We start from the raw sequence: 72,089 nt of genomic DNA, 5'->3' as shown, positions 1-72,089 counted from the left end.
TTTTTAAGGGATGCAAAGACTGGACCAAAGACTTTTAAACTAGCAATAACCATTTTGTACCAAATTCATAATTAGCTGCAAAGCTGGATGACTTATTTTATATTTTCTTGTCTAAATTTGAATAAATTAATTATGTTTGGTAAAGTTGTAATATCATGCGTAACCACTTGCATTTGAACCTATATTGTCCACGCATAAAATTCTTTATAAAAAGTTTCAACGCCACATATATATCTGTTCCGCCCCACTGTCATCTCTAATTCATACACATTCATATCTAGATATATTCATAAATATACACGAACATATGAAATGAACCAGAGATAATTTAATTCAAAATTTGATGTATATTGATCGTTGGAGGTGTTTGTATTTTATTTTTCTATTTGAATTATCACCAACTATTTAACAAATGTGCATTGTCTACGAGGAGTGAATACTTTTGGTGTTAAGATTTTGCTTCCTATGGTTATTATTTCAAATTAATAATTTAATTTTTATTGATGGTATTTATGCTAAAACATGTGATTGATGGGTTAGGTTATACATTTCAAAGAAACTCACAAAAAGTTGAGGAGAGATCTCTCTTGCTTTCTTACAATTTGAATAGAAGAAAAATGACATTTTTAGATCTTAAAAAATGAAGATCTCTTATGAAAAATCGAGGACATGAGATTTCTTATCCTCTTACAATTTGAATAGAAGAAAATGACATTTTCAGATCTTAAAAATGAAGATTTCTTATGTGTAAAAATAAAAATCTCTTATAAAAAGAAAACCATTTCAAATAATATTGAAGCATAAAAAATATTGTGACTTACTATAATTGATTGGGTTTTTTTCAATATATAAATTCAAAATTTGGTTCCTTCAATTTTTAGGTGAAAGGTGACTCAAGCTGAACAAGAAGTATCCCTACATCTATTCATGACCACAATTAACTCATAATTCTGTTGAAGGCCCAAAAAATAAAAAGAATTAATTAAAACTACAAAACAACCCATATTTGTTAATATGTCCAACAAAGACATGCTTCTTTACTAGTATTATTTTGTTTTCGCGAAATATAATATTTTATATGGAGTTAAATTTCTGGTCACTCATGACTCAATTAATTACTTTGATTTTAGAAAGATTCAACTAATGATAATTATTTCAGAAAGTCGCTCAATTTTATTTTATAGCAGGTGAGTCACTCAATTATTATCATTCCATCAATAAATTAACTCACTCAACCAATTCAAGAGATATTTCCCGTAAATATTGTTGATGTGGAATTCTTTTTGAGCCAAAATTTTAAAATAAGTAGCTATTTATTTTAATCAACTATTAAATTGACCCACTTTTTATTTATTGAAATAAACCGCGTTCTAATAGAATTGATCATTTTCACATAGTATAATGTTTTTAAGGCATAAAATTCTGAAACTAATTAAACTTATGCTTTGTGTGACATAACTTGTGTCTAGGGACGTTCATTGTTCGATTTAAATTGGTTAATAGTTAAAATCAAAATCAAACCAATTTAGTCGGATTTTAAATTTTCAAAATCAAATCAAACCAAACGAAAAAAGTAATTGTCGATTTGGTTATGATTGTCTCACAGGAAAGCTACATTAAGCAATACTAGATTTATTATTACACAAACAAAGTGATTCAATGAAGAGAAAGTGTGACTATCTCATGTGAGATAGGGTAGGTAAAAACTAAAGTATGGATTTTGATGGACTTGGACTTAGGATTGCAATAGTTAAACTAAAATTTAAGTGTTGGGGTTTGAGAAAATGGTAAAGTTAAAAACTTAAAGTTAATTAAAATTTAACAAAATATTTATATTTTATTTATGAAAAATATATAAATAATTATAAAATTTATATTAAACCAACCGACCCAAATATCAATTTTTTTAATTGGTTTGGTTTGGATTGCGATTTGATTTGATTTTTTTAACCATAACCATGAACAATCCTACTTGTGTCTTGCGAATTTCAGTTGCAATTTTTTTTCAATGTCAGGGTTATTTTTAACCACTTTTTTTATCACGTAAAATATTAAAGGGCAAAAATTAGAGACCATCAATTTAAGAGACAAAAATTAAAAGACCACCCCAAAATAAGGGTATTCCTACTGAAACAACTTGTATGATCGTTTTATTCTTTTGGACTCATTTCTCCAGTTTGAACATTCATGTTTATTATGTGATTTATAAATTTTTGCAGGACAACAATTGTTATCTAAAAGTAAATAATATGTTATAACTTTTATTGACATATCATGGTCTTTAGTCTTTAGATAACAATTTTTTCTCATAAATGACTCGACTTTTATTGCTATAGACAAGATGATTCTACAAATAGAGAAATTATTGTTTGATCAAGTCAAAAATAAGAAAAAAGAAGTCAATAGTAAATATATGATGTGTTAAGTTGGATAAATACAATAAATTTTTTATAGATTTTTTCTGTGAAATTTATACAATCATAAAAGGTCATGACGTGTCGAGCTGCATTAAGTTAATAATATCATATAGACTTTTAAAGTCATTGAACTAATTATAAATATAGTAAGTCAAAAATTTTATCACTTCATCATCAGAGAGACAAACTTAAAGTTTGTTTTTCCAAAATAAACATATGCTAATGTACCGATGAACTTCAACAAAGAGTTCATCAATTAAATGAATCCTAAATCTTCTAAATTACTATTCAGTTAAGTAAACACTTTCAAATTAACAATTGTATATATGTACTCAACATAGTGAAATGGAGAAATCTTTCTAAATTAATAAAATGTTTTAAGGTTTTGGGTGGCTCCATTATTTGTATTAGCCCACATTCAAAATGTTAGCCATTTTCTTCCAAATTTTGTAGTATTTTTAAATTAATAAGCGATGTGAAATTGTGTAAGCACTAAGCAATATATAACTAAGCTGTGTTGTCTCTAACAATCATGTATTTTGTATTTATTAATAAAATTGTATGTAAGATTAATTTTTTAAAAAGTAGCAATTGATATTATACTATATTTCTTTAAATAATATAAATAAATAGTGTTTGTCAAATATGCTATTATAGGTTGTATCTCATTTTGTAATTTGTCTTGTTTTACAAATGATTTATTGGGTTTATATATATTTTTTCGTCGCATTTGACTGTTTTATAATTATAGAAAAAATTATCGTTGATATTGATAGTTTTATTTAAAGTGTAACATATATTTATCCACATGACATAATATTTTGAGAAATACAATTCAATTTTTTGTGTAGTTTGACACTATAATTTACTGTTCATTATCGAACAAATATATTTAAATTAATGAGTAACTTTTCTAAATTATGATTAGATAATAATGTTAACTTTCATATATTAATTTTTATGTAAGAATGACCCCCTAACTTGTGCCGAAAAGTCAGTTACACGCTCAAACTATTGTGCCGACCTATTACACACTTAATCTTGTTCAAAGTGATATTTATACCCCCTTTCGAAGACAATTTCAATTTTGTGTAAAAAAAAAAGTGTTGTACACGCATTTTCACACATAAATAATATTATTTTAAAATTTTAAAAGTTTTTTTCTTGATATTTTCTTAAACTTTTGCAATGAATTAAAAATCTGGGCGTCTTCCTTCTCTCACCATACATTTCTCTTTTTAAAATCTATTTTTTCTTCATTCTCCATTGTTCATAAATTGAAGGGGGGATAAAAATTTGAAGAGAAAATAGGAGTCAGTAAGTCGATTATGAAGTATAGAGATGTTGGCGGCGCCGATAGGCGATGGGCAACACCATTGTTGCCGATGAAACAAATAGAAATTTCAGATATGTAAAATTCTTTAAGAATCTTGATAACTATGTATGTAAATCAAGCGTTTCATTAGTATTTTTTTGTGTGTAATTGATTAATCAAATATGTTATTGATGATATGAGACACAAATATGACATTGTGATGGTTGTTGGTAGTTCTCCGGCGAGAATAGAGAAGACAAAGATTGAGAAATCATTTTCTTCGGTGAACTTTTGATAAATTTAGGCAATATAATTATGAATTTTATGTATAAATGTCATAAAATTTTCAATAGAAATCATATCATTCTCATGATTCTTTTTCGGCGATCTTCTCCGGCGAGTTCGAACGGAAAAATCATGAACTTTAAGTTGAAAATTATTAACTTTTTTTATGGAAGTCATCATCTTCTCCACTCCTTTCTAATTTTTAAGAGTTCCTCTTTATGGGTAGAGTGTTGAATGTGCTTATATCAAACAATCAATGGTGACAAATGCAGTGATTCCTTAAGAAGAAGAATAACTCAAAATAAAGAAAAATGTAAAAGCTTTAAAGAAATTAGGCCACCAATAAAAAGATTAAAAAAGAAAGAAAATTGAAATAATTAATATTTTAAAAATTATAATACATAATTATATAATGACCAATAAAATAGTGCCATGTGTTGAAATTTGTCATTTTAACATATAATTTTTCTTCTCACGCACCTTAAGGAAGGTGAAGACACTCTCTTTGCCATGTCACGTTCTAAGGGAGCATTAATATTCACTTTGAACAAGATTAGGTGTGTAATAGGTCGTCATAATAGTTTGAGCGTGTAACTGATTTTTCCGCATAAATTTAGGAGGAAATTTATGTTTTTTCTCTAATAAAAAAGTATTAAATTGAACATATATGTACAAGTATGTAACATAAACTTGACAACATAAATAGTACTATCAATACAAATATAAAAATATATCTCATAAGAATGATTGGATATTCTTTTCTTTTGATATCATTACACCAAATTTACTTAATAGAACTTATATTTTTGGGAAAATGCATAAGTACCCCCCTAGCCTATGCCCGAAATCCCTGAGACACACCTAACCTTTACTAAGGTCCTATTACCCCCTCGAACTTATTTTATATATAATTTTCTACCCCTTTTCGGCCTACGTGGCACTATTCTTGAAAAAATTGTCAACACGTGCTGGGCCCACAAGATAGTGCCACGTAGGCCGTAAAGGGGTAGAAAATTATATATAAAATAAGTTCGAGGGGGTAATAGGACCTTAGTAAAGGTTAGGTGTGTCTCAGGGATTTCGGGCATAGGCTAGGGGGGTACTTATGCATTTTCCCAAAAATATAAGTTCTATTAAGTAAATTTGGTGTAATGATATCAAAAGAAAAGAATATCCAATCATTCTTATGAGATATATTTTTATATTTGTATTGATAGTACTATTTATGTTGTCAAGTTTATGTTACATACTTGTACATATATGTTCAATTTAATACTTTTTTATTAGAGAAAAAACATAAATTTCCTCCTAAATTTATGCGGAAAAATCAGTTACACGCTCAAACTATTATGACGACCTATTACACACNGTTTGGTGGAAGCAAATCGGTGGTTACTAGGGTTTGGTGGGTACTCCGGTGAGTTTTACGGTGCCGGTGGAAGCAACAATGGAAGTTCTACCATGAATAACAACTCACAAAGGCCTTATTTTTCACTGCTATCGGGTATTTTGCCTGACCTGGTTACACAAATCGTTCATCAAGGGAGACCCAATTTGATGGGGAAGTGATCTCTTGCGGAGTTTCAACAACAACAATTGCAGTTTCTATAACTTCAACATCAGCAGCAGCAGAAACAACAACAACAACAGATGATGCTACTTCAACAACAACAACAACAACAGTAGCAAGGACTTGGGTTTTATCTCCGTAACGTAAAACCCAGAAGTTATCAGCAGTCTTCTCCAATGTCTCTTTTTTCCCCTGTAGATTTTTCTATTGCCGCTGCTTCTTCTTCAATTTCATCTGAATTTTCTTCGAATTCAAATGTCTCTACAATGATGAATACGCGCCACGCTCTACCTGTTTTGCAACAATTCCGGTCAGAGGCTGCTAATATTGGTGGGTTTTTATCTCCAGGTATTTAGAATTATTTTACAAGGGTTTCGTCTCTAAATTCGATTCAAAACAGAGCATCCATCGGAGTAAAGGAATTGTTGTCTCAGGAATCTGATAAAAAGATGATGAATTGTCTTCAAGAGCTTGAGAAACAGCTCTTAGACGACAAAGATGTAAAAGAGGAAGGCGATACAGTTTCAATCGTCACCAACAACGAGTGGTCGAAGACATAGTACTTCACAAATCCATGTTTGCATTGTACTTCCATGTCTGCAGAGCATAGTACTTCACAAATCCATGTTTGCATCGCACCTCTTCTAATTCATGATCTTCCTCTTGCAAACAGACCCTAGTCAAGCTTATTCGAGCCATTGTAGCACCTTAATAAGAATTACCGCGAATCAAACAACTAAAAATTCAAAATATTAAATAGATAGAAACAAATCAAAATGAAAAAGAGAGGAATGAATCAAAATGGAAAAGAGATGAATGAATAATAATGAAAAAGAGTTACCTTTGATTCAAAAGAAGGAATTTTGAACTATGTTTGAATTTAGGGTTCTTGATTCAGATTTTTGGATGAAAAATTAGGGTTCTTGTTCATTAGGGTCGGGTGAGTGGGTTATATGAAGAGAATGAGAATATAACTGTTGGGTTGGGTTTTTTTAATTAAAAAAATAAATAAAAATGACTTTATTAGCGTGTTGACGCGCTCAACTATGTGGAGCAAAATATGCCCTGGGTTGTGTGAAGGAAGGGGGAAATAAATATATTTTTATGTACTTAATGTATGTAATAGGTTGCCCCATTAGTTAAAGTGTGTAAATGACTTTTGGGTACAAGTTTAAGGGGTAATTTATGCCTTTTGCCTTTTTTAGTATAACTAATATACGGATCATGCGATGCGCGAGGACATTTTATAGATAAAAAGGGTTTACGATTATGGCACGCACGATACTTAAGAGTTAAGAGAACAATAATAGGAAAAGAAGCTTTGCCAAAACAAAATTGGGATTGTTCATATTTGGTGGAAAAATTGGGGTAGAAGAAAACTCGAATCCACTTTATCTCTCTGAATTGGACTCAGAGAGAGGGAGGAAGGAGGAAGAAGAGTTGTTTAAGCTCTTGGAGTTTTCGTTATTGGGTTTATAGAAATCTTCGACCTTCAGAATGGATCAGATATTGAACAAAGTGGGTTCTTACTGGATAGGTAAAAGAGCCAACAAGGAGATCAATTCCGTCGGCGATGACATTAATGTATGCCCTTTTCTCCCTTTCATTCGGTTTGCTTATCAAATGTATCGTTTTTATTTGAATTTTGATTGTTATGATCTAATTTTGGGGGATTCATTTCTTCTTTATGTTTGTGGAAGCAATTGATTGCATAATTTACCTGAATGATTAACAAGTTTGTCCTCAATTTTGATAAAATTTAGTTTTTTCTAGATAGGGTTTCTACTTGGTATACTGCGGTTCAAGCTGAGGATAGTGGGTGTGACCACAATTTCCATTTTTCTCAAAGTTATCGGTTATTAATCAACTTTAATGTTTCGTTCAGTCCTGATTATTTGAGCTTTTTCTGTGGTATAATTTTGGGAATTCTTAATTATGTTTGTGGGAAGCATTAAACTTTTACAGCTTTTGGTTGCAAAATTTATGTTGACGGCTAGGATGTTTGTCTTCCCATAGTCTAAATTTGCTGAATGAGCTTTTTCTTGCTAGAAGTGGATGTAGGATTATAAGCCCCAAGTGTTTTTGTTCAACGGTATGTGTGATGGGTGATGCACATCATGACAGAGTGCCAATTTTTTAAATTTATAATCCTAATACGGTGAGCCAAAACTCCTATTTGAGGATGTTATGCTATTTACCAAATAAGACATTCTATTGTCAAATGCATGGAATGTTGCTAGTTACAAAGCATGACTTTTGAAACTTGTTGTCCCTCTTTCCAATTCATGTGAAGGTGTTTTGACTGGGCACAACCGTTACGAATGAAAGGAAGACTTTTGAGACTTGCTGTCCAAAATAATCAATAGGCATTTCACATTTGTGTGACTAGAACTCAAACTCATTAAGGGTAAAATGAAAGTTTAAAGTCAAATCATTACATATATAGAAAAGTTCCATTCTTTTTGGGACTGATCAAAGAAGAAAGAGAGTTACATAAATCGGACCCGGGGGAGTATAGAATAGTGCATATGAAGATACCATTTTGCTGATTCCTCTGCAGCTTAGTTATCAACTGGTGCCACTATGTATATGATATTTTGATCTATGTTGTTGCTATTCAGAACGACTACAACTTGGCATAAATATGACTTCTGTGACATGATGGAAGTTGATTTAATTGGGGGGGAGGTTACTTCCGTTGGCATTTTTGAGGATTATGTGGCGAGTGATGACGTTTGAAAATTGGTTCTCGGTATATATTTTAGATGTACTGCATATTCATCTGTACCGTGATATTTCAAATTAGATGTATTGGGAAATTGGCTCTTTGACTGAAAATGGGAATGCGGAACCCTTCTTAGTGGAAAATGGATTGATAACCAGGAAATGCCACTAGAAATTTCTTTTTTGGATAAGACTTCCACATACAACAAGCTTTAGTGGAGGTATGGTTGATGGTACTACTAAATTTTGTCACTGATTTGCTAAAATTCACAACTTTTTGGATGAGCAGTATCTTCCCTCATGCTTTTGTTCTTCCAGTTTTTTTGTATTTCCTATGTTGTTCTTGGACAGTAGACAAATTTGTATTTGACATTGCTGGTCCAAGGCTCATGTGGACTTATTTGTGCGGTTGACCTTCAATTTTAATGAATTGCATCTCTTGTTACATTTATTAAGTCCCGTTAGGACATGAGTTTTCTTTTTCTTTTTTCTGAAAAATATTTTCATTGAACATTGTTTTTGGTTATAGATTAGAATGTTTTTTGGTTAGTTTTTGAAGGTGAATTTTTCAAATTTGACAAAGTGATTTTTTTCTCATTCACTCACAAAACTTCAACTTCTTCTTTATTCCAGTGAAATACATGTTCAACGCAACTTTTTATTAACTTCAATACTATTTTTTTCCCAATATCACTCCGTTAATGTTCAAACACCTACTTGCTGTTAGAGAACAATATAATTCTGTATATTCTGTTCTGTGGAGATAAAGGAACCTTCGTCTCGACCTTTATTACATCTTCTTTGGCTTTATTATTTAATGTGAGCATAAACTTGACAGTTGGGCATGCCAATGAATGCTAGTGTGAAGCTGTTAACTGTGAATACAAGCGTTAAACAAATGAAAAACCTTTATCCTCAAGATGATGGTAAAAGCCAACAGAAACCTTTAAATTCTAAAATAATAAAGCCTGTAAAAACTCGTATGTTCTAGTATGATTAAAACTTAAAAGTATTATAATGTTATGATAGTTCTTCAGGAGAGAAAAATGGTAACCAAATCCACTTAAGTTTCCTGCTGCACTAAAGCTAATGAGCGCAATTGATGGAGAGATTCAAAAGAATTTTCAATTCCGCAAAATCTTGATAATGTCACTTTTTTAGCACATCAACTGAAACCGATTTAGAGCTATTATTCCCTAGGAAGAACAATAGATGTTTGCTAAGTTTGAGTTGTTTGGCAAAGAGCAGTTGGTTCCCATAGTCACTTCTGTGTGGTATTTCTATATATCTGTTTCAGTCGTTTTGGTTCATACTGATCCTTTCCGTTTCAATGATCAGTCATTGCAAAGCAGTATTGAAGGAGGAACAAAATGGCTAGTGAACAAGCTTAAAGGTTTGTGCTCTCTCTGCATAACTCACCATGCTTGCACTTCCATCCCCCACCTCACCCTTGTATGTTCAAAATTTGCTGTCTGATCCACTAGCACACCTGTCTTTCCCCAAGGCAGTTGGAGGGCAAGGACAGGTAAATAACATCGCTATGTTGCTGCCAAGAATATCTCACAATAGTGTTTATGAATTATTAAGAATGGTGAGTGAATTAGTTGATGAGAAATCAGGAGTGCCAGGGGGGGAACATTTCTTGTAAGAGTCTCTGAGTGTTTATTTGTGTGCGGTTTTCTTTTTTATTCGTGGACAGGAATTGTCCAGCACAGTGAGGTAGCTTTTTGTTCGCCGGGAGGGAACATTGGTTGAATATGGTGTACAAATTCTTTCTCTAGTGATGTTTTTGTTGGGAGTTAGCTGTGGACTAGAAGACTATTCTATTCTAACTTGTCTTGTGCCAAGTTCTTTATTCTCTGACCGGGAAGTCCCTTATTCATTTTCTTGAGGATTTCTAGCTATATCAACAAGTTTTATAGTATGTCGTTTGGTACAAGTGATAACCTCTTATCTTCCCTTCTTAATCTTGGTTTTGTAGGAAAAATGCAAAAGCCATTGCCAGATCTTCTGAAGGAATATGATGTTCCAGTAGGTATTTTTCCTCGGGATGCCACCAATTACGAGTTCAATGAAGAGACACGAAAGCTCACTGTCTTTATACCCTCTGTATGTGAAGTTGGTTACAAGGATTCATCTGTATTACGCTTCTCTACATCTGTTACTGGATATCTGGAAAAAGGAAAGCTAGTTGAGATTGAAGGAATAAAAACAAAGGTGATGGTGTGGGTAAAAGTTACTGCCATCTCTTCAGAAAAATCCAAGGTTCATTTCACAGCTGGGTTGAAGAAAACCCGAAGTAGGGAGGCTTACGAGGTTCTGAGAGATGGAGTAGCTATTGAAAAGTTCTAGTGAGATAATTGGCTTGATATACTATGAAGCCATTCTCGGGGCTCAAAATTTCAACTTCTGTTTGTTAATTTCTGTCTCTTCTTTGTATGCTGCTGTGTTGGTTTTCTAAGTTTGATTTCAAAATATGTTTCTTACCTTTGGCATGTTAGAGTAAGTAGCAAACAAACCCCCCAACAACTTTGAACTGATATTATTACTTTGTTTTAGACAGTCCTAGTAATAAAAAAAATGTTGGCATTTTATATTTCTTTGTTTTTAAACAAGAGAATGAGAAAACAAATTTGGATATATATACTCTACTCTATTTGAGAGGTACGAAATATAATTAGATGCAATTCTTTGCTTACACAATTTATTTATTTTGGTCTTGTACAATGACACACATATATGTAGTATTGTACAATAAGGTTGGATAAACTTTTTTTTTTTTTTGGTACAGATAATGTTTTCTTCTTTGACCACAAAATATACAACATATTTAGTAGGGTTAATTTGTGAATTGTCAATACACTGGGATGCTATTTTCTTCTTTTCCACATATTTCATGTTTTGGAGGAAAGGTATATTTAAATAACTAGATATTATTTGTAAAATTTATAATCGAACACAACTTCATCTTCAAATGCATCTTCAAAAATTTCAAATAAAGTGAAAAAATATTTATAATAGTACAATGTAGCTCATATATGAGATTTAATCTGTGACATTATGTGATGTATTATAATAAATTCATAAAAATAATTATTCTAATTATAATATTAATAAACTTAAATAAAATCAATAATAAAAAATAAATATATATAATGTACAAAGATAATGCAAATTCGCATAACTTAATTATTTGCTTGTTTTGTTCAATCAAATTAATTTTAGTAGATTTATCAATCTTCCATTACTATATCCGTTGCATTTGCGGATGTTACATTTTCACTCAACTTCGGGAAGCATGAATTTTTTTTCCAACTTTTGTATCAAAGTTGTGCCACGTGATTGTGACTATCAACCAATTAACAGACCCTTTTGAGGCATGATGATTTAAATTCACCTACTGACCTACATACATGTAAAATAGGTTTGCAGAAATATTCATGCTACATCAATAACAATAATAACATACTTCGTGAAATTCCACAAGTGAAATTTGAGCAGGATATAATATACGCAAGTATTATTACTATCTCGTATAGGTAGAGACACTACACCAGAGTAAGGAACTAATTGCCACTAATTTGTACCCTAAATTCACTTATTAGCGGCATTTATGCTTTTACTGGTAAAAGATACAAATCTTTTAAGGTCTGTTTGGAAAGCCACTTGGTAATTGGAATTGGTGTAATTACACTGACATGTTTGGTTGCTACAGTGTAATTACACATGTCCTGTTTGGATGTCACAGTGTAATTACACATGTTCTGTTTGGATGCACAATTGCAATTATAAAATTATAATAAATTTTAAAAATAAAAATTAATTATTTAAAATTTATACTAGACAAATAAGATACTTTATAAATGACATTAAATTAATTATTTAAGATATATATTCTTTTTTGAAAATATATTAATTAATAAACATATTTTCTGTAACTAATATTATGAAAAAATAATTGATTTATATTTTTTCAAATTAATATATTTCAATTGAATTGATCGTAACAACTAAAAGTATAAAGTTTCTACGAATATCGTGAAATGCATGTTTGATAAAAAGAATAATACATAAATAAAATGTCTTAAATTATTAAATGTTTGACAAAAATATAATCTATCAAGTCTAATTAAAAAATGACGTGCAATGTAAATTCAATATTACTAAAACAAATGAAACTGAAAATATAACATAAGTTATAAATTCAAAACAAAAAATTATAACAAATTTCAACATAGCAATAAATATGATTTATTTTTATTTTTTCTTAATAAAGAAAACGTAAGTCTGTAACCTAACTTAACAATAAATTCTATTTTAATTTAAAAATTAGAATACTAATAAAATTATGATAATGAGAAAATAAGCATGACATAAAGAAATAGATAATACGAAAAAATTACATAGAATCACGTAAAGTAAAGTTGAGAACAAGAAGGAAATGAAATATAATAATATAAAATAAAAAATAAACTTTTACAAATTTTTAGAATAATAAAAATAAAAAAAAACTTAACATAATAGAAGTAAAAAAAATTAAAACAAAAAAATAAAAATAGAAAAAAAAAGAAATTAAAAAGTAATCAGGTGATAATTACACCATGTAATTACCAGTAATTCACAGCCTCTGCCTATGAATTGTAGAGTGTAATTACCCTGCCAATTACACCAATTACCTATCCTTCCAAACAGGACAAGATTCTGTAATTACGCCAATTACACCAAATCCAATTCAAACATGCCCTTACAGAAAAATGCGGACTCGCTCTAATTTTATCCGCTCTACTTCTCCCTCGCTGGGCGCTCTCTCAAGCAATTAGTTCCCCAAATCCCTGAACTAGTTATTTCAGTCCTCAATTTCCTTCAATTTGTATTTGGAAATGAAGTATAATTAGGGTTCAGTGGTAAGAATCGAGTGTGGGGGGCCTTTCAGAGCAAACATTTATGCTAATCAGCTGGTGGAGACAGTAACAATGAGGTCGATAAAGGATACGCTTCGCGGCGACGCTTTTTACAAATTGCCGGAGGTAGCAAAGAGGTCGATAGGATGCTTTCACTCGTCACTCGGCGGAGACAAATCACCGGTAAGACGTGTTCCATCTTTCTCCTCTTTTTACACTTCTTATCACTTCTGGTAGCTTCATTGTAAAATCGTTTATAATTGTAACCAACTATGTATTAGTGATTCTTATATCTATGAACCAACTACGTATTAGGAGGGTAAGTATTGCCCTTGCGATTCTAATGAGTCCTAGATTACTCCTCCTTGATGAACCAACAAGTGGACTAGATAGGTAGATAATGTTCTTAAGAATAGATCACTGATTTAACAATGTTAATTGCACAGTATTGATGAACAATACCTTAAAATTTCTGGAATTTGTTACAGTGCCTCAGCGTTCTTCGTAATACAGACACTGCATTGTCTTTCAAGAGATGGACGGACTGTGATTGCCTCAATTCACCAGCCAAGCTGTGAAGTATTTGAGCTGTTTGACAGATTATACTTGCTTTCCGGAGGCAAAACGGTTTACTTTGGTAAAGCTTCTGAAGCAAATCAGGCAAGATATACCTCCCTTACTCAAGATTCTCCATCATTTGTCCTTCTTTCAGAAATCCATCAGATCATTTCCTCCGGTGCTGTAACTCTGATTTCGACAAAGTTAAGGCCACTCTAAGAGAGTTGATCAAAGTATGTCTTTTGAGATCATCTTGTTACTAATCAAACTCCAAAAGTTTGCGTTAGATTTGGGAATAACTTTTTAAATGAGTAATGCTACTCTGTTCACAGTTGGAAACACTTGAAGCATACACATTACAGACCATGTGTAATGTGTTCTTTGTTTACAAGTGCAATAAAATAGCCACTAGTCCATATATATAAGTTTCCGCTTTCTGTAGTACTTTCTTTAAGCAACAGTAGCATGGATTTATACATATTGCCTTTGTATTTAGCATGGCTTAGGATATAAAGACCTTCACCTTCCTTCATTGAACTTATTTTGTTCTTAGTTTAATAAGTTTGATCAATTGTAATCTTTCTTTTCTTTTCTTTTTTTGTAACAGAAAGGAACAATGCTAGATTCTAATGGAAGCCAGGCTAGTTTCTTTATGCAGTCCTACACCTTAACCAAACGTTCGTTTGTTAATATGTCTAGAGACTTTGGCTATTACTGGCTGAGGGTTGTGATCTACTCAGTCGTCTCCGTCTGTCTTGGAACCATCTATTATAATGTGGGAACCAAGTATAATTCCATCCAGGTAACTTATTTCTCCTAATGGGATTTTTACTTGATTCCTTTGTAATTAATGTCTCCTTCAAGAAGACGCGTTTTTTATCTACTTATCAAATTGACATTATGCAGGCAAGAGCTGCATGTTCATCTTTCGTCATTGATTTATGACATTCATGTCGATAGGAGGTTTCCCTTCATTCGTGGAGGATATGAAAGTTCGTACTTTGTATGACACTCTAGAAAAACCTACCTTATCTATATGATACATTGCTACACAAATCTAATAATTTGGTCAATCAAAACAGGTTTTTCAAAGGGAAAGGATGAATGGGCATTATGGTGTCATTGTATTTGTGATAAGCAACACGTTATCTGCAGTGCCGTTCCTTATATTGATTGCAGTTCTTTCTGGTACTGTCTGCTACTTCATGGTCTACTTCCATCCAGGATTCTCCCACTATTTGTTCTTTGTACTGGCCCTTTATGCCAGCATTATGACGGTTGAGAGCCTGATGATGGTCATAGCTAGTGTTGTCCCTAATTTCCTCATGGGTATCATCATAGGGGTTGGCATTCTGGTAGTAAACTTAATCTGTTTCCGTTTATTAGACTACGAAATTTTTTCTTATCTTAGAATCTAAATTATAAATGCATACCATTTTCTACACTTTAACAATTGTATATGCTGTGTTAGGGTATATCTATGCTGGTCACTGGGTTCTTCAGGCTCCCCTATGACATATCAAAACCTGTCTGGCGTTACCCGGTGTCTTACTTGACTTTTGATTTTTGGGCTGTACTGGTAAAAATTTGCTGCAGATTTTACCTGTTATTAACTCACAATAGAAATGTTTAGATCATCAGAGCCTAAAGCTAATTACACATAACAGTCCATGATAAGTAGAATTAGTAGTAGCCTTAGCAGTTAACTAAATGCACTAATAGCATAAACGATTTTACAATGTATAAGTTATAAATTTGAAAGTACATGCTTTATAGGTACCAACTCGGCATGTTCAGACCAATCACGTTCTTCAATGAAAAATCTATTAAGATCCGTCCAGTCTTATTAGCAGAATTAGAACCAACATCCCGGCAACTCGGAAAAGATCTTGATCAGTTGAAGGTCCTTGATAATGGATACAAGATGAAGGTACCAAATTTTCATTCTTGACTTATCCGTTTACTCACACTCTGATTATAAAATTTGAGTCTCATCAAGTCATACCTTTGTGTGCTAATTGTTTGTTTTTGAATATTTTGTTCAGTTCTGATGATTATCCCTCTGGCCACCTTCTATATTTTTACGTTCTTATCTGAATGTTGCTCTCTTTGTTGGGGTTTAAGCTTATTGGCTCAACTCTGTGATATAAACTATGAGAAGACAAATTCATAGATATAAGAATCACTAATACATAGTATATGGTCTGAGTCTTCGGTTTGGAGTGATAGACAGGCTCGTGATTTTTTACGGTGATTAGAACGAGTACCACGTGATCCTTATGCTTACTCTTTTTCATTAAAAAGATTGAGTACATTTTTCACTATCATAAATGTTTCTTGTGAATTAGACCGAAAAGTTTTGGAATGTTACTAGTAACTAGAGTTCCAATATGGAGCGACAGTGATGGCAAAAAAGCAGAAGGTGTTTCATGTTTTTGTTATGTGTAATGCAGCTCTAAGAAAATGCTTGACTATTGGTTGAGAAAAAGGTGTCTTCTTTCTACACAATATTTCATGGTTTCTCTACTTCATCACTTTGAATTAGCTGTTTTATCCAGTTGCAGTTTAGGATCTAAAGTTGAATGTTTTTTAGAATTTACGGGGAGTTCCTTATCTAGCAATTGGCAAACATCTTTGTGAGCCTAGTACAGATAATTCTTTTCCTTATGCTTTCAGAAGAACATAGATAGTGTATTTACCACTTCATTCAGTTCTTCTTCAGGCCACTATTACTTTGCCAGCTAATACTGTAAGCAATTTGATGCAGATAGGGCTCTAAGATGTTGCATCAGCAAACAATGCAATCAACCTAATGATGCTTCTTCTGAATCGACGTGCTGCCTGATTGGCCTAGCTACAAATATCAAATAAATTTGTCTCTATTAAAGATCCTCCTGATAGCATATCATTGTTATCCAAGTTGCCATAGTTTCGCCAGGAAAAAGAAATAATAGTTCAATCTTTGTTTTTCCATTGTTGAACACATTCTCTCTGTTTTTTTGATAACTTGAACATATCGTTGTTGTTTAGATAATTCATATTTTTTTTACGAAGACGAGAGTGGGTGTATTGATTGTTCTTGTTTTATATGAATGATGTTGTTTGAGTCATGTAATTCTTCTATTACTTTTTTCTAATTGGTTTTCTGTTTAAATATATGATTGAGGTGAATTTATGGTCAACTTAAGTTTCCATAATAATTTCCACTAAAATAGGTCTTGTTTGGCGGCAATTATTGTATTTTTACCGGTAATAACAAATGCCGCAAAATAAGGAACCTTTACCGGCAATAATAATTGCCACTAAATAAATGCCGCTAGAAGTGATTACTTTTAGTGGCAATAGTATGGATATTTACCGGCACTCTATATAAATGCCATTAAAGGCTTTAGCGACACTGGATGCAATGACATTAACTTAAATGCCGCTAAAAAATTTTGTGGCAATAAATATTGCCGCTAAAAGGAAAATCAAATGCCACTAAAAGTGAATTTTGTGATAGTGAGAGACTATTTCCGAAAGACATTAGGCTCAAGTACAACAATTTCAAGTATAAAGAAGAAGAAAATGCAAAGCCTAGAAGAAAAGAATATGAATAACAAAATGGTGTACGTAGTAACGAAAACACAATAAGCTGATGATAGATATCAAAAATTAGAACTACAAGAATACGGCTAGTACAACGATAAATATCAACAAGTATGAACCCTAGAAAACAAGGCAACACTCCACTACCAATTAACCTTCTATCTTAATGCGCGACCTCCACACCCTCCTCTCTAAGGTTGTCCTCGATAATCTGAAGTTGGGTCATGTCCTATCTAAACACCTCTCCCCAATGCTTTTTTCTGCCTATCTCTAGCTCTCCTCATGCCTACTACATCCAACCTCTCACACCTCCTTGTTGGGACATCTGTGCATCTCTATTTCACATGTCCAGTATTAATGGATATTACAATAATTAGGGGCAATATATAGAAACTTCATCGATAACAACCAAACATATGATATTGCAATACTTGGTGTGTACATGCTTTGCACGTGTGTCTAGTTTAGTGCACATGCTTTGCACGTGTGTCTCACGTCAATCAATAAAATTATGCATATATTTTTTTATATTTTACCTTCAACATTAATTACTTATTCTCCAAATCATTTTTAAAGATCTAAGTCATTATTAAATTAGAAAAATTTAATAATTCAATTAAATGTACGTGTTTTGCACGTATATATCACGTTAACTATAAAAATAATAAATTATTGTGTGTATGTTACATTATTACAAAAAAAACACTACTTATATTAGGAAACATGTAGTGACCCACTCCAATTTTTACATTTTCTCTTCAATTAATGTATTATTTGTATTGTCATCAATATAATATTACCTCTGTCCCTTTATTACAACAACTATATATAGAGGAGACGCTACGTGATAATTTCTACCATCTAATTTTTTTTTGTTCCTTTCATATTCTTCCTCCAGTGACTATTGATAATTTCAGCTTTTGCAATAGCTATCTCGAATATAATGTCATTGTTTGTCGTTGCAACTATGTTATCAACCATAGTTTTATGTTGTCAAAGTTAGCTGACAAACGTTTAACGTGGTTGTTTCTAAAGATGGGACCGGAGACTTAAGGGACAATAGCTGAAGCAATATATACTAGGAGTACTACTAAATCCTGAAGGTTTAACGTGGTTGTGTCATGCAATACTAAATAAAGATTAAGCTAGACACATATCGAGAATACATTCGAGTTGCTAAAAAGAAGACTAATATAGTCTTAATCGGAGAAGGAATGGATACTACAATAATAACGGGTAATAGAAACTTCATCGACGAAAATCAAACGTATGACACTGCAACAGTGGGTAAGTCTATATATTACATTGTGTGTTACAAATTTCATTGATTTTGATTAATTACTCATTGTTCTAATTTAATTTGTAGGGGTACTTGGGGATGACTTCATAGCCCAAGACATCACCTTTAGGAATGATGTTGAACCAATAAAACATCAAGCAGTGACATTAAGAGTAGAAGTAGATTCTGCTTCGTTCTATAGATGTGTTTGGATGGGTATCAAGATACCTTATATACAAAAAAATGATCGTCAATTCTATCGAGATTGTGAAATCTATGGCACGATAGATTTTATGTTTGGTGACGCGCCGATCCTGTTTCAAAACTGCTTAATTGAAGTACGTGTTCCACTGCTCAAGCAGTATAACACAATCACTGCACAACACAGAGAGCTTGAGAACTCTACAACTGGAATAGTGCTTCAAAATTGCACTATAAAGGCTGGGTAAGATTTGAACAATGTCAACACATATTTTGGTCGACCATGGGGAAAATTCTCTAGGATAGTGGTATGAAAAGTTATGTAGACAACTTGATAAATCCTAAAGGATAGATTGAATGGATTGAATCTACAAACATTTGTTTTTTAACTCCAACCATATTATTTTGAGTACAAGAATAGAGGACCGGGTGCTATTACAAAGGGACGTGTAACATGGACATCCATCACTACGGATCCAAATATTGCATCAAATTTCACTGTCAGACACTTCATAAATGACGATAAGTGGATTCCTGCTAATATTCCACATTATCTAGATTTCTCGTAAACAACATCAAGAAATTTGTTAAAACGAGCTTTCTGTGTAAATGAGTATCATTGTATAGTCTTTCTACAATAATTTGATTTATATAAATCTTCTTTTTTTGAATTAAATCAGTAACAAGTATTAACAATAAACTCTGCTAATTATAAAATTTAGTTTCTTATAAAATAAGAATATTATAGTTAGCATAAAAATGAGTATATAGGTGAAAAGAGAAAAAAAGAGATATATATAGTTTTCAATTAGTTTTTTTCCTTAAACAAGCCGAATATAATGTCATTGTTTGTTGTTGCAACTATGTTATCAGCCATAGATTTATGTTGTCAAAGTCAGCTAATAGAAATACCTAACTTTGTTGTTTCTCAAGACGGTACAAGAGACTAAAGGACAATATTTGAAGTAATATATCAGCACTAGATCATAGTGTCAAACAATACTACATAAGGATTAAACAAGACACGAATCGAGAATACAATCAAATTGATAAAAAGAAGACCAACATAGTCATAATCGGAGAAGGAATGGATACTACAATACGAGTAATAGAAACTTCATCAACGGCAACCAAACGTATAACATTGCAACACTAAGTGCGCACGTGCTTTGCACGTGTATCTAATTTCATGTACGTGCTTTGCACGTGTGTTATATATGTCAATTAATAAAATTATGCATATATTATTTTTCTATTTTACCTTCAACCAATTACTTATTCTCCAAATCATTTTCGAAAACCTAAATCACTATTAAATTAGAATTTTATTTTTTTGATTAAATGTACATGCTTTGCACGTGTATATCACGTTAATTAATAATAAAAACAATAAATTATTATGCGTACATTATTGCAAAAACACTACTTATATTAGGTTGCAATGTCTATTTGGAATATAATGTCATTTTTTGTTGTTTCAACTATGTTATCAACCATAGTTCTATGTTGTCAAAGTCAGCTGACAGAAACGCCTAATGTGGTTGTTTCTCAAGATGGGACCGGAGACTTAAGGACAATTAGTTGAAGCAATACTAGTAGCACCAGATCATAGTGTCATGTAATACTACATAAAAAATAAACAAGAAACGTATTAAGAATATATTTAAGTTGCTAAAAAGAAGACCAATATAGTCTTAATTGGAGAAGGAATGAATACTATAATAATAATGGCAATAGAAACTTCATCAACAAAATCAAACGTATGACACTATAATTGTGGGTAAGTCTATTATATTGTGTGTTACATATTTCATTGATTTTGATTAATTACTCATTGTTCTAATTTAATTTTTAGGGATGACTTCACAGCCCAAGACATTACTTTAGAAATGATGTTGGACTAATAAAGCATCAGGCAGTTGCATTAAGAGTAGAAGCAGATTTTGCTTCATTTTACAGATGTCGTTTGGACGGATATCAAGATACCTTATACACAAAAAAGACTGTCATTCTATTGAGAATATTACGAAATCTATGGCACGATAGATTTTATTTTTGGCGAGGCAACAATCCTATTTCAAAATTGCTTAATTGAAGTATGCATTCCACTTCTCAAGCAGCATAATACAATCACTACACAACACAGACAACTTTAGAATTCTACAACTGGAATAGTGCTTCAAAATTGCACTATAAATGCTGCCCAAGATTTGAGCAATGTCAACTCATATTTTGGTAGACCATGGGAAAAATTCTCTAGGACAGTGGTAATGAAAAGTTATGTAGACAACTTGATAAATCCTAAAGGATGAGTTGAATGGTTTGAATCTACAAACAAATTTATTGTTCAATAACAATCATATTATTTTGAGTATAAAAATAGAAGACTGAGTGTTGTTATAATGAGACATATAACATGTGCATCTGTCAGTATGTCAGTGGGGATCCAAATACTGCATCAAATTTCACTTTCAAACACTTCATAAATGGCGATAAGCGAATTTCCACAAATATTCCACATTAATTAGATTTTTCCTAAACAACACTAAAGAATGTGTAAAAATGAGCTCTCTGTGTAAATGAGTGTCATTGTATAGTCTTTCTACAATAATTTTATTTTTTATAAATCTTCTTTGTGGAACTTTATAATTAGTTAGTACACATATTTATTGATATTAAAACTTATATATATTTAATTATTTTTATATTTTTCTTTAAAATATCTATTTTAATTTATTTCACTTTAAAAATTCATTTTTTTTCTTTCATCAATTTCTTATATTTTCACTTTTAATTATTTTTTAAAAAATTATGTGTATTTTTTTAAAAAAATAACTAAAAAGTGTATAATTTTAATGTTAAATTATATGTTTTATTTGATTTTTTTCACTTATTTTGATATCCATTCGAAATTAACTTATTTTAAAAATAAGATATTTGGAATTAAATTTGAAATCAAATCAAAAGGAAATACAAACAAAATAAAAAAAGAGTAAATAAAATCAATAGAAAAATAAACGAGAAAAAACAATGAATGAAAGTAAAAAAAAAAGTTAGATACAAGGCAAAAATAGTATGTGTATTAACTTAATTTAAATACAAGATAAAGAAAATAAGAATATTAAAAATAAAAAAAAATAAGAAAAAATATCTACCACGTAGCAGGCGCGTGTGTACAAACATGAGTCCGGAGCCAAAAGGGCAAAAAAAATTGTCAACAATTTCAAAAGGGCACATCAAATTTTTTTAAAACCAAAAGGGCAAAATCGCTCCCGACGAAGCGATTCCCTCTGACACAATGACGAAATCTAAAAACCTTTTTTCTTTTTTTTTTTTAATTAAAAATCGCTACCAGTCAGAATTTTTTTTTTCCTTACACATCGCTGCAAGGGCAGCGTTTTTCATGCCTATTGTTAATTATTAATAATATAAAAATGATAAACAAGACGGACAGTATACTCAATAAAATTGTTGAAGCATGAGGAAAATTGAATTATATATCATAAATAATAATAAAAGAATATTAAACTAAAAAAAAAAAAATTTTTACAAAATCGCTGCCCTGGCAGAGATTTTTAATAAAAAAAAAAGTTTTTAGACAAAATAGCTGCTAGGGCAGCGATTTTTCGTCATTGTGTTAGAGGGAAATCGCTTCGTCAGGAGCAATTTTGCCCTTTTGGTTTTAAAAGAATTTGATGTGCTCTTTATGAATTTTTGACAATTTTTTTTGCCCTTTTGGCTCCGGACTTGTACAAACATAGCCAACTTGGATGGTTGAAGATGCCACGTCAGCACAAAAAGTGCACAAATATGATCTCTCTAAAATTTTAATTATAGTCTAGAGATACTTGTGGCTTATCCATTAAGGGTCTGTTTGAAAGGACACAATGGAATTGGGAATTGGTGTAATTGGTGTAATTACTCTCTTTGTCCTGTTTGGTAGATCAAGTAATTACATGGTAAGAGGGGAATTGGGTGTAATTGAAGGGGTGTAATTACACTCTTCAATTCCTTTAGGAGGGTAAGGAATTGAGTGTAATTACACCATGTAATTACATGAATTTTTTAATACTATCTTTTTAAATATATTTTTATTTGAAACACCAAAAGGTCACTTCTTTCTTTTTGTCTGGACATTTCCATTTCTTTCAACGGCACAAGAACAAACCTTGTGCATCTTCTTTCAAAGTTAGACTTCTTTCTGATTCATTTTACTTTCAAATTTTGATGTCTAGGTAGATTATGTATGAGTTTGATCTTTGTATTTTTTCCTATTAGTTCTTGAGATTAAAATAAATATGAGAATTAATTTTTTTTCTTTAATTTTTTATAATAAATTGGAACTGGATTTGGTGTCTAAAGTCAAATTTGTATTCATTAATTAATTTAAGTAGTAATATTATTTACTTAAAATCTAATTTATTTTAAAATTTAACTGTGTAATTACTCTGTGNATAAAAAAATATATATATATATATATATATATATATATATATATATATATATATATATATAAAATTATTTTCATATCTTTCTTTAAAATATCTATTTTAATTTCTTTCACTTTAAAAATTCATTTTTTTCTTTTATCAATTTCTTATATTTTCACTTCTAATTATTTTTAAAAAAATTATGTGTATTTTTTTAAAAAATAACTAAAAAGTGTATAATTTTAATGTTAAATTATATGTTTTATTTGACTTTTTTCACTTATTTTGATATCCATTGGAAATTAACTTATTTTAAAAACAAGATATTTGGAATTAAATTTGAAATCAAATCAAAAGGAAATACAAACAAAATAAAAAAAGAGTAAATAAAATCAATAGAAAAATAAAAGAGAAAAAACAATGAATGAAAGTAAAAAAGAAGAAGTTAGATACAAGGCAAAAATAGTATGTGTATTAACTTAATTTAATTACAAGATAAAGAAAATAAGAATATTTTTTTAAAAAATATTAAAAATAAAAAAAATAAGAAAAAATATCTACACACATAGCAGGCGCGTGTGTACAAACATGAGTCCGGAGCCAAAAGGGCAAAAAAAAATTGTCAACAATTTCAAAAGGGCACATCAAATTTTTTTAAAACCAAAAGGGCAAAATCGCTCCTGACGAAGCGATTCCCTCTGACACAATGATGAAAAATCGCTGCCCTTGCAGCGATTTTGTCTAAAAACCTTTTTTCTTTTTTTTTTTTAAATTAAAAATCGCTGCCCTAGCAACAATTTTGTAAAAGAAAAATTTTTTTTTTCATTAAAAATCGCTGCCAGTCAGAATTTTTTTTTCCTTACACATTGCTGCAGGGGCAGCGTTTTTCATGCCTAGTGTTATTATATTCATGCCTATTGTTAATTATTAATAATATAAAAATGATAAACAAGACAGACAGTATACTCAATAAAATTGTTGAAGCATGAGGAAAATTGAATTATATATCATAAATAATAATAAAAGAATATTAAATTAAAAAAAACTTTTTACAAAATCGTTGCCCTGGCAGAGATTTTTAATAATAAAAAAAGTTTTTAGACAAAATAGCTACTAGGGCAGCGATTTTTCGTCATTGTGTCAGAGGGAAATCGCTTCGTCAGGAGCGATTTTGCCCTTTTAGTTTTAAAAAATTTTGATGTGCTCTTTATGAATTTTTGACAATTTTTTTTGCCCTTTTGGCTCCGGACTCGTACAAACATAGCCAACTTGGGTGGTTGACGGTGCCATGTCAGCACAAAAAGTGCACAAATATGATCTCTCTAAAATTTCAATTATAGTCTAGAGATACTTGTGCCTTATCCATTAAGTAAAGATCTCTCTAAATATAGTAAGTTCATATTGTACATCTATATTCGTGAGAAATGTGATATTTTAAATATGAGATATATCTCTTTCGGGAAGAAACTAATTCAACATTAACTTAAAACAATATAAATCTTCTTTTGGAAATTAAGAACATTATAATTGACATAGAATGCCAATTTTCAATTGATGATATAGGGTCATCTATCGTCTCATCATAATTTTCCATACAAAAGTGAAGGCATTTTTTGAGAAGTGGTTCCTTTGTTTTCTCTAGTAGAGTTATGACCTCATTATAAATATTTTGTCTGTCAAACATTATTGAAGCAAAATACGCACCAAACATTTTTTATCAACAAAAAAACTCTTAGAATCCGCTCTAAGAGAGTCATTGCATATTTTGAAGTTACCGACGTTTGACAAACACCTTCTATCAAATTTCCTGATGAAAAAGTTACGAGAGAAAGAGAGATAAAGAAAATCACTATTACTCCCTCTGTCTCAATATATGTGGCACTTTTCATTTTTCGAGAGTCAAATAGTTTAAGTTTAACCGGGAATTTGTGCACGAAATCTTCAATTATTTTGAAATGAAATATATATATTTGTAAATTACGTAAAAAGTACTACAAGTCACAACAATTGATAATTCAAAATGTTTAAAAGATCTATGAAAAATTTACGGTCAAAGTTAGACTTGTTTAAATCTCAAAATCCGAAAAGTGCCGCATAAAATGGGACGGAGGGAGTAATAATTTTACGGAATTCATTTTCACATATATTTTCAATGTCATGTAGGGCGGTTCTTATAGCTAACATGCAATATTCACAATCTTTTTCATAAAAGACTATGTAGATATTATTGTAGCGACTAGCGAGATTGTGGTAGTCATATCTTACCTTTTATGAAACAAACTATTAATTAATAACTAATAAGTGCTATCTTTTAATTTAGGCATGCAAATAATCTTATGGTTTTCAATCAGTTTTTAACTTAATCTGACGAGTAATCGTTACAATACAATTCCGAAAAAGGAAATGTAAGTTATGTAATCTATTATCAATTATGTTTTGTGAATGGAATGAAAAAAAAAAAGGAATCGCCAATTAGTACTTCCACTTCTTCTTTTTTCATCCTGAAAGTAACTTTTTTATAGGTAAATTTATTATATAGATTTTTTATAAAAAAAATAAAATCATAATTTTAAAGAAGTAGAATTTTTTAAAAAAATTAATGATGTAAGAGTAGAATTTATGAACATTTTAAAATTATTCAGCTCGATCACAAGCACAAGTTTTTACATTCAGAAAGAAACATTTGAAAAATAAGACTTAGCTCTCAACCTTAGCCCTTCAATAACCTCCTTCAACCTTAGTCAGAACATGATCTGATATTTTACGATTTATCGAGGCAAATACATATAATTAACTAATATGATATATTTTAAGTGGTATGCTTTGGAAGGAACTGACTTTTGAAATCTTTATTCTTATTACATGGTCATGATATTATTTTTTAGTTTTCAGGAAATAGCAGGTACATTATATTACTTAAATAATAACTTGATATCTGTATACTTGTTCACAATTTTAAAGTCACACTCCAACTTTAAATTTTCTAATTAAAGTGGTATGTTTTGGAAGAAGCTTGTTTAAATTATTCACTAATGACAATGTTGATCTTAGTTTTCTATCTTAAAATTGGTACCTCATAGTATTCTTTATGCGATATGTCAACTTCTTTTTGTAACATATTAATATCATTAACATAAAACAATCAATGTAGATTGAGTTGACCAATTTATCAATTTAGTAATGGCACAATAATTGAGGAGATTTTCTCAATGTTTTAGAGCTCCTTCTGACTTGGTAAATCATTTAATTGTTTGGCCTATTATATGTCCTCATATTTCTCTCTATTTATATATGTATGTGCAAAGTTAGAGTCAGGATTGTTATGTTATGAGTTTTGAACCATAGTTCATTTTTACTTACTGAGTTCTGAATAAGATTATTTGCACATAGTAAACGAACTTTGTTAATATAAATACATGATTTGAGCCAAAGTTATTGAGTTCTGTCAACTTGTAACTACTATACTGGCTCCGCCCCTGTGTTTTGTTAGTACTATGGTGATTGAGTCATTATCAATCCTCAAAGAAAATGTGTGGGATCCATACATGGGACTTGAGGAAAAACTAGAAACAGTAAAAAGAATGATGGAAGTGTTGATTAGTCGAAGGAAGGATATCGCGGATGAGGTAAAAGATGCAGAGCTCCATTCGAGTAAAAGAAGAAAGACTGAGGTTGAAAATTGGCAGAGTAGTGTACAAAAGCTAGAACATGAGTTTGAATGCTTTGAGCAAGAAGTAGAACAGAGTTCCAGCTTTTCGCGCATAGGATTGTCAAATCGTGCTGATAAAATACATGAAGAAGTGGAATATCTCCTAGATCAAGGTAAATTTTCGGAAGGAATTTTGCTTCATTTATACGAAGGGAAGATGCAGCCGTTGGTGATGACAAACTTGAAAGGTGAAGCATTTGTGGAGAGTCTAAGAAAGGTGATAACGTCGTTGAATGAAGTTTCAAGTATTGGCATTTATGGTATGGGAGGTGTGGGGAAAACGACTCTTGCAATGCATATACATGATCATCTCCTCAAAGAATCAAGATTTTCGGGTAATGTTTACTGGATTACTGTATCACAAGATTTTAGCATTTCTAAAATTCAAAACAATATTGCTAATACTATCGGTCTAGACCTTTCGAGTGAGGATGATGACAAGAAGAGGACAGCAAAGTTGTTCCATAGTTTGAAGAGGAAGAAAAGCTTTGTGCTCATATTGGATGATGTATGGAACATATTTGATGTAACAAAAGTGGGAATTCCACTGGAAATTGGTGGAGGTAAGTTAATCATAACTAGTCGATCGTCTGAGGTGTGTGATAAGATTGGCTGCCAGAAGAAAGTAAAAGTAGAAACTCTTTCAATGACTGAATCATGGGAATTATTCATCAGGACACTTGGTTGTCAATGGGGAGATCTTTCGAAAGAGATAGAAGAAATCGCGAAGAAAATGACTAAGAAATGTGATGGATTGCCATTGGGGATAATAACTATGGCTGCAAGTATGAGAGGAGTTAACGATGTTTTTGAATGGAGGGACGCGTTTGAAGAATTCAAAGCCTCTTGTATGGAAATGGAGAATATGAACAATGATGTGTTTCCAATTCTCCAGTGTAGTTATAACAGATTGAGAGATCCAAAACTACAAAAGTGTTTTCTTTATTGTTGCTTATACCCAGAAGACTACAAAATTCGGAGAGATGAATTGGTTCGCCTTCTCATTGTGGAAGAGTTGCTTGTCAAAAGGAACAGTAGGAAAGCAGAACTTGATCAAGGCTATGCAGTATTGAACAAATTGGAAAGGGCGTGCTTACTAGAAAATGTCGTGAATGGAAATGGATCTCGATGTGTGAGGATGCATGATTTGGTGAGAGAGATGGCATTGCGAATTGCAGGAGATGAAATTAATTTGATGGTGAGAGCAGGAGCACAATTGCGCGAAATACCAGGGGAGCAAGAATGGTCAGAGGATTTGGACAAGGTTTCTTTGATGAATAATGATATAAGCAAAATTTCACAGCCTTTATCCTCTATATGTCCGAAACTTACAACTTTGTTATTGCAAGGAAATTGTAGTCTGAGTCAAGTTATCGATCCCTTTTTCACGCAGATGCCTGGTCTACGTGTTTTGGATTTAAGCTATACCGCGATACATCAGCTGCCTAGTTCTGTGTCAAATCTAGTAAGTCTCTCTGCATTACTGTTACGACGTTGTTATGGACTTAGATTTGTGCCACCATTGAACAATCTGAAGAACCTCATTGAGTTAGACCTTTTCCACACAATTATCCAGGAAGTGCCTCAAGGTTTAGAAAGCTTAGTTAAATTAAGATGCTTGGACATGACAAGAGATGAAAGAGTTCCAAAGACACTATCTAAGAAACCAGCTGTGGACATTTTAGCTAGGCTCTCTAATCTTCAATTCCTCTCGATTCCTTTCGTTGTACGAGTGGAAGACTTACTAGGGATGAGACAACTAGAGGTATTTCATGGAAAGTTTATTGATGTTTGTAGTTTTAATAGATTTGTGAAATATCAACAGCGTTGGGGGAAGCCGAGTTCCTTTGTAATTGCTTTAGATACAAAAAGTTCTTCCGAGCCAATTTTGGAGAGTGATCATCTTTCTTATGATTTGACCTTTTGTGGTGAACGGGTGATTCTAAGGCATCTTCTTCTCACTGGAGACAGCATAGAGATGCTACGCTATGACCAGATAGAAGATGAAGCGCGAAATGTGGCTCTTCTACCAGTAAACATTCAGGAGTTACTTATTTCAGAATGTGATTTTCGCATGTTGGGTGATAGCTTGTTGGATGCTATTCCATCTCTTATTCAGACCAAAGACTTGAGACTAATTAAAATTGGAAGATGCAATGGGATAGAGTTCCTAATTAGGACATCGAATTGTAGCTCAACGAGACATCAGGGACCCATGTCTACTTGCAACACACTCGAAACTCTTGAGAGATTGGTTCTGCATTGCTTAAAAGAATTCAGTGGTCTTTGTAAGTTGGAATTAGTAGAACCTTTGCCTCCTGTTGGAACCTTTTCCCATCTCCGGTGCCTTGAAGTTTCGTTCTGTGATAAAATGAAGAAGTTAATCCCTAAGTGGCTGCTGCAATACCTCCAAAATCTCACAGAAATTACTGTAAGGATTTGCGAGGAAATGGAAGAGATAATAGCAGATGATGAAGAAGAACAAGTTAATCAATGTGCCTCATCATCGCCTATTATTGTTCTACCAAAGTTGCAGATTCTTTATTTACATGCATTGCCAGAACTCAAGAGCATATACAAGGGTAGAATGACTTGTGGTTCTATTCAACGTGTAACAGTTTCGTTATGTGGGAAGCTGAAGAGACTTCCATTTACTCTTCCTCTTCAAAATGGGCAGCCATCAGCTCCACCAGACCTTGAATTTATCAGAATGAGTGAAAAATCATGGAAAGCTTTGGATTGGGACCATCCTCAATACAAGAATGTCCTCCATCCTTTTGTGAAAAAATCATAGATACAAACCTCATGTACATATTTCTACTCATATTGCTTAGATTATTGTAGAATGGCTTCATGTATATGGATTATCTCAAGCTACTTCATTTTAATAATCATCAATCTTGAGCATAATTTTAACTTGTATCTGAAGTATTGTTGAGATTATATGAATGATTGCGAAAAGAGAAATCGATTTGAAATGGTTAAATAGGGGAGAAATATGTTGCAAAATATTTGGTGTAATCTAGCTTTTTTGGTTAGTACTGCAATAAGGATGAACACACTATATCAAGTGATAAGGTTTGTGTATATCCTACCCTCTTCAGACTCCACTTGTGTGACTACACTAGGTATATTGTTGTTGAGACCACCAAAGGATGTGGTGCAATGGATGGAGTTGCTCCCCCCTTAAACCAAAGGTATCGGCTTCAAGCCCTGAGTGTGGAAAAATCCTTGGTAGGTAGCGCTACCCAACACGAATCTGGATTAGTCAGACTCCAATGGGATAGGGACACCGGATGAGAAACAAAATAAATAAAATTAAGTGCATCCTCTTTTGGAGACATACTCTAGCTATGTGTCTATTCAGAACATAAAGAGACTGAAAAAAATTTAACAAGAGAGTATCATCACATTGGAAAAACTCTGACTGAGCAGAGTACCAGACATTCATAGTATGCTGCAGTTCAATGTACATACAGAAGGAACCCTATCTTTGCAGTGTTACAAACAGAATCAGCAGCATTCTGCACTATGAAGTTCAAAAATATTTCGAGTTAGAATGCATTTTTATTTACGACTTCCCTCACTTTTTTATCTTTTCAGTATTTTCCTCTCATCACGATTTTGATTTCTAACTCTTCTTTTCTTTTAAGATTTTTGTAGCTGCCTTGTGTAGCGGTCATTGGAAGTCTCATCTGAATTCCTTGAAGTGTAAACGAAGTGGATCATCACATGAATTAGTATTGGCCCTGTCTGCACCTTAAAAGAATTTAGGGAGAAGTGAGTCAGTGACTGACTGTCCAAAAAGTAACAATCCTGAAGAAGCCAATGATTTTATCTGCTCTTTCACATTGATCGTTATTCATTAGATCGTTGTCGTGCTTTTGAATAAAGCTCAAGTGTATCTGCATGGCTAGAGTCAAGACACAGTGCTGCTTCGCAATCTCGAATGGTAGATGTAGGCTCATTCATCGAGTCATGAAAAGCTGCTCGAAGATGGAGCAGGTGTAAGTCGGGCTTGAAAGCTATGACTTTTGTTAGCTCTGAAATGGCCTCAGATTCCTTATGGTCATCCATTAGAACTGAAAATACAAATACAGGATATTACTTCTCTAGCCAATCAATCAACTAAGAGATGTAAAGATTTCAAATAGCAGAAATGATCTCTTGAATGATCTAACTTCTCAGATTCTGATGCAAAAATATTTATTTATGTTTGGCAACCAAGTAAATGTGACCATATTTTAAGACATAGATGCCAGGAGGGAGCAAGGCGTGATTGCTCTGTCATCCTCCGGCCGTCCAGACCCCCGCACGTCAGAAGGGTGGACTGACCGCACTGATTGGATTGTTTTCCTCATTAGTCCGATTTTCAAGTAAAACAGCCAAAAGACTTGAGTCGCTTCTCCCATCAGCCAAGTGAAGTTCCCTCAATAAGAAAATTTCTTCTCTGCTACCAAATATGTCCACTTTGTAGCACGGAGACTAGGTTGTACAAGACGGATTCTTTTTAAATCAAACAACAATGACGGTGCGCCCAAAGCAATCATAAGAATACATGGAATTGAAGAAAGATTTGGTTGACCAAGGAGTTTAACTTTTTGTCATTACACATGTTAAGGGACAGAATTCAAGTGGGTTTCACTAATATCTTTCTCTTTTTTTAATATGTATACCAACCTACAGCCCACACAAGAAAACTCATATATAAGCATGCACAAGAAGTTATACGTCATTACATAGGACAAAAGCAACTAGACGGGCCGTCTAGGACCACAATCAATAAGACTCCACCTCACTACATATGGCATGAAAAGATGCAACTTACCAGCTGCTTTGTATCTGTATGGATATGTCCTGAGGGGATCTAAGTTAGTTGCCATTGTAAGATCACTTTTTGCCAATTCACGATCACAATATTCAGAACGCTTCTCATAAGCTGATGCATTGTAGCTTGCCTTTTCAATCAACTTTGTCATCTCATCATATGCGGCTTTCCTCTGGTTTTTGAGGTGGTAAACACGTGCCAGGCCCTGATGGGCTCGTGTATGCTTAATAGTCAAGGCATTCACGTAGCAATCAATTGCACTGTCTAGCTTATCAACATCTACATAGATACTTGCCAGATTACTCAGAGCCTGCAGGAGTATATAACTTTTTGAGTGAATATTCTGGTTCATTAGACGTCATGTATTTGTATATTCCTGAAAGAAGCACTCACCTGGCCTTTCCTAAGACCATCTGAAGGGCATCTAAGAGCTTCCTCAAGCAGTTGTATTACATACAAAGATGACTCAGAATCTGAATTTGTTTCTGATAAAACATATGCTTTTAGGAAAAAGGCTTCAAATGATCTCTGGATTGAGATGGACTCTTCAGCTTTAGAAATAGCTTCTTCACGATAACCTGTGTCATATAGTATCCATCCTTCATAGACTAGCCTTTCATGCTCGGAGGTAGCTTGGTTTCGGGCTTCTCTCAGACTACGCATTGCAGCTCTGTGGCTGTTCAACCTGTAAATAAAACTGCATATCAGTCTTATAGAATTCATGGAGCACAAAAGAACATTACTCTAAACTCCAGCCAGGTATTCAACTTGAGCTACTCATGCATGAGAAGACAACTGCCTGATGCAAAGTTGTTATAATGAACTGAGAGTTATGATTAAGAAAATTGTGAACATAGAGAATTGAGATCATACTTTAATCGATCATTTAGAGATTGTTCAAATACCAATACAAAAAAATAATTGCACAAATTTTCTGGTTAATCAATTGATGTAAATGTTAAGAGCTTCAAGTTTCTTAAAGTGATTCAATGTAGACAGCCAGCAATGTAACATGCAGCTGATCAGGAATGATTTGCCAATGACAAATAAAAAAACTAGATATATACTTAAATCATACCGTAAAAGAAGGAGAGATTGCCTGAACAGTAAGAGACTCTTCCCAGGGTCATTGGCCAACATGTGGTGAACAACACCTAAGGAGCCAATATCATCTACAGAGGACCATCTGTCATATAGTTGCATCCAGCAATCAGCCTGATTGCGCTGCTGAACAGTATGACGTAACAGCTCCACCAATTTATCACCTTGCAATTTCCCATGGAACATCACGTACTGGGGATCCAAAGTCAACAGTGCTCTGACATCCCTTAAAGCCCCTTCATAGTCCTCCAGGGCAATTAAGAACCAAGCACGAAGCTCAAGGCAGTCAGGAGAGACCTTGAAACCAATTATTTTGTCGATCTCAGAAATGGCTGCCTCAGTTCTATTCTCCTCAACCATTGACATAGCTCTGTATTTATATGGATAAGAAAGGGTTGGATCCAATTCAGTAGCGGTACTCAAGTCCATCGTCTTTTCCTTGCCATGACAATACAGGGATCGCTCCTGATACATCCAGCCAGAAGGTGTGCAGTCAGATATGACGGAGTTCATCAACTTATATGCCTTGTACATATGGCCGCGCTTGTACTTGGCTCGGGCAATGCCAGCTAAGGAATAAACATGACCAGCTTCAACAGCTGCCTCAAACCATTTTTGAGCATCTTTATACTCTTTTCTTTCAAGCATCACACAACCTAGCTGGTGGAATGCAAGCTGTTTCTGCCAGCCTATGCTTGAAAATTCTCCCAGTCTTTCCAAGAGCATTACAGTTGTGTTTGATTTCATGTCCTCCTCCATAGCTGTTCGGGTCAGAAAATAATACAGCAAGAACGAAGCATGCCCTGCAGAAGCTAATCTGTCCTTACCCTCTGAACTGCAGAAGAGCCTTGACACGTTGGGGTTGTGCATTGAATTTGGAAGTTCCCTCAATAGCACCTGCAAGCAAGCTGCCACGAGAACATATGCGGTCTCCTCCAGCCCATATTCAATAAGTAACATAGCACTATCCATATCAAAAACCAATGATGCTAAATAAGCATCACATGCAGACTTCATTTCATTGCAACAGAACTTGTTGGCCAATGATAGGAGCTCTAAGACAGTGTCTGGATCAAAAGACTCCACACTTTTCGTTCTGCTGAACATCTCAGCAGCTTTCATCCCCTTTGCAGAAATCCCATTCTGTGAAAAATTTATCTTCTCCCTTCGAGTCTCCATAAAACCATCATACAGCATCACTTCAAATGGCCTCGAAAGTGCAGCCATATTAAATCTCCTACACCTTATCTCTTCTTCCCCCATGCAAAATGACATATCATAATCCTCCTCCTCATAATCATGACTAATCGATGTCGAACATTCCTCATCTCCAACGAAAATTTCAGTATCCTCATCTTGTACAGGTCTCTGGTGACACGAACAAGGATCAGTAGCTAATTCAGGATTATACCCTGACACTAAAGAACTCCTCGGACATTCAATACTTCGCCCACAACAATCCATTGCCGATACACCAATAAGCTCATCCTCTCTTCTATCAAACCTCAACCACGCGGAAAGCACAACCTTAGAATGCACATCAACAGCATGTTCTCTACCCGACTTTAGGCACTTCCTAAATAACTTAGGATCTGATAACCCCTTAAATATTGCACATTGTTCAAGATACATCCCTGATATCTCAAACTTAGAACAACCCTCCATCCTACGATAAACATCAGCTAACGTCTCCACAAAATTAACAGATTTCAGATAAGATTCAATCTGGGGTTCAATAAAATCAGTTTGGGGTAGGCCATAACTAGCTAAAGCTTCAACTAAAACAGCAGATTTCACATTATCTTTGGGTTGCATAGCTTGGTAATTCCTATTAGACTTTGACCGAACAGAACTTACCCTCTCATGAAGATGTTGTAGAAATTTCTCACCAACCCCACCTCCACCACCATAACCATTAGTTGTGGTTTTCCCAGATTGATTAAAAGCATAAATTTGTGTTCCTTTACATCCTTCAATCATATTCAAACTACGCATCGTTGCAAAAATGTTATGTTGCATATTCCCTCAAATTAACAAAACATACAGTATCAATCAATCACCCAGAAAGAAAGGGAAAAAAAATTCAATGGGTAACTCAAAAAAAACTAAATGTAAAATTAACAAAAAAAAACAAAATTACCTGCAAACACCACTGTTGAAAAAGGGGGGAAAATGGAGAAAACAATGGTGTTGCAGGTTATTTGGGGCTTTTAACAATTCTGGGTGTTTATTATTATTATTTTTTTCTAACGCCGATTCTTTTACATTTTCTTTTGGGGGAAGAAGAAAAGAAAAGGAAAAAAGGGGACATTGATGGGTTGAGTTTTCTCTTAGTTTACGCGAAGAACAAATGTAGATTGATTATGAAGGAAGAATGGTGGCCATTGAAAGTGTAAACCACTCCTTATAGATATACAAATTACACTTACGTGTATACTCTGTTTTCCCAACAGAAATGGAATGGCTGTATGTTCAAATCCGTTAAAGGTGGAGAGCCCATCAAAAAGGAAGAAGAACAATACCATTTTTTCGACCCGAATCCATTGGACTATCCATAATTTTTAGGAAAAAATTGATACCTCCATTAATGGAGTCTCTTACATGCAACTAATTTCATCAAATAGGTACAATTAGGTCTAGCTCAATTCATATTAATTAGCCTATAACAATTACTCAAAACTATTTAGTACTAACATATACCCCTAACTAGGGGTGTACAAGTCAAATCGAACCGATGAACTAAATCAAATCGAAAAAAAAAACGATTGTGGTTTGGTTTGGCGGATGAAAAAAAAGCCGACCACTCTTGGTTTGGTTTGGTGTTAAAAGAAAAAAAGTCAAACCGAACTGAAATCAAACTGACATAATATATATATATATATATATATATATATATATATAATTTTATTTTATTTATAAATAAAAAATATTATTTATAATCTACTTTGTTGATATATTTTTAGTTAGTTTATAGTTTTCAATGTTTATATATTTTATTTCAAATTTGGATATATATATATATATATATAATTTTATTTTATTTATAGATAAAAAATAGTATTATTTATAATCTACTTTGTTAATATATTTTTAATTAGTTTATAGTTTTCAATGTTTATATATATTATTTCAAATTTGGGCTTGTAAAATTTGTAAATATTTTATTTTGTATTAAGATCCAAAGTTACAATTATATTGTTATAGCTTTTCAAATTCGAAGTTAACAATTTACTTTGTAAATATTTTGTTTTGTATTCAGTTTGCCTCTAGCCTTTAATCTTATTAATTTAACATAATGAACGTTGATACTTCAAAAAATATATTTTGTACTCATGTGAATTTTACCGTCTTTTTGAAAATTTCTATTCATTTAACATTTTTTAAGTTTAGCTTATCACACAGGTAAGTGAAAGTATATTTGATCTCTTTTTCAAATACTAAAAAACAGAAAAAAACCGAAAGAACCGACTAAAACCGAAACCGAAAAAACTGACTTATGTGATTTGATTTAATTTTTCGATTTAATAAACCGACATAATTGGTTCATGATTTTTTTTAATAAAAAACCAAATCAAACCGACTTATGTACACCCCTACTCCTAACAACCGACTCTTTCAATCACCACGAGATATTCTAACTCAAGCTCACGCAAAATTAGATATTTGAAGCATGAATAACGTAAGTTGGGATCAAACATTTTGTAAACTTAGGAATAGTATTAACTTTGCATAATTAATCCTAGATTATTGAGATATGATTTTAAATGAATTTTCTATAAGTATTATTTATGCTACTATTTTAAAAATATTTCAAAAATTCCCTTATTTTAATGACTCTATATATGAAAGAGATATATTGTGAAAATCTCAATAATTATGTATGACCTTCAAATATAAGATAGCCTCAAATGTAAATATTTAAGGCCAAACACATTCACAACCCCTCAAACTTGTCCTCATTTTTCATTTTGACACTTCAACTTAGCCTTGTTCCATTTTAACCCTTAAACTCCATTTTTTATGTACCATTTAAACACTTATACTATTTTTTATGATTTGTTTTTATTTATGTTCTTCAATAGCAATTTCTTATTTTAAAAAAATAGATGTGTGCCTGTTAATTTTCGTAAAAAAATTAAACAGTCGCGAACAAACATAAAAATTTTCAAACAATAATATTATTTTTTGATATTTCTCTGTATTTTTGCATGAAAATAAATTGACAGAAGTTCTTTGATTTTCTTTCTTAAACATTCAACTAAATTAAATAACACTACTTATTTATTTTTTCTTATCATCTAAGCTATCTAAATTTAATGCAAATACTCACTTTTAATTTTTAATATAAATCAATACGAATAAAAAAAACCATCTTCAAAAAGACTCGACTGACTTTGTTAATAACACTACTAAAAAAAGACTCTTGTTCATTGCTAATAACACTACTAAACAATGTTGAAACTCGGCTGACTTTGTTAAGTTGTCGGTGATTTTAAAGAAAGAAAACCAACACAATTTCATCGGTTATTTTTCACATAAAAATATATAACACTCTTAAAAAGAAATTATTGTTTTTTAAAAAGAATTATTTTTTTTTAATTTTTATTTTTTTAACTAAAATTAACTGATACATGTCAATTTAAAATAAGAAGTTGCCATTGAAAAATATATATAAAAATAAAGAAATCATAAAAATAATATTTCATGTTAAAATGGAACATAAAAAATGGAGTTTAAGGATTAAAATGGAACAATACTAAGATAAAGTGTCAAAATGAAAAATATGGACAAGTTAGAGGGGCTATATATGTGTTTGGGCCTATTTTCCTTGAGTATGTTATATCCACATGCAGCATGTAAACATTTACAACATCACATACATCAAGATGAACATGCATGATAATTATTTCAAACTTGATTGGGAGGATCAAAATAAAATTAGTTTAAAAAGGATGAAAGACGACAGATATGCTCATTCTCAAAGAATGCTAGATCCGCATTAATAGGCACACATATTTGTTTTGTTATAAATAAAAAAAAAAGGCAAACATATCCTTATGGGGAACTTATTATATAGTATTAATAATAATAATTTGGTTCGTGTTACAGAGTCTAAATGAAAGAGAACAAAACTTGTGTCGGAGTTGACTTCTTCGAATCTTTTCAGACCATGTGTTTGTCAGAATATTAATTTTTTCGATGTTTGATCGGAGAGTGAAAAAATAATTATTGAATATTAATAATAATTGTAATCGGATCATAATATATATTCTGACTACATTTTCAAGTATTAAAGATTAATAATAATATCATGAAAAGTTAATAGTTGAAAATAATTCTAAGAAAAATGACTTCCTTCCTAAAATTAGACGAACCTCAAGAACTTTAATTAAGTATTTTTGTCTTAATCTCAAAATATACATTTTTCTTCTATATATTCATGAAGTTTTTGAAAAAATTTAACATTTTAGAGAAAGATAAATGTTTGTTGGCTATGATGTATTATGAATGTGCCAATATGCAAATGAGATGATCGATAATTAGATTAAGGGATGGATTTGCCGGTTTGAATGAGAAGTAACATAATCTTTATTCGATTTAATTCTTTTAGTATGAACATGACTTAAGAAAGTGAATGTACTGTTGAACTATTGCGATCTTTGACAAGTTCTTCCTAAATTAATTGTTCACATTGAGAATGGACTAATTACTTCTTCTACTTTGATATATCCTATTATTAGCTTAGTCAATTTAAATAAACTTACCCTAATGCATCAATGATTATTTAGGTCAATCGAACCATGCATATACCACCTTATTCAAACCATATTATACGAGTTAGACTTTGATGTTGTTCATTTTATTAGGAAAAAGAAATTGTTCATAATATATACTTTAAAGTACGCCACTTAAATCTCGAATACTTAGACTATTTACTCTCTTTGTTAATTTTTACTGGTCATGTTTCGTTTCTTGAGAATCAAACTATATGAATTTTGATCAATATTTTAAAATATATATTGTTTATCATATTAATATGAGAAGAATTATGACTTATAGTATTTTTGTAGAGTTTTTGAATTTTTAAATTTTAAGTACTCCCTCTGTCCCAATTTATGTGACACATTTCGCTTTTCGAGAGTCAAACCGTTTAAGTTTGACCGAGAATTCGCTCATGGAATCTTCAAATTATTTAAAATGAAATTTATATATTTGTAAACTACATAAAAAGTACTATAAGTCCCAATAATTGATAATTCAAAATATTTAAAAAATATATGAAATATTTACGATCAAAGATAAACTTGTTTGAATCTCGAAATCCGAAATGTGTCATAAATTGAAACAGAGGGAGTATTATATTTATTTTATTTTATTTAACTTTAGATCAAGCAAATTGACTCTCGTGAATCATAAAGTGACAAATGAAAATGAAGGGTGGAGGAACTTGGAAGTATAATAATAGATTTAACTGATGCTGCTGTTGACAATATTTTTGATGTAGAAAGTCTCAAATTCAGAATCTTTCATTGCGCGAATTTCCTGAGAAACGAAATCATAGGCATGTAGGGTAAATTGATATACACATTATCATATAGGAGTAATTTAACATGTAAATAGAATGTTATTTGTCTTATTCTTGAAATCTTGAGGTTATTGAATATGAGTAATTCGGAGGGGTAATAAAATTAGTCAATAAAAATATAACTTTTTTTTTTTTTATAGAAATGCTAATACGTAATCTTATGTTTTCTTCGGCTTGCTCATTCGCTTATTTATTACGGTAGTTTATCTTATTTTAATCTATAAAAAAATTAGGTTACTACATAACTCATTAATTAACTCTGCTAATTTTGACATATTCAAATTCAATTCTATCCGCATATTTAACACTCTCTAGCTGGTTAATGATAACATGCAGGGTGATATAAATAACGTAACTTTTCTTAAGAGACCATCCATCTCATAAATCACCGATACAGACTCATCACACTCTAATCATAGCTATATTATGTGTAGTGGAAGCAGCTAAGCAAAGGTAGGTTAGGAACACAGCCCGTGATTCCCGTCGCAATGCAAGCTGCAAACAACAAATTAATTTTCCTTTCTTTATACATTTAATAGTCAGATACACCAAGGCATCATATAGAAAAATAGAACAATATTGATATTGAAAAAGAATTAAAAAGAAAAATAGTAAGCAAACGGTATGTCATAACAGGTCACTGTTTTGAAAGCGATTTTAATCGACATGAATATCAATCGTTCCCCAAGATTACAATCATTTCTAATGTGTGCTCACATGATTTAATTGAATGCCAACAATTAAATCATAAATAATTTGATTGCATAAATATTTTTACGCTTTATTAATACATAGAAATTGAACTCTTTGCTTGCTCCGATCGGCCTAATCAAACCAAAAAAAAAAAAATGAAAAAAAGAGTTCCACTATATATACTTTCCATTTGTCATGCTAGTAAAGTTGCCTTTCAAATGATCCTCATTCTTCCAAAAAGTTAAAAACAAAATTATTGATTTAGGGATTACGTCTTATTAATGTCTCATTTATTCGACATGCTAGCGTTTGACTAATATTTGAACCTTTTTTTAGAAAAATATATATATAGTTGACTCCCCCAAGCTAATTTATCTGTTATTTTCCCCCCATTTTACTCTAAAAATGTAGACTTGACTTCACCAATTTGAACTATATTAAACCTTTTTTTTAAAGAAGAATTGGTAGTTATATGTAATCATATATATGAATAATTTACACCATATGAGTTACATATGACAAATACGATCCTCGAACAACCTCAATAGGAATAGGAATGTGGTTTTACGATTTGTTGAGATTAATAGTTTAATTATAATAAGTAATGTATTTTAAGCAGTTAATTAACTAATCTATGTAATAGATGACATTTGAGAATACATACATAAGTGATTCGAAGGAGTAAAGAGAGTTAGTCAAAGGACAAAATTAAAAATATCTAATACTTGAGTCGAAAGTGCCTAATAAAAATATTTTATCATGTGTTCAGGTGCTCAATTGAAATAAACCATAATTTAAATATCTAAATAAAATATTCTGACAAATTTAAAATATTATCTATGTATTTCGATCCGTTCACTTTCAATATATATTTATCCTACTAGAAGACGGAACCGTAGTTGATCCTAACGCAAGAGTTACTTTACCATATTTCAAATTCAAAGACCTTATAAATCTCCTATCGTAGTTTGTCTTGGACTAGATCTAGAACTACGTACCTAGCACAAGGACATAAATTGCTCAAGAATTAAAATTAAATTGGATGGGGCCAGTTGGTTAATTACACACGAAATTTCCTACCTAACAATGTGAAAGGGGGAATTATTTTTGGGGAAGAAAGAATTATTTTATTTTTTGGTTTTACAAAAAAAGAAAGAGATATAACTTGCAATGTTTATGTTGGAATCTTTTGAGAATGATGTGATATAAAAATTGACAAATTCCAATCTTAAATAGAGTGGTCCCATGACTTGTGTTTTTTAATATCTATAAAATAAAATAAAGTGACAAGAGTAACCAAAGATTTATTTTGAAATTAATTGGACTCCATCATTAAATAAATAGTATTTGATGTTTACTTGGCTTTTGCATGCACTCTTTCTCTCAAATTGCTGAAAAGTTTATGTTTTCAACGATGTTGAAACAGTCCATTAATTAAACTGCCTAAGTTTACTTTGTTCACTATTTATATGTAATGTTAGTACATATTTTATAAAGGGGGTTAAATTAGTGTTATAATTTGATATTACAATTATTTTCTAACTAGAGGAAGAAGTTCAAATGATAAACATTCTTTACTTTCAATCTTAAAATGTGAGTTCAAGTTAATAAAAGAGTAGAAGGAAGAAGGCAAAAGCTCTTGAAGGAGGGGTAAAAAACAATTACATTATTTTTCTAAACCCTTTTCTTTTTTACTCGTTTTTTATTCACTTGAACACTTCTCTTTAGAAAATTATTTATTGCGAGTTTGTTTTACTAAATTATCTGTATTGGTTTACTAAATTTGTCGCTAAATTTTCATGACTAATAATTTCCTTTTGATAATCTGCTACTAAATAGGATTATGAGTAATATTATTTAAATAATTACAATAATATTTTGCATGTCGACTTAAGAAGTATTGTGGAGTTACTAGTAAGAGTTAAAATAGTCATAAAAAGAAGACTTATTCAAGTGAATTAAAATATTCAATTGGTGGAAAAAAATACAAAAATTTAAAGCAACCGCACAATAAAAAAATGATTTAAGGAAGACATTTTAGACCATATCAAACAAACCATCAATATGATTTTCCACGGAATTAAGTGCAAAGAAGAGCTGATCTCACATGAGTTAAATATACTCTTCCATCTCAATTTATGTAACAATATTTTTAAATTCAATCATGACAATTTTTTATATATTTATTAATAATTTAATCTTAAATATCTCAGCTTATCTATAATAAAGTATTAATTTATAGTCACACAAATATTTATGACTCATTCTAGAGCATACATTTTAATATTAAGTCTTTTTTCTCGTGCTTTAAATCTTTGTCCAGTCAAATACCTTCACATAAATTATGATAGATAAAATATCTTCTTCTTCTTTATTTTTCATTTTGTGTCAAGATTTGTGGTGCCCTTATTACATCATCCATGAAAGCATGCATGAATGGTTGAATCTACTATATTCACACACAAACATATACATTTTGCATGTCGACTTAAGAAGTATTGTGGAGTTACTAGTAGGAGTCAAAATAGTCATAACAAAAGACTTAGAACCGTTTGGATTGGCTTAAAAAGTAGTTTTTAAGTAAAAAATAAAAAGTCAAATTAAAATGATTTTTAAGTCAAAAAATAAAAAGTAGGGAGAGACCTACTTTTGGTTTCTGACTTATTTTAAGTCATTTTAAACTTATTTTAAGTCATTTTTTACCTTGTCAAACACTTCGTAACTTATTTTAAGTTATTTTATATTTGTCAAACGCTTTCAAAAGTAAAAAACTGACTTAAAAATAGGTTTGACCGACTTTTAAGCCAATCCAAACAGGCTCTGATTCACGCAAATTAAAATATTCAATTGGTGGAAAAAAAATCAATAATTTAAAGCAACCACACAATAAAAAAATGATATAAGGAGGACATTTTAGGCCATATCAAACAAACCATCAATATGATTTTCCACGGAATTAAATGCAAAGAAGAGCTGGTCTCACATGAGTTTAATATACTCTTCCATCCCAATTTATGTAACAATATTTTTAAATCAGTCTAAAATAGAATAATATTTTTTTTATATTTATTAATAATTTAACTTTAAATATCTCAGCTTATCTTTAATAAAATACTAATTTATAATCACATAAATATTTATGACTCATTCTAGACCATAAATTTTAATAATAAGTCTTTTTTCTAGTGCTTCAAATATATGCTCAGACAAATACCTTCACATAAATTAAGACAGATAAAATATCTTTTTGTTCCTTATTTTGTTCATTTTGTGTCAAGATTTGTGTTGCCCTTATTACATCATCCATGAAAGCATGCATGAATGGTTGAATTTACTATATTCACACACAAACATATATATATATATATATATATGCATGGAAAGTTAGATAAATAATTGGAGAGAGAGAAGAGTCTTGATCCATCTTCTAGGTAAAGTCTATAGGGTTGATTTTTTCATTTGTTCTACTTAGAATATTTCTCTTGTATAGTATACTTCTCCTCAAATAGAAACAAGAATAAATAGAAGTATGCTCAAAAGTCTATTTCTTCTTTTCTTTCTTATTTGGACAAGGTAATAAGAGAAGCTAGAGCTAGCTATTAGCAAGTATGATGGAGGATAGTGGTGGCACTGAATTTTCAAAGACAAGCCCTAATTCAGACCAAAATGAGGAAGAGGACGAGAACGTCACCTCGTCCAAATTACATAAGGATGGAGGAAGCTCAAGCACCAGTACTATTGAGGAGAGTGAAAAGAAGTTCTTTGTGAGGCCTTATGTTCGATCTAAGATGGTTAGACTCCGATGGACACCTGATCTCCATCGTCGTTTTGTTCATGCTGTGGAAAGACTTGGTGGACACGATCGTAAGTTTCTAGAATCTTCTTGATTGTTTTTTGAGATATTTGGTTAAGCTATCAAGGTATCAGAAATTTACTGACTCGACTAATCTTGATTCGCGTGAAATAGTACCTATACTAAGAGGACAAAAGATTGCTTTTAATTTGGAGTTTGTAATTGATCTAAAATCTCATAATTAGGGTAATTCACCTTGTTAGTTAATTTTTTTTTTTATTTTTGATCTTTTCTTCTTCTTCTTTTTTTATTGGGTACAGGAGCAACACCAAAATTAGTTCTTCAATTGATGAACATAAAAGGACTCAACATTGCACATGTCAAGAGCCATTTGCAGGTAATTAATTTAAGAAAAAACAATTATCTAAAAGATTTCTTAATCCATATAATTATGATATATATAACCTTATTCTCATTAATTCAATATAATTAGCTTAATATAAACTACTATACCCTTTTCTAATGTTTTTTTTTTAATTTGTCTGTTTACATAGATGTATAGAAGCAAGAAGATTGATGATCCATCTCAAGGTATATATGTTGTTTATCTTTTAAATTTACAAGTTTAGGGTTTTAATATAGTAAATCTTACTAATTTCTAGTCCTTTATACATCTTTCAGGGATTACAAATCATCACAAGCTTTATATGGAAGGTGGAGATCCATACATCTACAACTTGAGCCAACTCCCTATGCTCTCAAGCTTCAAGCAAAGGTTCAATTCCACTTTTAGGTATGTCAATTTATTAAATTCAAATCCATAAGAATTAAGCCTCAGTTACAGTCAAACCTCTCTATAACAACATTGTTTGTCTGATATTTTTTTACTGCTATGGGAAAATATTGTTATAAAGAACATATAATATGGCATAACATGAAAAATCGATTCCACAAAAAAAAAAGATTGTTATAGTGAAATGTTTGTTATAGAGTCTGACTATTTTTAGAGATATCTGACTGTATAAACAAGTTGAAATTGGTTATATGCATCTTTACTATTCATGTCGCTCTATTCAAACCTGTTTCAATGAGAGATCTTTGATTAATTTATTACTCTTTTCCCAGATATGGAGATGTTTCTTCTAGGAATTGTCAAGATCATGACTTGATGCATAGCTCCATAATGAGACAAAGCACAATTGACAAGGCTAGAATAGGATTGTACACTACACTCAATGAGAGGATCTTTGGCAGCAACCCTATTGATAAGCTCACTCCATTATTCCAGATAGCTGAAAAATCTCAAGCAAGAATATTGAGTACTCCTTTGAAAAGGAAGGCTAAGGATTGTGACCTAATTGACCTGAATTTATCCCTAGGAGTAAAGCAAAAACACAACAGCCACGACAACGACAATGATGATGATGATGGGAGTACTTTAACATTGTCATTGTCCTCACAAAGATCTCCTTCAAGATTGAAAGAAGATGTTAATTATGCTATAATTGAAAATGCAAGAAGAGGGGCAAGTACTCTAGATCTGACTCTATGAATGTGACATGATGATTCTAAGTGAGATCTTGAGGTACTTGTTTCTAAGGTTAATGCATTTTGTTGAGAATCTCTATGTACTATTTACAAAGTTAATATTACTACTCTAAGTATTTAATTTTATGAATCTTATTTTGACTGTGCTTAGAATTTAAGAAAAGTAACCAGAGTTTTGAATCTTGTGTTACATACTAAATTATAGATGCTCGTAATGAATCAGAATGTTTTTAAATTTTATAATCTTAAATATAATATATGTTAGTAAAATGATGAAGTTAAAAATTACTTATACATAAAGTGACATTTTTTTAAATAGACTAAAAAAAGAGAGTAAAATGCCTAAATGTTTCGTTCATTTGAGATTCTATTAAGAACTATCTTTAACCTACATAGACACCTAATAACAATGTATAGATCATCTATATTTATGCAGTCCAATCTAGTGATATGAGCAATTACCATGTTATTAAGCGATTGAAACTTTAACATTTTTTTCTGATTCCACTAGAAGGAGAGATGTCATATTATACCAACATTTGTTTTGATTTTTCGGTCATCGAGGTGTATATTTTCATTTACCTTAAATTTGATATCACAAGTCATATCATTTCTACTTTTTTAGGAAAATATATTTTCGGAGATCTAGACATGGTTTATATCGTCATCAATATAATATATGTGTGTTTAATTTTTTTTCTTAAGCTTATCATATGTTTAAATTTGAAGGTATAGAACCTTGAAATCTCAAGGCTCTTCTAGCACATCTGTGCTTTCTGTAAGCAATTTCATTTTATTGAGGAGTATACACAGATGACCTTTGATAAACTATTCTCATTTCTTTGAAAACTTCTCACAAACTGAATTAACAAATTTATGTCATGATCAGTATAATATATGTGTTTTTAATGTTTTTCTTAAGCTTGTCATATGTTTAGTTTTACTTTCGTAAACCAATGATGATTGAATAAATTGCAGCCAAAACACAATAACCCAAAACTTTAAAGGTATATAACTTTGAAATCTCAATGCTCCAGTGACTTTTAGCTCGTCTGTGCTTTCTCTCGGTAATTTTATTTTGTTGAGAGTATACACATGACCTTTGATGAACTGTTCTCATTTCTTTGAAGAACTTTTCACAAAAAAATTATACTATTAAACTTTATAACTTTTACAGACTTATCAAACTATATTGGCACATAACACATTACTGAAAGACATATGCAAAAATCTGATTTGTATTTTAACAAAAATAGTCAAGTTATTCTAGTAAAATCATCCACCACCATAATGAATTCCAAAAAAAAGAGTCTTCTAGCAAATGATCTCTATTAAAAATAAGCCGCTAAAACAAACTCAGAAGTGGCTCAATAGAATAACAAGCCTAAAACCAAATTTTAAAAAAAGATATCTTATGCTTATTTAATAATTATGTATATATCCTCATAAAATTCTAAAATACATAATAATTGATTATTATTTTCAATTGTCAATATAATATTTCTGGCAATAATTAGTCAGACAGGAATAGACATATATAAATTATTATACGTTATATATTACTAAAAATGCTAATATCTAACATAAGTTCTTATTGATTATAATTTTGAAATTTTTATCAATTGAATCAATTGTTATACAAACTATTAAAATATTATAGAAGTAGTAGGAATATTTTTTTAAAAATAATTGTGACTTCACGTGATTGAGTATGTCAATTAAAGTATCATTTTTACTTGCATATATTTCGTATTACATTTAATTAAAAAAATAGGTCTAGACCATAGTGATTGTTACGCTTTAGAAGACATTCAAAGTTAAGGCAATATCTTTTTAAACTTAATTATTTGATAAGCTAATGAACTTTATCTTGAAATGTCTAGGCGACATCGAAAACAATTGAAGATAGTCTTACAAAGTCAATTTTAAAATATAATTGATTCAAATAGATGTGAATTAGACAAATTAAGAAGTAGAAATAAATTATAAATTTAATTGCCTACTAGCTTTAATTATAATTACATCAACTTCATTTTAAGAAAAATAATAAAATTAGATTTTAAAAATATATGAATAAAGATTAGTAAAAGATTGACAACAAATTATTAAGAAAATTTTAATTAGTACTAAAAATATATATAATTACTTATATTATATATATTAACATTGAATAATTCTAAGGCCTTATTTTTCGGGGTCTAAAGTCATTGCTTCGGTGGCTTTAAGGTTGAATTGCCCTATATGAACCTGATGCATATACAATTTGTTGTTTGTTGGAAGACTTATACATAATCAAATAAATGTTTATAGTGTATTCATAATATACTTGTTAGTAAGAATCACCTACTTCCATAGAGAAAATTTGGCACCAACTTTACCAAATTGGTGTGGATTTTTTAGAGAACATAAAAAAGTGGATATTCATCTTTTAGTGTGCTTCTCAAGATTATTACAAAAATTATCTTGACAAAGAAAGTGACAAAATGAATAAGGGATCACGAGGATGACCAAATGTTGATAGGAAGAAAGTTGTGGGTATTTGTGTTGGAATATAGTGTATGAACCTTAGTGCCATAAGATGTGTGTAAAGTTAACATGAAACTTCCCTTCTATTGATTAAAGAACTATATTGTAAAAATACTAAGTTAAAAAATTCATATTTCGAAGCTGATCAAAAAGCTACTTGATGAAAGACAGAATTATTTAAAAGATACATTTTGTTGCTCGAGCTTTGAATATTGGAATATTAATTAAGAGTATTTCTAGGTTCAGAAGAGGATGTTTGTTTGTATTGTATAGAAAAGGACAAAATGTTAAACACATGGTAGACTTCATTTTTGAAGTTGTAATTCCAAGATAACAGGTATTGTCTGTAGGAATCCTTCTTATAAATATATACTACAGTAACTTATTGGCTCTTAATTACTCCCTCCGTCCCATTTTATATGTCATTCCTTTATATAAATAGTTGGTCCATAATACTTGCTATTTATAAAATCAATGCATAAATTATCATATTGTTCCTTTTTTACCATTGTGAGTAATTAGCCTTGAAAATATACATTTGACCAACTTAGAAAAGCTAAGTAAATGATTCATGTTCATTGGTTAAATTAATTAATCAAAATAAATTAATTCATATTCATTGATTGAAAACTTGAGTTTCAAAAATATTAAATAAGGGTAGAAGGGTAAAATTACATCATTTCTTAATGCAAGTGCAAAGTAAAAAGGTGACATATAAAATGGGACGGAGGGAGTATATGCATGGACTCTTCGCGAATATTTCTATCGTCACAAAATAAGTGTTATCTTGATAAAATAGAATTGTCCCAAAAATTAGTATGTTATACTTCATCTTCTTAATAGTGTAATTTTCAAAAGACATTTATTAAATAGGATAATTTAATAAATTACACATTATCATTTTTCAATGAACATAATTTTTACTAAGACGACACTTATTCTAAACGGAATGAGTGTTATATAACAATATATCAAAAATATTATTTGAATCTTGTCATATACCCAATGACTTTTGCTGAAATTATCATTCCTTCTCTCCATATATATATATATATATATAGGGCCGACTCAACAAGATTGGGGGACTAAAGCCAAACCTTAAAGAGGGACCTTAATATTATTATTTTTAAAAAATAATTATTATATATTTTTTTTATTTAAAATCAACTTTTCTAGCATTTTTTATGTGAAGCATTAATTAGTAATTTATAATTGATTTGTTTTAGTAATTCTTATTCAATTGATAATATAGTTAATCAATTCAATATCTCTTGAGACATTGTTGATCTTAGATAAGATTTTATCAATTTTAGTTTCAAAAAACTTCTTTCGGCTGAGACAATGGTTACCGAAATTGCTAACATTATTCTTTAAGCAGTAATTTTATTCAAAAATTTTATTATTTGTTAAAAATCTATCAAGAGCTCATTTTTGGGATTTATTTTATTCTTCAAGTTCTCTTTTTCTCTCTTTATTGTAAAATTAGAATCATATTTTCTAGTTGACATATTTAAATTGAATTGTTTTAATAATAACTAAAACAAGAATATATATACACTTATGAACTAAGAATATCAAGAAAAACAGATTTTCAAGAAAAAAAACTATAAAATAAAGTTAGAATAATAAAACATGGCTCATGAATTTGATAAGTTGATAAAACAATATTGAAATAGTGTTGCGTTCCTTCAATATTAAGATTGCTTGTTGCACTTCTTGAGATTTTGAAGAAGACGCCCAAAAACTATTTTTGTTCTTTTGTAACTTTTAAGCAACAGTAAGTAAAAAAAATTGTAGGAAAGAGTTCAATATTGAGAATAAAAATAGGAAAATAGAGAACAAAAAAGATGAGTATCGGGTAAATAATAATATAGAGTCAAATTTTAAGGAAATAAATAACGAAACACAATTTCCCACTTAAGGAAATTATTCCCAAAAAAATGTTTCATTCCCTTAAAAAAGTGGGAAAACTAGCGGTCATTTTGTTTGTTTTTTTTAATATACTTCTTTCATGTTTTTTTTTTAAAAAAAATTAAAGTACATATAATTTTTAAATTTTTTTTTTATAGTATATATAAGTATTTCAAAAAAAAATTGGGGGCCCCTAAAAATATGGGGCCCCAAGTGATTGCTTTGGTGGCCTTGTGGTTAAGACGACCCTATATATATATATATATATATATACTAGTTTTCAACACGTGCAACACACGTGATTATCAATTCAGAAAATTTAGGCGAACATTTGAATAATAAGTTGTGCAGAAAATAATATTATAGATTTTTTTTGTAAATGTTCACTGTGGATCGTCATATATATATCTTATTCACACGAACCTATGAAGATGATCAATGAAAAATTTTATTAGTTAAATGCAATAATGTATATATTTATTTAAATTTTATGCGGTTCAATTATGTATTTAGTCATATCTCACTAATATTACCTTATAGACGATATTTGTTGTGTATTTTTCTTGTCATCTAACCAGATGTGCTTTGCACGTGTATTGCACTTAATCTGTTTAGATGTCATATGAACATGTGGAGACAACTACATTTTATTTTTTAGAACTATTTTTGTATATTAATTTTTATTTAATTAGTTATATCGTAATAGATGACGTTCTTTTTGTTGGCTCTCATATTTGACTTCTTGATTGGCTGTGTACATAAATCAAAGATAGTTATTTGATTGTTCATAGTTAACTGAGAAGGTTTCTTTTCTTTTTACAGAAAAAAAACAAAAAATTCAAATTAAAGAATATATTCTATCTGTGAAATCATATATATAATCACATGTTTATATTACACCCAACAAAGATATAGTTCATATACTTGTAAATAATTTTCAATTTATTCAACCAAGCATGATTCGTCCAAGGAATAATAACAATATCGTGTTATCACATATATAGGGGCGGTATAATAATATGAAAACTTATTGTTCAAAAGTTAATAATATTAGGAAGAGGAAATACATAAAATCCCCCTCAAACTTGTCACCAAAACTTACTTTAGCACTACAACTTTACGTGCATTTAAATATCCCCTTAAAATACTTGTAAGTGAATTAAATTTCACCTTAATGGCTGACGTGACAAATTAAAAAGTTTTAGGCGCGTAAAGAGAAAAAAAAAATTAAAAAGAAAAACAAGTGGATCCCAGTTTGTCTTCTTCAACTACTCCCTGTTCATATCCTCTCTGATCTCTCAAATTGTTGACTGTCTCTATTCCCTCGACCAGGGGCGGACCCACGTGTTGTCCAGGGGGTTCACCCGAACCCCCTCGCTAAAAAATTACACTGTATATATAAGGTGAATTTTCTGGATTTATGTGGATATATATATTTTGAACCCCCTCAATGACAAGGTGAAGGAGATAGCCCAGTGGCAGCTCCCTTCAATATTAAGCCTGACGTCCAGGGATCGAATCCCTGGGTTAGCGTTTTTTTTTTTTAGTTTTTTACTTTCAGTTTTTTTTTTTTTTTTTAGTTTCCGTTCCCATTTTCATGTTTTTTTTAGTTTTTTTTTTTAAAAATAAAAAGTGCTAAAATGTGGTGTTAAACCCAAAAAATTCAAGGGTCACATACTCCCATTCCTAAATGCTAATAACTTTTTCACTTTCCAAATCCCTAAATCACTTTCTTGTTCTTCTCCAACACTCAAAACTCAAATATTAAAATCATCTCCCATAATATTCTATTGTTGATTTGACATATTTTAAAGGGCTAACTTTTTGTTTTACTGTAATCACTTATGTTAGTTTCGGATTTCTTGTAACAAAAATAACTTTTTGTACCTATAAACTATATACTACTACTTCCTTGAAAATTTTTTTTGTTGACTTATTTACACGTTTATACTTTTATTTTTCGAACCCCCTGAACGAAAATCCTGGGTCCGCCACTGCCCTCGACGGAAAAAATTCTTGATGACAATTATGGGCTAACAAATTCAATGTTGCTCAATCATGAAGGACATCACCGCCACCCCTTTTTTTCTCGTTCATTATTGCTCCATAAGAGACCAAGTGCCATGAAATCACCCGATCTCGTCAAAAAAATTCACCACACCGGCAACCTGGACAAAACGCTGGCCATACTCATTTCCTTAGGTTTCTTCCATTTTTCCTATTTTTTTTCTTTTTATGTGTTCTCATTTTTTCGACAACTACGGTAAATGGTCTGAAAACCTTCAAATCTATCAATTTGAGCCTAATATAACAAAAATGACTCCGACACTTGCCGTTGAAGAGATCACCGACCGTTGCCGTTGAAGCTCTAGCAACTCCAGCTTCAATGATGATAATATATGTATCGCTTTGTTTCTCTGTTTGACACACAATATTCGTTAATTTATTAGAAGTACGTTGTGTGTGTTAGTTTTCTATCCTAGGCTTGTAATGGAGGAGATGGAACGAAGAAATGAGTACGCAGTGAAAAAGAGAACAAAAATATATGGAAAAAGAAAAAAAATGAAAACTAAAAACAAAAAATGACATGGAAAAAGAAAAAAGAAATGAAAACTATTTTTTTTCGCCATATGATGTGTTGTCAACGTGTCACTGAGGTGGAGCGCGTGTATATCACCTTCCAACCACGAAATTGGTATTGTATGTATAAGGTGCTATTTAATTCACCTGATAGTTCTTTAAGGAGGTGTTTAAACACCTGTAAANAAAAAAAATAACTTGAAAGTATTTTGAATTTCATAAAACTTATTAACTCAAAACTATAACCATCCCTAATATTTAAAATATAATTATTATTTTTTGACGATTTTCGAATAATCATAAAATATACTAATCATATACATAATTATGTAAAACATATACACCATCTAAAATTTATGAAAAGTGACAAACTATTTAAAAGTCTTGCAAACTATATTATTATTATTACTTTTATAAAACTAATTATTTTAAAACTATGGCCATAACTAAAATAACGTAACTTAAATAAAATGTGCTTTTCAAATCAACAAAATTAAATAAAACAAAATAATATAAAATAAGAATAATTAAACTAATAAAATAAATAACTTGTACTTTAAACCAAATTAATTTATTTGAATATAAAACAAACTCTTTTTGAGGCGATTTTTCAATATTCATAAAATATAATAATTATATACATAATCATGTAAAACATATATATTATCTAAAAATTATAAAATAAGTGACAAAACTATTTAAAATAACTTGCAAACTATTTTTTAATTTGATTTAATTGTAAAACTAATTAATTTAAAACGTTTAAAATTGAAGAAACTCGATGATTAATCTATATTGTGGATGTCCAAAATTGGGTGTCAACAATAGTAAATCAGTAAAATAAAAGGGCAACGTTTCCATAGTAATAACTCTTTTGAAGCAAACTTCCTGACAATCTAAATCACATAAGTAACATTGATAAATAAAGTCATTTTTTTTTATCTTGAGCATCAAAAAAAACTCGTGACAATTCTCTAACTCTTGAGAAGTTTAATAATTTTGGAAAAAGATATTCAAAAACATATATCTACATCACAAAAGAAATTGTAAACAAAAACAAATGAATGTATACTACAATTAAAATTTAACTAATACAAACTTCAACAAGCGTTATCAAGTCATATGATATTTTCTTCGTCGAAAATGCTGAAATAGTAAGAAATAGTAAATCAGTAAAACAAAAGAGCAATGCTTATATAGTAATAACTATTTTGAAGCAAATTTCCTGACAATCTAAATCACATAAGTAGCATTGATAAATAAAGTCATTCTTTTGTCTTGGGTATAAAAAAACAAATCATGACAATTCTCTAACTCTTGAGAAAATTAATAACTTTGGAAAAAGATATTCAAAAGCATATATCGACATCATAAGAGAAATTGTTAATAAAAACAAATGAATTTAGACTACAATAAAAAATAAACCAATACAAACTTCAATTGGCTTTATTACAAGTCATATAAATTTTTCTTCGTTGAAAATACTTAAATATTAAGAAATAGTAAATTAGTAAAACAAAAGGACAATGTTTATATAGTAATATCTATTTTGAAGCAAACTTCCTGACAATCTAAATAACACAAGTAGTATTGTTAAATAAAGTCATTCTTTTGTCTTGAGCATAAAAAAAAGAAATCTTGATAATTCTCTAACTCTTGATTAGTTAAATAATTTTGGAAAAAGATATTCAGAAGCATATATATCTACATCACAAGAGAAATTGTTAACAAAAACAAATGAATTTAGACTACATCATGTTAACTTCATATATTGGAACATTACATATTAATGTATATACTACGCAAGAAAATAATTATTATATCATCATAATTATTTTCCACAAATATTCGAGGTAAAGAATATACCCTCTTAGAATAGAACAATTTACTTGATCAGAATAGTGGTACCTCATATTCCGCTAAACTTTGAACTCACTCAACGACAATAAATCACACGGAATTTTTTAAAATGCAAGAAGAAGAAGAGGAGAAGAATAAAAAAATAGTATGAACAAGTGTTTTTTGTGTCTTATCTGAAAAGTCATGACCTTTCCGAGACGTCACAACCCTTTGGAAAAGTCACAATTTATTGAAAAGTCACAACTCTTTGGAAAAGTCACAATATTTTAGAAAATTCATGACTCATCGAAAAATCAACACCCTTTGAAAAAAGTCACGACCTAAGTTTGGAATATTATAGTAATTTAACATTCAAGTTAGGAGTTCATGATTTTAAGGTTATATATATCTTTATATATATATATATATATATATATATATATATATATATGTCCGATTATCATAACGGTAAAATGAGAATGTTGAAATTTAAAACTCAGTAGTACTAAATAAAGAGAAATTTTTCTTTTAAACGAAAACTAAAAAAGAAAGCATGTCACGTAAATTGAAATGTTTAGACTATCTAGTTTAGTTTTTCTCTATGTTCCTCCATATATGTACTAAGTAGGAAAAGAATGGAATGATCTTTCTTCTCAATAAAACTAAGTTTCATCCCTGATTAGTTTTACTAAATCTTATGCAAATATTAACAAACTTTCAAAATTCAACAAGTAATCATGGAAAGGATAAATGATCAATACTCCCCAAGTGATTGATTGCACAAACAAAAAAAATTCATATATTTTTCACACCCTTAGTTAATTACCTCAAGCAAAGTTGTATGTTACAATGTATAATACTGATTTGCACAAGGAAATAGTGAAAAACATCGCAAGTACATATCATTAAGACTATTCTTGTCAAGTTTAGGATAGTTTTCAACATTTCTCTCGATTTTTTTATGTCAGGTGAAATGTGGCAGATCGGTTCAGACAAAACGAAAAAACAAAAATATTTTATTGGCCCATGCAGGTCTCGAACCTGCGACCTTCGCGTTATTAGCACGACGCTCTAACCAACTGAGCTAATGGGCCTGATTGCCTTCAACTTCTCTTTAGTTTAATATATAGCCGTTTTACTTTGATGGGTGTAATTGATCACTTATCCAATTGTAACTTTTTTTGGAGGGTTAACAATACTTTTTTAGAAAATGTAAAATTCAATTCATCCTCCAATAATATCAAAAGTGACTTCAATTATCAAATGATTGAACAATAATTGGATGCAATTTTCTTATAATGTAAGATGGTGTTCCTATGATACATACTGTCAAAGTCCCACATTTTTTATTTTATTTTAGCCCCACATGTATTTAATTATTGATTCTGATCTAATAATAATAAGTTTGGAGCAAAAGAAAAAAAAATATATCATAACATAAATTCAATTTCAAAAGCGTCCTAATTATATTTAAGAAACCAAACACAAGGTGTTAAGCCAAGCAATTTGACATTTGAAACTCAAATATAGAGTACACTCCAAAGAAAGTATACTTGCTTGGCAAACAAAATACAAACGGTGAGTGAATCAGTTAATTTCCTGGAAACAATAAGAACAACCTCAAAACTGACGAAATGGAGTTGCTCGGACGGTAAGTATCCTCACTTTCAATCCGAAACTTATGAATTCGAGTCACCAATGGAGCAAAATTCTGAACATGTGCTCAATCAATCTATACTTGCTTAATAATTACGTAACGTCGATGGAACGTCCACCTCCTCCAATGGACTCGATCCTGATGGACTTTGCAGTACAATTAGGATGTAAATGTTTCATACACAACAATAAAATCATAGACAATAAATAAATTGTAAAGAGAAGTACAATTACAACCAACATAATTTGGCCATGGACAGCAAAACTATGATCTTTCCCAGAAAAATTTACATCTGGAACGTCTATGGATGGTGAAAATTGAGTGGAAGACATCTTTATAAACAAATAAAAATAATTATTATGATTTTTATTATTTTTGGTAGGCATTAGTTAGAGATTTATAATACTAACTAATGTCTTGGCTTGTCATGCTGTGGGATGGGTCATATTTTGTGACTCATTGATTTTGACCCAACTTGGGATTATTTTTCAGAGAATATAGTCTGAAATAAATTAAATTAACTTAAATTAAAAAGAAAAAGGAAGTACCCGAAATCACCACAACAAATAAAAGATTTTGCAATAAATACTTTATATAAATATCGTTAAAGGTTTAATGACTCTGAATACAATAATGTTAACTCAATTATCGTTAAATATATTTACGACAATAAATATTACCATTGAAAAAAATATATATTATCATTAAATATCTTTTTCTATCATAGTGAATTAAAGTAGTTTCAATAATTATAATTTAGGAAAACGACTAAAATAGGAGTCAAGGCCACCATAAGATTGGGCCATGATGAAGTACGCTGAAGGAATAAGATTTCAACAGCTAAGATAATATATAGTACTAAGGTATCAAATCTGATGTTTGAATGTCGGGGGAAAAATACATTAGAAAATAGAAGAGTTAATTTAAATAGTGGTTCACAGAATTGATTAAATTAAAAGTAATATCTGTAGAATATGTATATGATCATGTATAGTCTATGTATATTCATTAAAAGAAAATTAAATAATAAGTCCGCTCATTTATTTAAATAAATATCCCATTATAATATACTTAGACTTATTGTTGCATCGTTCAAATGTTGAGAGATAATTTTTTAAAATTTTTTGACATGAATCTGGATATGTGATTTTTTTTAACAAATTATGAAAAAATTACTAATATAAGTTAAAATAACTGTCAATTAAAATATTTACCAAACATATGAAAGAATTGCGGTAAATTTTTTTGTTAACTCTCAAAATTCTTAAAGGTCCCATATAAATTGGGACAAATAAAATATTTATATTATTTTACTGCTATTAATTGTAAGAGGCTAGTTTCATTATCTTGGTCCTTTTTGGCTTGTCATGCCATTGTGTAACAACTCCAATTTCACAATAGAAACATTCAAATATTATAGTCACTAAACTCGAAGTTACAACGGAAAATGGAACTAACAAAGAAAACTATTGTAGAAGATAACTAGAAGGGAGATGGGAATCATAGACTCAAAGAAAGGGGATGAGAGGACTAGACATTTTTATCAAAAAATTGCATAAACCCTTCTTTCTCATCCGTCATCCTTTTTAGCTACTTGTTAATTGGGTCTTGGTCCCAAATCAACCTTTGTGAAGGCCTTTCAGTTATGTTGCATCTTCTCGGCCCAATAACTAGTTGCGCGATATTCTTGTAGGTATTGACGTTGGGCCAAGATTGGTTCATAACACATTGGTTGGGGACAGTAGGTTCATGTCCCAACAATAAGACCTTGAGTTTAAGTCTCAATGAATTATATTATAATATATATTGAAAATTAAAACAAAATTATGTGTTTTGATGAATAGTCATGAAGCTTGTTCTATTAAATTTACTCTATTTTCTAATCCAATGTAATATGGTAGCAATACATGAGAAATTTAAAAGATGATAAAATAATTATGAATATGACAAGACAAAATAAATACCTGTTATTGAGGTAATATGAAAGGAAGAATAATATGGTTGGTCCTTCAAAAGATGAAGATATTTGTTGTCATTAATTTGGGGTGAAAGGTATTGAGTATGCGATTGTTGTATAACCTAATTTGATAAGTTTTATATAAGCGGTATAATACATAAATATGTTCTTTAACTTAATTTTAGTTAATGTTTTTATTGTTCAACTTTGTGTGTGCGTAGGCACTTAAATTGTACAAAACTAAATAAGTATACAAGTTTAAGTGTCTACTTATGCAAATCCAATAAATATGAAACTCACTATTTTTTCAAAAATGCATTTTCCTTGTACCAAACACACCCTTAAGTCTAAACAGTCTTTTTAATCTTAATTTATTTCTCCTTCTATCTTCTATCCTCTCTTTCTAAGGACTACTTTTTAGGTTATTTAATTCATATAATCCTAAATTTTAATCTTCTAAAATTTGTCAAGCACAACATGTCGTGCTTAGCTACACTTCTTATCTGATTATGTCAGCCAAAACTTTAATACTAATTTAGCTAATAAGATGAAAAATAAAAGAGGACTAATTAACTAGTACGGAGTAAACTAAAATGCATATAAAAACAAACTCCTATTTTCCCTATCTAATATAATGCTAATGCTAATTAAATAGTGTTATTTATAACTATTTTAATGATAATGTAAGTTGAAACTTGAAAGCAAGAATTATTATATTTCAAAGTTCAAACTTGTATAAAAGTCTCACCAAGTCACCATCAATTCCTTAGTTGTTGGCACAAGATGACTAGTTGGAACATTTTATATAAGTATTTATTTTATTTTTCTAAGTAAGACAAGTCAATAGCATGTAAAAATTGACTTGTCAAAATTGAAGGTTCCTCATTACTTTCATTCACATGCCTCTTGTCACAAGTCACAACCATAGACTCCCTTGACCTTTGCTCTCCTTGAAATGTTCCAATTCACACATGGCTGCGTCGCATTGAGGTCCATTGATGACCACTTCATCAGGCTTTCTCATTAATTTCTAGTTACTTACCTACCATTTCTATGTATTCTTCTCATGAATTTAAGTTAATTTGATTGGATACCAGAGTTAGAGGAACGGAAGGTTCATTTAAACTTTTTTCTATCGAAAAATTACCAAAAATGACTTTTTTAAAAAAATGTATATATGATATGTAATGAATTTTTTGGTGAAAATTATGTCTTAGCCATCGGATATAGATAAGAGGTTACTAGATCGACTTATTAGTTATGAATAGAAACATATTATTGTAGGTCAAACTTTATAAGAATGTGTACGATTGATGTATAAAACTTAAAAACTCTATTTCAATTTGTACGAAGCTTCACAACTACTTCATAATGCTTTCACACCAATTTCTCTAGTATAGTCACTTATACCACTTCTCTGTATTCTAATCATCAATTGATGTATAGTAATAGTCAATAATTCTTTTGGGTGTTACAAGTGTAATTTAATCATATACTATAATAACTTGACATCAACTGATATTTATGTACTCCAATTTAAACTTGTATAAAAATTGAACAAGTAAACACACATCTTGTACATAGCATAATATGTGTCCTACGTGACATAGTATAAATTAGTTCAAGTGTATCTCACGCGAATTGTCGTGTAAGATGTTTGTATGTACTTGTTCAATTTTATACAAATTTAAGCGTCTACTTATGCACACCTAAAATTATGAAACATAAATATCAACTGAATTTATTTTTCAAATGAGGAAATAAGAAATTATTACATGTTTTCTAAGTCAACTTAACCTGACCATGAAAATTGTGTGCATTGTTCTGGTCAACTGAACAAGCTCCATTTAAACAAAACAGAGCATATAATATATCTCATCAAATAAAATTTCAAGAAGCTCTGAAAAATAATTAGCCATGTCCATACCAGCAGGAGCATATCAAGCAGACTTACCAGCAGTTCCACCATGGCTAAACAAAGGCGACAACGCCTGGCAAATGACTGCAGCGACCCTCGTTGGTCTGCAGAGTATGCCAGGCCTTGTCATCCTTTACGCCAGCATTGTCAAGAAAAAATGGGCAGTTAACTCTGCTTTCATGGCTCTTTACGCTTTCGCAGCTGTACTCATATGTTGGGTATTAGTAGGCTATCGTATCGCCTTTGGCGATAAGCTTTTGCCCTTTTGGGCAAAAGGGGCCCCTGCTTTAGGCCAAAAATACTTAACAGGACGAGCAAGAATGCCAGAGACAACGCATTATTATAGCGATGGAACGACTATAGAATCTCCTATGCATGAACCTTTTTATCCTATGGCTGCACATGTCTATTTTCATTTCACTTTTGCTGCTATTACCATGATTTTGTTAGCTGGTTCTGTTCTTGCTCGTATGAATATCAAAGCTTGGATGGTTTTTGTTCCTCTTTGGCTTATTTTTTGTTATACTGTTGGAGCTTTTAGCCTTTGGGGAGGTGGATTTCTTTATCATTGGGGTGTCATTGATTATTCTGGTGGCTATGTTATTCATCTTTCTGCTGGAATTTCTGGATTCACTGCTGCTTATTGGGTATTACAACCAACTAATTCTCCCCTTTTCGTTTATTCATTCGACTCTGTTTTACTCTGTTATGATAAGTTCGATCCAAAATTTAAAGCTATGTCGTTCAAACTCTTCAAAAATGTCGATAGCTATGTGTTGGATCCGAGCAATTTAAAGTCAAATTAGTTTATTTGGAGTCAGTATGATTTAGAGGTGAATTCAGGATTTAAAATTGACGTGTTCAACCTTTAGGTTTTACAGCTAAACTCATTACAATTTTGAAATTAGGTGATCAAAATTTTGATGTCGTTTCCACTTTTTGTGATTTAGTCTAGCCTTTAGATCACATAGCACAATCGGATATTACATGATTCGAACTGAAAGTAGTGGATTCTGTTCAACTTGATTTTTTCTCGTATTTATTAATTGAGTTGATTGGATATGTTGATGGCAGGTTGGGCCAAGATTGAAGAGTGATAGGGAAAGGTTTCCACCAAACAATGTGTTGTTGATGCTTGCAGGAGCAGGGTTACTTTGGATGGGTTGGTCAGGTTTCAATGGAGGAGCACCTAATGCTGCAAATGTAGCTGCTCCTTTGGCTGTTTTAAACACTAATATTTCAGCAGCTACAAGTCTTCTTGTTTGGACAACTCTAGATGTTTTTTACTTTGGCAAGCCATCCGTTATCGGAGCGATTCAAGGAATGATGACCGGCCTAGCTTGTGTAACTCCTGGAGCAGGTAGTTTAAGTTTTATATACTGACAGTTGAAAAATAGTTACACTATGATACTTACAAGTATATTTCGATTATAAATATTAATTGGTAACCTAATGAAAACAGAAACTAACTAGATGGAATATGTTAAATTATACTAATATTATGATTTATGTTTTACTTTGTTGTATACCTTAATTCCCACAAGAAATAAACTTGCAATTGGTTCTCTTATTTATTGCTCCTATTATCTAAAGTTCAAAAATATTATTGATCCCTCTTTTGTTGACCATTAAGTAAAGATTTATTGTTATTGAATATGTGTAAAACATCTAGATTAGGAAAACTTAGGAGTCAAATTCTGTCAACAATGTGAGGTTACTTGAAAAATATTTCAAGAAAAATAAAGAATATTGTGCTCTCTTATTGATTGTTTTTTTGTATGGAGAAGTCCAATTTTATGTGACAACTATTTGATTGAACACGTAATTTAAGATATTATAGAAAAAACTTGTGACATGTAAGACAAAAGTAAACAAAATATCAAGCATTCCTTTTTAAATGAGTGGTGGTGAGAGTTCTACATGTCTTGTGATTTTAACTGACTCGTAATGAGGAAGGACCTAACAAGTCGTGTCATCGAAAATGAGTAATACTAAAATTAAATTATTGATGTAGGAGTGGTGCAAGCTTGGGCAGCCATAGTAATGGGAATTCTTGCTGGAAGCATTCCATGGTATTCCATGATGATACTCCACAAAAAGTCCACTTTTCTACAGCAGGTACGATAATTGTACTTACTTTAATAATCTTCCATCCTTTTTTTTTTTTTTGTAAAGAATATTACTTGTTCTATAGAGTATTTGGTAATTGTCTTTATATATGATTGTTGAAATTGAATATAGTGTGTATGTCAAAATAAGTTGCTATAACTATCCAACCTTCCCCTTGTCCCTACGGCTCTTATAATGTCTACTCAAATGAAGGAGAAAAGTAGGTAAGCACTAAAAAGTTTCAACAACTTGCCCTTTTTATTTTTGTTAGGTACACAAGCAAAATGTATAGTTTAATATCGACTCCCACATTGGTGACTTATAGCACGTTTGGTCAACCTTCTAAAGTTTGTTTATTTTAAAATATATTTTTACCTCAAGTGTTTTTTGAAAAAGTATTTGTGGAGATTAACAATTTGTATTTGACTAATCATTTTGAAAAATGTGTTTGCCAATGTTATAGAAATAATAGGATTTATATCTTATACACTGGGGTAAAAATATATTTACACGGTCAATATATGTAAATTCTTGTAGCAGGTTAACTGCCTTATTTTTTTTAGTTGTTAATTCAACTTATTATGGATGGTTATCTCTAGTTATATTTTAGGCTAAGGGTGAGCATAGTTTGGGTCAACCCGAAATCCAAACTTTTTGGATATTTGGTTTGGATTTTTGGATTATTTCATTTTTAAATTATATGGATTTTAAGTTGGATATCCGAAACATGTGTGCCCAATGCTAGCTAGTATGTCGAATTTTCAAAGTTTCAATAGATTGGTACTCTACGACACTACCCATTATAGTACTAAGTCCAATATGAAGTTACACATCATGTGTGACAGGATGACCTCAATCTTTGTTAACTGCAAAAAGTTATAGTACATTTTAAGTAACAAACTATTAGGTGAACCGAGGTTGTTAATTGCTATTGTGTGTCTCAAACCGATTAATCCAAACCCGAACTTAAAAAATAATCCAATCTAAAAATTGATTTTTCATATTCAATCCGAACGGCCCCAACCCCCATTTTAGACTTAGATTGTAACTGACTTGCTTGTTGTATAATAACAGGTGGATGATACACTGGCTGTGTTTCACACACATGCTGTGGCAGGACTTCTAGGGGGTTTATTAACTGGTCTTCTGGCAGAACCATCTCTCTGTAATATTGTTCTTCCAGTCACCAACACAAAGGGTGCATTTTATGGTGGAGGTGGTGGAATTCTTTTCCTTAAGCAAATAGTTGCAGCTCTCTTCATCATTGGTTGGAACATAGTTGCAACGACGTTAATCCTACTTGCAATAAGGCTGGTCATTCCACTAAGGATGTCGGATGAGCAGCTAAAGATTGGAGATGACGCGGTTCATGGTGAAGAAGCCTATGCCCTTTGGGGTGATGGAGAGAAATATGATCCAGAAAGACATGGTTGGCAAGGCCCAACTTCTCCACCACAAACAACTACAGTATTGACATTTGATTTATAACATGTTATAAGGTCATACATCTATTGTTTAAAACTTTACAGGATTAGATTTGTACATCTTATAATGTGCATATGGAAATTACTGGAATTTCTAGAGATCGTGTCGAGTTTGTGAGGTGAGTGCAACATGTCCTGTATATATACTTACAAATTCCCTAAGTTTGTACACTAGTCTTGAGCCGAAGGTCTTTCATGAACTGATTCAGTACATTCTATGTTATATTATTCATATTCCCTTAGCCTAGTATCATTCCTTTTTGTCTCCCAAATTCTCAATCATCACATCTAGAATGACCTAACCCAAAATATGATAACAAGATAGGCTAATCTGTTGTGGAAACCTAAAAATCTGCAGTATCAACCTGATACCGCATACCTGAATAGTCGTAAAATAACAAAAATTCTCAGTGATTTTGATTAGAGGAGCTACTAATTCATGTATACCCTGTGCTTTCAATCCAGGTTGCTTTGCCACTTAATTTATTGAACAGAAAAATATTCAACTAGTGTTATATATTCACTGTTCTTTCTAAACAGTTGTCTTAGAAAACCAAAATAACATATCCGAACACTAATTACCACACGCTTATAGAACAAAATGTAAAACATTGAACTTAAAAGCTTATAGTCATATATCAACAATATTACTAGCCTTTTGTTCTACAACAAACCTCTACTTACCTTGACCTTCTCTGGTTTTTATTCCTGCCACTCCTTTTGTGCTGACCCAAAATTCTGAAAAGAAGTCTATCAACGAGCTCATTAAATATTCGGCTATGCAAAATCAGCCAGGTTATGATGCCAAAACCCACAGAAGATCCCAAGGCAAAACTTATATATTTCCCATCAATTTCACGTTCAGTCTCTTTGGTGTCACTGCACGTTTTCTTTAAAGGAAAATCGCACAGCCTTGTGTTCCCTTCAAAGGATTCTGCTGAGAATGTCTGAAGTTGGTTGCCTCTTGGAATCCTACCGGAAAGTTGATTAAAAGATAGGTTCAAGAAAGCAAGGAATGTGAGACTCGCGAGCTCGTCTGGAATTCTCCCACTTAACTGGTTTACTGACAAATCTAAAGATTCAAGCAGAGTCAGCTTTCCAATGGCATTTGGTATTCTTCCAGTCAAAGCGTTGTGTGAGAAGTTAAGATGGATTAGTAATATGAGATTTCCCAATGTCTCAGGTATCTCCTTGTGAAAATTGTTTGAAGCAATATCTATAATATGAATCATTGGCCAGGTTTGTTCAGCTCTAAGACACTGGAGATTCCCGTAGAACTTGTTTGATCTTATGACTAGGACACGCAAATTGGCTAATTTATTCAACATGCACGGAAACGTATCTCTTATCTTGTTGTTTCCAATGTCTAAAACCTCCAGAAATGAGCATTTTTCCAGAGAGCTTGGAACTTTTCCTTCTAATATATTACTGCTGAGGTTTAAAGTTTTCAAATTCCAATTCAGTGGAAATATGTCAGGAATAATGCCACTTAGTTTGTTATTTGACATATCAAGAATTTGAAGCTTATCTAGACTGTATATGGAAGAGTGTATTGATCCCGTAAATTCATTATTGGCAATTGAAAAGTAGGTAAGAGAAGTAGGTAGAATGGGTATATCGCCCTTGATCTTATTGGAACTCAAATCAATGACAATAGAAGTAGTAGACAAATTGTGAGGTTTTTCTAGAGACTCTAAAAGATTGTGAGAAAGATTCAGATTCCCAACTGTCCAAACCCAACTTGGTATTTCCCCTTCAATTTTGTTGTTTGAAAGGTCAAGGGTGGTAAGCCTAGGAAGTCCCTTTACCGCTTCGATAACAATGGTTCCACTGAAGGAGTTGGAGAAAAGGAAGAGTTGTGAAAGCCTATTGAGTTTAAAGATTGACCGGGGGATCGATCCACTTAGATGGTTATTTCTCAAATCAAGTGTTTCTAGAACAGAGGAGGATGCATTAGGAAATTCATGGATTTCTCCACTTAATTGACTGTTCTGAACACTAAGGAACTGCAATGATGGCAGCGAAAGAAGAAGTGCTAATTGAGTTTGAGCAGAAGATAGTGGACCATTGTTATTAGAAAGGTCAATGCGATTGAGCTTTTTTGCCTTGTGAAAGAGTGGGATAGAGCCAGTAAAACTGTTGAATGACAAGTCTAGATGAACTAGTTCTGTGAGATTTCCCATTTTTGATGGAATTTCTCCACTGAAGTTGCAACTTCCTAAATCAAGCTGGGTCAAGTTCCGAAGGTTAGCAATTGAATCTGGAAGCGAACCGGTGAATCCCGTGTAGCTAAGCACTACCTCCCTTAATGCACTTTTATGTGGAAATTCAGGTAAATTGCCTGTAAGGTTTTCATTTCCAGATAAATCAAGTTGCTGTAGAGTTGGTACCTGAAAGATTTTACTGGGAAATGGACCAAACAAGTAACACCATCTGACACTTAGGATTGTCAATTTTGTAAAATCTGCCAGAAAATCTGGAACCATAGTGGACAAGTAGTTATAATCGAGACGAATGACTGAAAGGAAACGAAGATTTAAAAGGACAGGATCAAGAGGGCCGGAAATTTTACAGTCTCTCATCGACAAGACTCTCAATTGAGGCAGAGATGAAGATAACGCCGAGCACCACTCACTCCCCTTCAATGAAATATTCACCCTATCAAGGTAAAGTTCTCTAAGATTTGCAAGATTCCCTACCAGTGTTTTCAGATCTGGCCTCTCAAGCTTTAATTCCCCTCCAGAAAGGTCAAGAATCTCTAACTTGATCAATCTTGACAATTCCATAGGAATCTGCCCGTTAAAACTAGCATGAGACAAATTCAGGTACATCAAGTTTGCCAGCTTATAAATTTCTCTTGGTATTGGAACAGGGTATAGGCCATTATAAGCCAGATTGAGCTTCTCAAGATATCGAAGATGGAAGAGACTGCTTGACTTCTCAATTCCGCCAGAAATGGCTTCGTCGTCCAACTCCAGAGCAAGCACATGACCTTCCTCATCACAACTTACACCTGACCACTGGCAACAGTCAATACTGTTTTCATCCCACATGACTAGTTTGGTGGACACAGAAGAGTCGAACGTGAGGTCATTCTTGAATTTAATCAACAAGGCTTTTTGATCCTCCAAACATTGGCCAGAAGTAAAGTTAGAAAACACCACAAGGATAGTGATGAAAGAAACCTGAAGGAGGAGTAATATTTTCATAGTGATTATACTAATGAAACTGCAAAATAAGTTGCCTTTAAATAGTACTTAAGTATACAGAAAAGGGTCTTTAAATTATGTGAAATTGAACACAATTCCCTTCGTTAATAGTTTGGTCCAAAAATGTCATTGTGGTCAACCAGGTCTTGGGTGATTGAGGTGTCTTTAATTATTCTACAACAATTTGGTTTCTTTCTGCAGTTTTCTGTTGACTTGAGTGTTGTTGCATGTGGAATAAGAGTTGATGCACTAATATATGTAGGAATTTAAGGAGTGTCATGATCAGTGACCAAGTCAATGATTTCACTTAAGAAAATTAAAAAATTAAAGTTGATTCTCTTGCGTGTGGGATAGTTTTCTGTTGACGTGAATAGTTTATATTGTGCAAGTCAACCTAAAGTATAGTGTTATAGCATAAGTTGGTTTTCCTTCCCCAGATGAAGTCGGAGTGTTATCTGAGGGAGGTTCCATAGGGCGTTTACTCTCTAAGAAATGACCGTATAGACTAATCTACTGAAATTAATAGAGATCACTAATATATAGTCATCTTAAGAATATGCAGAAAAATAGACCAATTTGTTAGCATGATGGACAGATTATTATAAGTGGGAAGCTCCTAACCTCAAAGTTGAATTACCATTTTGCCCTTAACTTATCCCTAAAAGAAATTAAATATTTATAGCTATTTAATTAATTAATATTAAGTAGTAGTTATATTTACATTCATGCATCAAACAAGATCTTAATGCAATCATATATTCATGTACTAAATGTGGGTAATGAAGAGTCTAATAACCTTCAATTTTAATTTGTAAGAAAAGTGGGGGTAATGAAGAGTCTATCAAAGACACTCATACGACATTATTTATATTCTCTTCTTTCATCCAAATTTGTGATCATCTTGCATTCTACATTAGGTTAGTCTACATCATTTGTTAAATTTTCATTATCAATTTGTAATTGTAAGAATTCTTATTGATTCATTTATTTGTATTCTTTAAATTTTCATGCATATTCATCTTCTTTTTGTTGAGAAATATGTAAATTATCATAGTTACAAGATGAATATTCTTCAATATGAAGTTGTAAGTGAATTTTTATTTTTCATATCTCCAACTTTTTGAGTTTTTAAATATAACTTCATAATTGATTAATATATTTTTGTATTCTTCATTTCTTCTATCTTTAGGATATAAATATAATAAAGCTAATCCCAGTTTATATTTATAATTAATTGTTTTGAGAGTAAGCATGCTAAATCCAGTAAAGTATTTTCACAACTTGACCCGTAAAAGAGTAATAAACATTTATAGTTATGTCTTCTTCGTTGTTCGATAGTCATTTATCTTTTTAAAACAACATGTTTGTACTTTTTCCTATTACAGTGAGGTATAAAATTAGTGCAAAAGTAAAAATAAAATAAAAAATAATGTAAAGTAAAAAGAAGACTAAATGTTACATTGAATTTTATTGTATTAAAATTCATATTTAATATATAGTTCAAGAAATATAGTGTATCTATATTTTTAACATAGTCATGCTTCCATTTTTTTTTTAATGATTTTAGTTTTTTATACATATGAAACATACTGTCTATAGCATTTCGACTTCTTACAAAATGTAATTCAATCAATATGACAATATTTTTGTCTATATATTTTAATGTGATGTCTTTTATTATGGATGTCATGTCTTTACTTTTTTGTTTGAAATTCTAATTTTTTCTATAAATTTAATATTACACCACCTAGACATTTTGCAATATTTTTCTTTATACGTAATTTTTTTTTATAGCCAATTTCATTTTTTATTATTAAAACTTACGTTTAGTAATTAAAATATATTAGTTCCTTTGATATAATAAAAAGTTTATTTTTTCATGAAGCATTAAAAATATCAAACCTCCAACATCTAACAAAAGATTTTCATGCTATATTTTGTGAAGAGTTTTATTCTTATGTCAAGCTTACATACAAAAGGACTTAACTTTGAACTTAGTGATGAATTTATGTACGCTCCACTATGATATACTCCCTCCGTTTCAAAAAGAATGGTCTAGTTTCCTTTTTAATCTGCTTAAAAAAGAATGACCCCTTTCCTTTTTTGGTAACACTTTAACTTCAACTTTTCACGTGACATATTTAGGTCACGAGATTAAAGGGCATTTTGGTACATTTGACATAACTTTAATTTAGAACCACATGATTAAAAATTCTTTCTTTTTGAAACGGAGGGAGTTATGACTATGTTAAAAATATAGATACACTATATTTCTTATATAGACAAAAATATTGTCATATTGATTGAATTACATTTTGTTAGAAGTCCAAATGCTATAGACAATATGTTTCCTATGTATAAAAAACTAAAATCATAAAAAAGAAAAGAAAAAAGGAATCATGACTATGTTAAAATATAGATACACTATATTTTTTAAACTACGTTCCAAGTCAAACTAGGTATTCTTTTATAAACGGGGAAATATTTACTTATATAGAAAGATGTTTTACTGATTCATATCGCGTTCATCAGAATCATGTCAGCTTGGGAACAACTTTTAGAATTTGGCACTTCAGATATCTGACAAGAAGCATCAGAGTTACAAGTACAAGAAATGGAACTCAAATTGAGAAAATTTTGGGGATAATTACCCACACCATTTGTCAGATATGGAGTTTAGATCTAAAAGAGGAATGAAAAGCAGAATATGAAAGAAAGAAGCGCAGATACTTACCCGTTTGCCATGGTCGCTGATACGAAGTATAGAATGGAGAAGAGCAAAGGTTTCCTAATTTCTGGACCAAATGTTCTCCAGATTTCTTTTTACTTTTATTTTCTGTTTTTTGTTAAATTAGGCAGCCAATTTGGGCCAGCCTTTTGTTTCTTTTGACATAAATAAATAAATTGGCCCATGTGGCCAAGCCAATTAATTAAAAAAAGAAAAAACTTATATAAATTGACTTCTCTAATGTCAATTAGGGACAAACGTGCGTTCCAAGGACTAGTCTATGTAATAGCTGTATATATTTGTGTAATAATAATGGTGTTAATTGCTTCCTAAAACATTAAATAAACACTAATTTCCCATACAGAAAACACAAAATGAACTCCTTCACTCAACATGCAGGCTTATCCAACAAAACAGAATGTAAAAAGATCCAATTTCAAAGCTTAGGCACCAATTAGTGAACAGAATGTGCTTATAGTCATACTGCAGCAACTGCCATGACCTTGTCTACTCTACAATAATAAAGCTTAACTTACCTTGACCTCCTTCTGTTTCTATTTCTGCCCGCTCACCAAAAATTCTGAAAAGAAGTCTGTCAAAGAGCTCATTGTATCTTGTGCTATGCAAAAGCAGCCAGGTAACGATGCCAAAACACAATGAAGATCCCAATGCAAAACTTATATATTTCCCATCAACTGTTTCATCGTCAGAATGGCTTCTGGGTTGTGACGATCCATGCATTTTGGTGTCACTGCACAGTTTCTTCAGCGGAAAATCACACAGCCCTGTGCTCCCTTCAAAGGATTCTGCTGAGAATGTCTGAAGTTGGTTGCCACTTGGAATCCTACCGGAAAGTTGATTGAAAGATAGGTTCAAGAAAGAAAGGAATGTGAGACTCGCGAGCTCGTCTGGAATTCTCCCACTTAACTGGTTTACCGAAAGATCTAAGGATCCAAGCTGAGTCAACTTTCCGAGGGCCTTTGGTATTCTTCCTGTCAAAGCATTGTGCGATAAGTTAAGAAGGTAAAGCAATTTGAGATCTCCCAATACCTCTGGTATCTCTCCTTCAAAGTTGTTGCAGGAGAAATCAATGGATGTAAAAACTTTAAGAATATTCTCAATCTCCATCTCCTGACCTTTGAGAGTTAAAGTCACTCTATTTCGATAGTAGAGGCCACAGTTGATGAATTCAACTTCCAAGTAGTGTAGTCGTGGCTCTGGATTTCTGCTCTTCATCATGCCTTCCAAGCTCGAGAAGTAATGTGGTAGCAGTGCTCCCCTGAAATTGTTGGAAGCAATAGCTACAATTTGAAGCTTCGGCCATGTTTGATTAGCTATACGACACTGGAGATCTCCATAAAACTTGTTCGACCTTAGGACTAGGACGTGCAAACTGGGTAATTTTTCAACATACATGGGAATGTATCTCTAATCTTGTTGTTTCCAATGTCCAAAACCTCCAGTAATGCACATCTTTGCAGGGATCTTGGAACTTTTCCTTCTAAGTTATTATTGCTGAGGTCTAAAGTTTTCAAACTGCAGTTTGACAAAAATGTATCAAGAATAATGCCACTTAGTCTGTTTCTCCCTAGATTCAGCACTGAGAGATAGTCAAACATTTGAAATAGACATGGAGGTAGTTTGCTGTTTATGGAATTGTTTGACACATCAAAAAGTTGAAGCTGATAAAGATTGCATATGGAGGAGGGTATTGATCCTGTAAGTTTATTATTGGCAATTGAAAGGTAGATAAGAGAAGTAGGTACAATGGGTATATTGCCTTTGATCCTGTTGTTATGCAAGTCAATGACACTCCATAATTCCGAAGATGTGTCGTAAGGTTCTTCCAGAGCCTCGAGGAAATTGCAAGAAAGATTCAGATAACTTAAACTAGTACTCCAAATCCAGCTGGGTACTTGTCCTGTGTTACAACGAAAAGGAAGAAGAACTTCAGGTCTACAAGGTGTAAACAGTAGGAAATAACAGCTGTAAATTGCTACAGAAAATTTGAAAGTGAAGAAGAAGGCTTAAGTTTTCTTGAGCTCAATTTTTTTCACTAGATGTTTCATTACATATGATGTATTTATAGATAAAGTGTTAGAATTACAACCATATAATAAGCAAAATATCTCACACCAAACTATGTACCTATGTGGCTCACTAACCACCACTCATTTTAAATCAAGACTAACATATCTACTACAAAATATCTCCAACCTAGGAGTTTCTAGACAATTCTTACTTTTCTAACATATTTAATACAAAATATCTCAAATCTAGGAGTTTCTAGACAAATCTTAATTTTCTAACACTCCTCCTTAAGAATTTTCATTGAAACTCCTTACAACAACCTTTGAAACTCAAACTTCTTAGTGGAAAGAGCCTTGGTCAGAATATCGGCCTGCTGATCTTCACTGATGCAATGCACCAACTTAACTTCACCATTCTTCTCGACATCTCTTAAAGCATGAAACCTTATGTTGATATGTTTTGTTCTTGCTGGCCCGGATTTTCAGCCATCACAATGGTTGATTTATTGTCCACATAGATCACTGTTGGTTCTTTTGGCAACAAATTCAATTCCAACAAGATCTTTCTTAACCAAATTGCTTGATTTGTAGCAGATGCAACAACCACATACTCGG

At 31.4% G+C, this 72,089-nt stretch overlaps 7 protein-coding genes, 1 non-coding gene and 3 pseudogenes across 9 annotated transcripts; 7 read left to right on the top strand and 4 right to left on the bottom strand.

Moving 5' to 3' along the window:
• The first annotated feature begins 6,894 nt into the window (after window positions 1-6,894).
• On the top strand, window positions 6,895-10,906 carry LOC125866028 (uncharacterized protein At5g01610-like). The gene is made up of 3 exons (XM_049546311.1): window positions 6,895-7,171; window positions 9,650-9,704; window positions 10,293-10,906. The coding sequence occupies exons 1-3, from the start codon at window positions 7,085-7,087 to the stop codon at window positions 10,661-10,663; spliced, it is 513 nt and encodes a 170-aa protein (XP_049402268.1). The 5' UTR covers window positions 6,895-7,084; the 3' UTR covers window positions 10,664-10,906.
• Window positions 10,907-13,284: 2,378 nt separating this feature from the next.
• LOC125864098 (ABC transporter G family member 11-like) lies at window positions 13,285-15,821 on the top strand (annotated as a pseudogene).
• Window positions 15,822-18,301: 2,480 nt separating this feature from the next.
• On the top strand, window positions 18,302-19,407 carry LOC125864097 (pectinesterase-like; annotated as a pseudogene).
• An 872-nt stretch (window positions 19,408-20,279) lies between these two features.
• LOC125864096 (probable pectinesterase 56) lies at window positions 20,280-21,377 on the top strand (annotated as a pseudogene).
• A 5,385-nt stretch (window positions 21,378-26,762) lies between these two features.
• On the top strand, window positions 26,763-29,771 carry LOC125866083 (putative disease resistance protein At4g10780). Its single transcript, XM_049546375.1, has one exon. The coding sequence runs from the start codon at window positions 26,763-26,765 to the stop codon at window positions 29,769-29,771; it is 3,009 nt and encodes a 1,002-aa protein (XP_049402332.1).
• Window positions 29,772-30,384: 613 nt separating this feature from the next.
• LOC125865057 (ethylene-overproduction protein 1-like) lies at window positions 30,385-34,984 on the bottom strand. Its single transcript, XM_049545222.1, has 4 exons — window positions 32,884-34,984; window positions 32,199-32,490; window positions 31,806-32,115; window positions 30,385-31,059 (listed from the first exon to the last, which is right to left on the bottom strand). Exons 1-4 carry the CDS (start codon window positions 34,923-34,925, stop codon window positions 30,836-30,838), a joined length of 2,868 nt encoding a protein of 955 aa, XP_049401179.1. The 5' UTR covers window positions 34,926-34,984; the 3' UTR covers window positions 30,385-30,835.
• An 8,616-nt stretch (window positions 34,985-43,600) lies between these two features.
• Window positions 43,601-45,661, top strand: LOC125865415 (uncharacterized). Its single transcript, XM_049545610.1, has 5 exons — window positions 43,601-44,049; window positions 44,299-44,375; window positions 44,533-44,569; window positions 44,660-44,771; window positions 45,104-45,661. Exons 1-5 carry the CDS (start codon window positions 43,794-43,796, stop codon window positions 45,528-45,530), a joined length of 909 nt encoding a protein of 302 aa, XP_049401567.1. The 5' UTR covers window positions 43,601-43,793; the 3' UTR covers window positions 45,531-45,661.
• Window positions 45,662-55,402: 9,741 nt separating this feature from the next.
• Window positions 55,403-55,476, bottom strand: TRNAI-AAU (transfer RNA isoleucine (anticodon AAU)). The gene has a single exon. It is a non-coding gene; the product is annotated as a tRNA-Ile (tRNA).
• A 4,379-nt stretch (window positions 55,477-59,855) lies between these two features.
• LOC125864953 (ammonium transporter 2) lies at window positions 59,856-63,606 on the top strand. Its single transcript, XM_049545100.1, has 4 exons — window positions 59,856-60,561; window positions 60,989-61,274; window positions 61,929-62,032; window positions 63,098-63,606. The coding sequence occupies exons 1-4, from the start codon at window positions 59,914-59,916 to the stop codon at window positions 63,509-63,511; spliced, it is 1,452 nt and encodes a 483-aa protein (XP_049401057.1). The 5' UTR covers window positions 59,856-59,913; the 3' UTR covers window positions 63,512-63,606.
• A 276-nt stretch (window positions 63,607-63,882) lies between these two features.
• On the bottom strand, window positions 63,883-69,561 carry LOC125864952 (receptor-like protein 7). Of its 2 annotated transcripts, none has more exons than XM_049545099.1 (2): window positions 69,451-69,561; window positions 63,883-66,692 (listed from the first exon to the last, which is right to left on the bottom strand). In XM_049545099.1, exon 2 carries the CDS (start codon window positions 66,558-66,560, stop codon window positions 64,188-64,190), a length of 2,373 nt encoding a protein of 790 aa, XP_049401056.1. In that variant the 5' UTR covers window positions 66,561-66,692; window positions 69,451-69,561; the 3' UTR covers window positions 63,883-64,187. The 2 variants fall into 2 exon arrangements, with proteins under 2 accessions (XP_049401056.1, XP_049401055.1); XM_049545098.1 differs by lacking the exon at window positions 69,451-69,561 and having other exon boundaries at window positions 63,883-65,971; window positions 66,080-67,165.
• Window positions 69,251-70,991, bottom strand: LOC125864095 (putative receptor like protein 25). The gene is made up of 3 exons (XM_049544030.1): window positions 69,981-70,991; window positions 69,451-69,466; window positions 69,251-69,296 (listed from the first exon to the last, which is right to left on the bottom strand). Exons 1-3 carry the CDS (start codon window positions 70,858-70,860, stop codon window positions 69,251-69,253), a joined length of 942 nt encoding a protein of 313 aa, XP_049399987.1. The 5' UTR covers window positions 70,861-70,991.
• Window positions 70,992-72,089: the final 1,098 nt, after the last annotated feature.

The sequence above is a fragment of the Solanum stenotomum genome, chromosome 5 (assembly GCF_019186545.1).
Source record: "Solanum stenotomum isolate F172 chromosome 5, ASM1918654v1, whole genome shotgun sequence".
Classification (NCBI taxonomy): domain Eukaryota; kingdom Viridiplantae; phylum Streptophyta; class Magnoliopsida; order Solanales; family Solanaceae; genus Solanum; species Solanum stenotomum.
This window is presented reverse-complemented; position numbering and strand designations above follow the sequence as displayed.

Coding starts and splice junctions, on each gene's coding strand:
- LOC125866028 (XM_049546311.1), top strand. CDS start 7,085: ATGGATCAGATATTGAACAAAGTGGGTTCTTACTGGATAGGTAAAAGA. Junction 7,172..9,649: donor CCGTCGGCGATGACATTAAT/GTATGCCCTTTT, acceptor TTCAATGATCAG/TCATTGCAAAGCAGTATTGA. Junction 9,705..10,292: donor GCTAGTGAACAAGCTTAAAG/GTTTGTGCTCTC, acceptor TTGGTTTTGTAG/GAAAAATGCAAAAGCCATTG.
- LOC125866083 (XM_049546375.1), top strand. CDS start 26,763: ATGGTGATTGAGTCATTATCAATCCTCAAAGAAAATGTGTGGGATCCA.
- LOC125865057 (XM_049545222.1), bottom strand. CDS start 34,925: ATGCAACATAACATTTTTGCAACGATGCGTAGTTTGAATATGATTGAA. Junction 32,491..32,883: donor CAATCTCTCCTTCTTTTACG/GTATGATTTAAG, acceptor TTTTATTTACAG/GTTGAACAGCCACAGAGCTG. Junction 32,116..32,198: donor ATGGTCTTAGGAAAGGCCAG/GTGAGTGCTTCT, acceptor ATACTCCTGCAG/GCTCTGAGTAATCTGGCAAG.
- LOC125865415 (XM_049545610.1), top strand. CDS start 43,794: ATGATGGAGGATAGTGGTGGCACTGAATTTTCAAAGACAAGCCCTAAT. Junction 44,050..44,298: donor AAGACTTGGTGGACACGATC/GTAAGTTTCTAG, acceptor TATTGGGTACAG/GAGCAACACCAAAATTAGTT. Junction 44,376..44,532: donor ATGTCAAGAGCCATTTGCAG/GTAATTAATTTA, acceptor CTGTTTACATAG/ATGTATAGAAGCAAGAAGAT.
- LOC125864953 (XM_049545100.1), top strand. CDS start 59,914: ATGTCCATACCAGCAGGAGCATATCAAGCAGACTTACCAGCAGTTCCA. Junction 60,562..60,988: donor GATTCACTGCTGCTTATTGG/GTATTACAACCA, acceptor TGTTGATGGCAG/GTTGGGCCAAGATTGAAGAG. Junction 62,033..63,097: donor AGTCCACTTTTCTACAGCAG/GTACGATAATTG, acceptor GTATAATAACAG/GTGGATGATACACTGGCTGT.
- LOC125864952 (XM_049545098.1), bottom strand. CDS start 66,716: ATGAAAATATTACTCCTCCTTCAGGTTTCTTTCATCACTATCCTTGTG. Junction 65,972..66,079: donor AGTCTTGTCGATGAGAGACT/GTAAAATTTCCG, acceptor ATTTTCTGGCAG/ATTTTACAAAATTGACAATC.
- LOC125864095 (XM_049544030.1), bottom strand. CDS start 70,860: ATGTATGTTGAAAAATTACCCAGTTTGCACGTCCTAGTCCTAAGGTCG.